The sequence below is a fragment of the Miscanthus floridulus genome, chromosome 11 (genome assembly GCF_019320115.1).
Source record: "Miscanthus floridulus cultivar M001 chromosome 11, ASM1932011v1, whole genome shotgun sequence".
Lineage (NCBI taxonomy): Eukaryota > Viridiplantae > Streptophyta > Magnoliopsida > Poales > Poaceae > Miscanthus > Miscanthus floridulus.
Window position 1 is genome coordinate 73,271,485 of NC_089590.1, and position 70,907 is coordinate 73,342,391.

The window sequence follows — 70,907 nt, forward strand, 5'->3', positions numbered from 1 at the left end:
CCATGTACTAGCTCACAATCTTATCTGCATCCCACCCGCTTGGCCTTTTTCCTGCTGGGAGCTGGATCAAGTAGGACCCCTGAAGAAAGCAAAAGGCGGCTTCGAGTACATCTTTGTAGCAATCGACAAGTTCACCAAGTGGATTGAATACAAACCACTCGCGAAATACAGCGCAACCAAAGCAGTCAAGTTCATCCAGGACATCATGCATCGCTTCGGCATGCCCAATCAAATCATCACAGATCTAGGCTCCCCCTTCACAGCTACAGAATTCAAAAGCTGGGCACAAGACTGTGGTTTCAGTATAGACTATGCGTCTGTTGCACATCCAGAAGCCAACGGACAAGTAGAAAGGGCTAATGGACTCATACTAACCGGATTAAAACCAAGGTTATACGAAGAACTAGTGGACTATGGGTCCAAATGGATTGAAGAATTACCTAAAGTAGTATGGGGGCTACGAACTCAAATAAGCAGAGCAACAGGCTACTCACCCTTCTTCCTAGTTTACGGGTCAGAGGCCGTATTGCCTGCCGACTTGATCTAGACATCACCAAAGATAGAACAATACGATGAAGGAGAAGCAGAACACACAAGAAGATTAGAACTCGACAGCTCAGAAGAAGTCAGAGTAAACGCTACCCTCCAATCAGCCAGATACCTACAAGGTTTAAGACGACACTACAACAAGAGTACCCATCCTCGATCATTACAAGTCAGAGACTTAGTGCTAAGAAGGATACAAAAGACTGACGGACGACATAAGCTACTCAGTCCATGGGAAGGTCCGTTCATTATCACAAAAGTCACCGGACCAGGCACATACAAGTTAATAACTGAAGATGGAAGAGAAGTCAGCAATACATGGCACATCAGCCAGCTAAGAAGATTCTACGTGTAAAAACAACTCAAGAAAAAACAGATATGCAAGCCACAAGGGACCAACGTTCACAATCAACAAAGGACAATATTCCTCGACAACATATGTATTAGTTTATATTCATGATCAATAAAGATGATATTCATCCACAGCATGTCTTGTCGTGACTTTCAACGAGTTGTTTTCACGAAACAAAAAGCAAAATGGCTGAAAACATGCCTGAGCATCCCGGCCGAGAGCAAAATAGCTGAAAAGACGCTTGAGCTCGCCGATAAGGGTAGCTAAAAGCTAACACCCGAAACAAAAAGCAAAGTGGCTGAAAACATGCCTAAGCATCCCGGCCGAGAGCAAAATAGCTGAAAAGACGCTTGAGCCCGCCGATGAGGGTAGCTAAAAGCTAACACATAAAACAAAAAGTAAAATGGCTGAAAACATGCCTGAGCATCCCGGCCGAGAGCAAAATAGCTGAAAAGACACTTGAGCCCACCGATGAGGGTAGCTAAAAGCTAACACACGAAACAAAAAGCAAAATGGCTGAAAACATGCCTGAGCATCCCGGCCGAGAGCAAAATAGCTGAAAAGACGCTTGAGCCCGCCGATGAGGGTAGCTAAAAGCTAACACCCGAAACAAAAAGCAAAATGGCTGAAAACATGCCTGAGCATCCCGGCCGAGAGCAAAATAGCTGAAAAGACGCTTGAGCCCGCCGATGAGGGTAGCTAAAAGCTAACACCCAAAACAAAAAGCAAAATGGCTGAAAACATGCCTGAGCATCCCGGCCGAGAGCAAAATAGCTGAAAAGACGCTTGAGCCCGCCGATGAAGGTAGCTAAAAGCTAACACCTAAAACTAGTCGACCGAAATTAAGCTTAAAAAGACCCTCCAGCTCTTCGTTCCGAAAAGCAAGAGGCTCGGGGGCTACATCCAGATAGGAATACTTTTTCCTCAGAAAAGCACAAGCGCCACTCAAGAAAGCACTCGGATGCCGAAGTTTGTCAAGGCAACATTCTATGCCGAGTCGTTTTTACATAGCACAGACGAAAGGTTGTCAACACAAAGATCTACACCTAACAAGTCATAGCGCGGACAAAGCACTCGACGGATCACAAAAGAGGAAGAAAAGAAAAGTACTCGACAAATCGAGGGATTTCGTCAGGATAACGCACGGAGTTGTTTACAGAGCAGAAACGAAAACGGGACAAAGTACTCAGCAAGTCAAGTAACTCCGAACACACCCAGGCAAAGAATACATCAACGAAAATAAAGAATTTTCATTTGAAGAGGAGTGTAATATTACAAGAGGATGGTCAATTGGATTAGGCATTGTCATCAGGAAGGGAAATATCAATATTAAGACTGTCTACAACCCTACTGGCTAAACCTTCGACCTCAGGCTCCATCCTCTCAACAGCATCAAGGTATTCTTGGCTATCAGCTTCCTCTGCTATCTTGGACAGAGGCGCCTCTGGAGCAAGGACCCGGACCTGGGCCAGCACATTCTTGGTACATACTTGAGCGCACTTCTTCGCGAACTCTTGGAAACGAGTCGAAATCCGAGGAATGAACTGAGCCCAAGATTGCCCGTCATCCGCTGGAGTCCGGAGAACATCAGCTACTGAACGAAAGGATTTCCACAAAACGTTCCAATTTTTAGTAGCCGTCGCCAGCTTCCCAGACAAGTCTTCAATAGTTTTTTGGGCCTGCACAAGATCTTTATCAGCTCCACGCCTGATCAACTTAGCAAGTGCAAGTTCTTCTTCAACACGAGTAGTTACCTCCACGGCCTTGTTATGACTTGTACAAACAAGATTCTTCATTTCATCAATGCCCTCCGAGAGCTTTTTTCCTTCAACTCGGAGAGCTGGACAAGACACCAAACAACAAGTCAGCAGGAGGGAAAGGTTTGAATACTGAAAGAAACAGAGAGAACCCGGAATACCTTTACATTCTTTCTTCACGGCTTCCAAGCTCTTCATGGCCTCCGAGTTCTTTGAAGCCTCTCGGACAGCAGCATCTTTCTGTTTCTCTACCTCTATCACCCGGGCACAGAGAGCCTTTTCCTCTTTCTGATGTGACTTACGCTCAGTCTCCAACTCGGCCCGAAGGAGGTCAAGGTCAGTCTTTAGAGAACTTACCTCAGAGGACAACTTCTTCTCGGTTTCAGACGAAAAGAAGAAGCCGGTATGGTCATGAGAGAAAGTCTAAACAATTAAAGAAAGAGAAAAATAAGGCGCAAAGACGAAGGCAAAACAAATGGCCTAAGAAAGAATCTTAGAAAAACTTACGTGAAGCTTCTCCCCGAAAGAAGTCGTAGAGGACGCCAAGCTCCCCCAGGCTATGGTTAGCTCCGATAGCCGATGGGTGGCATCGAACTGTTGCACCACGTCACCGGTAAAAGAGGGACCGCCGGAAGCAAGAGAAGGGGAAAGAGAGGCCGGCTGGGGCGAAGAAGGAACGACCAAAGCAACCTCCTAGGAAGCCAAAGCCAATCCCTCAGAAGGACCCGACGCGATGGCCATAGTCACCTCCGGGGCAGCTAAGTCCGCAACTTTGCCAGGTAGCTCCAAAGCCCCCACAGCAACTTCACCAACAGTATGTTGCGAGTCCTGAGGCTCGGAACTCAACGGCAAGGTGGAAGGCTGAGAAGAAGTCGACGAAGAAACGAGAGAAGACAAAAGACTGAACATTGATAAAAGAAATCACCGATGAGAACCAGAAGAAGGAAGACAGAAGCAAAAGGATGAAGCAAGAATCTAATCACCCAGCCACTTTCTTCTTCGCGAAGCCAAAAGAAGGCCTCGCAGGGGGGACCACGACGGTGAAAACGTCCCCGCCACCCGACGACGGGAGCGGGATAGCAGATACCGGAGCCACGGAAGAAGCTGGGGCTGGAGCCGTGGAAGAACTCTGCACTGGAGGAGTGGTAGAGCTTGGTACCAAGGCTACCAAAGAACTCGACACCGGAGCTTCAGAAGAAGTCGGCGCGGGAGCCTCAGAAGAACTCGTACCCGACGTCCGGTTACTTCAAAAAGTTCAAGACTAAAAGTCAAGACAAAGAAGAGAAATTCAATGCAACAGGAATATGAAAACAACTCACCGCCGCTTGATGAGGGGTACTTCGTCATCCTCCTCTCCCTCAGCCAAGGAAACCAGAGCACCTGCTGAAAAAAGAATAAAATGTACTCGGTTCAAGAGAGAAACAGGAAAACAAAGGAACAAAGAGTATTAAATGTGCTCACCTAAGAGCATGCTAGCAACAACTGGAGTACCTGAGAGAGTACTTGGTTTGCGAGGCTTCTTGGAGACAGGCAGGCTAGATGAAGATCCATCCGTTCGCCCCCTCTTCGGGACACTACGAGGACCGCGAGGGACTAGACGAGGAACATATTCTTCATATACATCAACAAATCCGGAAGAAACTCCAGGAAGCGCTGTGGAGGTCGGGGACTTACTAGTTGCAGAAGTTCCAGCAAGTTTATCCCCAGTCTCCACCATGGCAGGGAGAACATCAAGAGGGATCGGGTCAACAAAGTTCCGCCCAAGCTCCTACGAAAAAGGATAAAATAGCAATACAAGGAAAAGCTAAGCAAAAATGGATGCAGCAAGAGTACATAAAGTATCCAAACAAAGAGATAAACAACTCACAGCTGGGGTCGGGTTGTTGGCAGAGAACTCAGAGACAGCAGGAGGAATAACGCTCACTCCTTTCAGCATCTTCTGGAGACGCTTGAGTACCTCCTCATCGGTCAGCTCAAGAGCTGGGACCATGCGTGAAGGATCCTCGGCCCCAGAATACTCGAAGCCAAGGTGCTCCCACTCTTTCAAAGGCTAGACTCGGCGACGAAGAAAACTCAAAACAATACCGAAACCGGTTAAACCCTGCTGTTTCAGCATGCTAATCCTATCAAGGAGTGGCTAGATCACTTGAATCTCAGCAGGTGACTCAACTTTCTTGTCCCATCGGTCATTCACCACAGGACCAGATCCAGAGTGGACGACAAGGGAAGGGATCAAATTGGCAGCGTAAAACCAGTCGGCACGCCAATCTTTTACAGAATCAACCAGGTCATAGTCAAAGAACTTGCTCTTAAGACCCTGGCGAAACTGAATCCCGCAACCGCCAAGAACGCTGGTTTCTTCACGGCGGGGTTGAGGTTTCAGACAAAAGAAGTAGCGAAAAAGAGATAGAGAAGGAGAGATTCCAAGGAAAGCTTCACAGAGATGAACAAAAACGGAAAGATGGAGAACGGCATTAGGGGTTAGATGGTTCAGACTAACCCCGAAATAACCAAGAAACTGATAAAGGAAGGCGGAAGTAGGAAGGCAAAGTCCGGCGCGGACAAAGGAAACGAAGAGGACAATCTCACCAGGACCCGGAGCAGGAACCCGATGCTCGCCCGGAACTCTCTATTCAGCGATGACTTTGCTTTGGATCAAGCCGTCGCTGACGAGCTCACGCAGCTGATCTTCGCTTGTTGTTGGAGCCGACCAAACCTTCTGAGCAGCCCTCATGGCCACGAACTCTTGGTTCTCGATCAAAGAAAGGGATGACTCCTCGTCCATGAAGGTCGCCTGGGACTTGCTCGCGGTTTTCTTCTTACCCATAAACTAGCGGAAGCAAAAAGGTACTGGGGAAGATGAAGCTAGATGGCGGCGCTAAGAATGGCGGCGGCAATGGCGACGGCGGATGATTAAGAGCTAGGGTTTGAAGGCAAAAGAAAGGCAGTAAAGAAAAAGAGGACGAATGGTCTATAAATAAATTTTACAGCGTTAGAAATGGCCCACCAGGCCCGTTAAAACACCGTGTGAGAACGCAACGGTCCATTTACCGACGCAGCTAAAACGACGGAGGGCACAAATCCACACAATGGTACAATCCAATGGGTAGATTTCAGACTTATCCGTCCAGCACCACGGTAGGGTTATCAGATCACTACAAGAACAACCCGTCAACCAAGAAGAAACAAAGGGCTACCTTGCAAGGAACAAAAGAACCCGGTTATTTAAGAAAGAACTCGGTAATCTCATGAACGACAAGGATCACAGCAGAGAAGTGAAGGACAACTCAGAAGACAAGATTCGTTCCATTACAAGCGACTTCAAAAATAGAAGATTACAAATCTTACAAGACCCAATGAACTCGGTACCACGAAAAGCAAAGTAGCAAAGAGGAACACGGACACGGCTAGGCTCTGGAACGACTACGTGTCCCAAATTGCTACTCGGAAGGACAAACCGCCATCAGCTACACTATTTTCTTCAAAGGACGGACGTAGTGCATCCAAGGCAGAAATCAGCAGCACGGCAGGACAACATGGAGCAGAGAAGGCCGGCGGGCATCTGTCTACCCAAGACCGATGTGATGCTGGATATGGTGTTGATCTGCGCCGGACAATCTCAGGACAGGCGACGAAGATCAACCCAGAACTGCCAGATGAAGGAACGAAGCCCACATCACAAGACTTCCTCCAACTACCGCCACGTACATCCTGGTACAATGCTGTCGCAGGATTAGCCTACCTCTAATCCCTATCATAAGACTTCCTCCAGCTACGACAAGACACACAGGAACTACAAAATATGCCCGGGGGCTGCTCTACTTCACAAACTACCATGTTCATGACCACGAAGGTTTCAACAGAATGTCCAATGGATGAAAACAAGCACTCCGGGACAGTATTTATAGATCAAAGGAGCGGCGCACATGGACTAAGAGTACCAACAAAATAAGCCTAACAAAGGACACAGTGAAAAGACAGGACTCAATAATGGAAGACTCAGGTGAGAGGGAACAGTACTCGAAGATGAGCATATTCGGAAGAATATACCAGCACAGTACAACCCATGAACAAAAGGCATTTACACTCAACCACCACCATACAACTACATCTGACAACAGCAGACTATCAAAGAATACGCCAAGACCTCGCACCCGAGTTCTTCCTGAACAAAACAACACGGATATACGCTCAGAGGCTGCATGCTGCGAAACTACTCGGATGATGGTTTAATCCAAGACTAAAGGACTCTTCGGAAAGATGCCGCAAAACTACTCGGATGATGACATAATCCAAGTCTCGGGGACTACTTCAGAACACAAATTTTCAAACAACATAAAGATTCAAGACCCTCCAACTTTTTGTTCCAAATAGCAAGAGGCTCGGGGGCTACACTCAGTGAGTGCACTTTTTCTTCGAAAAAGCGCACGTCACCAAAAGACTTCCTCAACGCAGACCACTCCAAGACATTACGACAAAAAGAACCCGGAACGAGCCATATTCGAGTTCTTTTAGATAAAACTTCAACGAACAATCAGAGCAACTTCAAGACAAGATCCTCCAGCTCCTTGTTCCAAATAGCAAGAGGCTCGGGGGCTACAACCAGATGGATGTACTTTTTCTTCAAAAAGCACTCACCACTCGAAGATCCCAAGAAGTGCTACAAGGTTTCACTCCAGAAAGCACTCGGATGACGTTAGTTCCTACTCAACGAGACCTGAAGGAGCAAAACAAGACTTTCAGAGCTCAACCATGAAGTGCTCGGGGGCTTGTCGATGCGGGACCCACAGGATACCCCGCAAGGGAGAGAGAAGATCTAGTCTAACTAGGATTCTTCCCATGTGATCTTAGTAGTAGTACTTTTCAGTAATCCTACTAGGATCTCTCATTGTAAACCGACTAGGACTCTGGCCTCCTGACTATATAAAAAAGGGCAGGGCCCCTGGGGAAAAAGACAACAGAACAACAATTGTACGACACAACACAATCGACCCAACGTAGAGGCTAACGCCGGCTGGACGTAGGGCTGTTACTCGATCAACAATCGAGGGTCCGAACCAGAATAAGTCGTTTGTCTCTTGCGTTCACCATCGAGTTCTGCATACGCTAAAGCCCGAACAATACTGCCCCGGGGACCCCCGTGGCAGGCTATCGGTGGTAAAACATCGACAGTAGTCTTTTTGGAGTTTTAAAAACTCCACTCTAAACCACTTTTTTCTAAACCACAATTTTACACATCAATGATTCTAAAACTACAGCTTTTTGATACTATGATTTCTCAATACTACGACACCCAAACAAGGCCTTACCTTGGTAGCATGGCATTTGGGTCTGTGACGAAGCCCCAAAAAATTTATATGTACTCCCTTTGTCCGTGAACATAAGGCATGCACGTATTTCAAAATTCAAACTTTGTTATCTTTAACTAATAATTAGTCTAATTATATAAAACTATAAGAGAAATTATAGGTCAAAATATATTTTTGAGGACCGTAGCAAGTCAAATCGTGCCTTATATTTAGGGACGGTGGGAGTAAAAGCAAATGTACCGTCAAAAGTCGAAACTAGAGGTGCTCAAAAGACTATAGTAGCATGGAAATTTTTAGTAGCATATGAAAGTAAATTTGATTTTCTAATTAGTTAGAGTATACCTTTCACAAAAGTCCATGCAAAGTACCATTCATGTGAATATACTACTAACGTAAACATTTGTTTTTTCTTTTAAAACACATTTTTTCTTATTTGCAAAATTAAGGAACATTTATTTATTCATTGTAGCTTTCAACTGATTTCTTTGTTTTCTCGAATACACAAAATATTTGCGTATCATCGTATTAAGAAGAAGAGTTTAAACATATAGACAACGCGTCTCTATCGAGCGTCAAAGGAGGTCGACCTAAAACAGTCATAGCTAGACTAGCAAAAGACCTCTAGTTTCGATATTACATAAATAGAAAAAACAACCAAAACCGACACAGTGGTGCGACCTAGGAGGTGGCCTTGCGCCTTCGCGGCTGCTTGGACAAGTCCTTTCCACCGTCCGGGAAGAGCGCTTCCAGCTCTTCAGCGATGGACACGGTCAGGTTGCCGTTGAGGATCTTGTCAAAGGCCTCCAACTCCGACGCGAATAGTGCTGATGGTCCCTTGGTGTAGCCCATACGCTGCATGATCCGACATCTCGTTTGAAAGCAGGTACTCGAGAGAAGCTCTGATTTCTTTATAGAAGATTCTAGGCATTTACATAGTAAATACTGGATGGGCTTAGTCTAGCCAATCATCGCTCGTGGTCCTGCAATCAATAGGTACTTCTGGCCTGCTATAAGCTGAGCAGTAAGTGTTTGATCCGTGGATCTTATTCGGCTCCAGTTGCTGTCAACTAGTTATAGACGATGCAAGTCAATCTTCTTCTGGACAAAAACCCAATAGAATACCCATCCAAATACATTATTTCTAAACCGATCAATAACGTGATGCTATCAACATAATAATGCAATGGGGGAGATACACCAGGAGTGTAACATGTTTATTTATATTGGACTGATTTGTTTATAGGTTCTAGCATTCTACGCATTGACATTCACTCAGTGTTACTGACAGTCTGATACTCAAGGGGCTTAACAAGTACCACTACTTTAACTAACCATCCTCTGCGCGGTATGAAAAAACAAAGGAAGCCATCCATGCAGCACTAGGCTAGAAGCATGCTGCTGACCTGCTGTGAAGGCTGAACGGTAAGCTTTTGATCCGTCACTCTCATTCGTCTCCAGTTGGTTTTAACTAGTACAGTAAGTTGCAGCAAGTCAATCTTCTTAATAGCAAAAATAGTTTGTTAAACTCCATTCCAGAATAAACTATCTGTGAACCGATCAATAAACGTGATACTATTAGCATAATCATGCAATGAGAGTGCGGCCAAGTGGCGCTGATGCCTGCATACAAAAATGCGATGGCAGATCAAGCAGCGCGGCCAAGTGGTGGCGGTGGCGCCTGCGTACAGAATGCGCATGCCGTTGCCGTGCAGGCGGAACGCAAATATTATGCTCGGCGATAGATCGTGGGTGCAAGCCTGCCGGCCGGCGCGTTGCCCGGCCCGGGTGGCCGGGCGCCCAACCAGACGACAAACGGAGGCGTCGAGCTGGACAAATCTCGGCCAGCATTTCGCCGGAATCCGTCCCCGACTTGTTTCTTTTGCGAGCCAGGAAAGCCCAATTTGGCTTCGGTTTGTCAGGTCTCGCCTTTGACTTGCCTTCCCTTCCGTGGCTTTCCCTGGAGTAACTCCTGCTTCTGAGGTCTGATGGCCGGACGGACTGCGGAGAAAGATGAAGTTGCCAGGGCTCACCATCTCTGCCGAATTTCAGTTCTGGTTGATTGGAATGTACCAGGATTGAACTGCGATCTCCTTCATGCAATTGCAAGCTCAAGACCGAATTGTACGATTCAGTATATACGCAGCTTCAGTGGACCTCAGTGCAGGTCAAAACAGATACTGAGTGAGGTGTACTCCTACCCTACCAGAAATGTAAAAAGGCTTTTTGTTGCTAGTAGATCGTTGATCCTCTATTTCACGAGTTCAAACAGAACACGAGACAAAATAAATGCCGTCGCATTGGACAAATCCTAGAATGCCATAGAAAAGAAGGAAGTGCAGACGTGGATAGCGGCAGGAGCAAAGCACCTAACATGCCTTCTTCAGGGTTTTTAGTCGGTTTCTCATATTTCTTTTGCTCTTTTACGACTTGAGCGTTTCTGTGTAGCCTTTTGTACAGTTTTTTTTTTGGCGCCTATTTTTTTAGCCTTCTACTTCATCCATTCTAATTTCCAAATTATAGCACGTTTTTGTTTTTAGATACATTGTTTTTATTATGTATCTGGATATATTATATATCTAATAAAAGTTACAGTATACTCTCTCCATCCAGAAAAAAAACGCAATTCTGGCTTTGAACCTGGACACGACGTGTGTCCAGATTCAGAGATAGAATTACGTTTTTTTGAATGGAAGAAGTATACCTAAAAAGCTAAAACGTCTTATAATTTAAACCAAGAGATTACATTTTTTTAAAAAAAAATACACAATAGACAACTGTCATGTTGGTTCGTTAACCTTATTTAGTTCCTCCAAACTCCTGAAAAGTGTACTATGCAAAAAGAAGATTCTCCGTCATATCAAACTTGCGGTACATGCATGGAGTATTAAATGTAGACGAAATAAAAAACTAATTGCACAGTTTGCTTTAACTTTGCGAGACGAATCTTTTGAGCCTAATTAGTCAATGTTTAGACAATAATTCACAGATACAAACGAAATGCTACAGTAGAGGATCTTCACTATGTAAAGTTTGCCTGCGCAAACTTTGCCCAACTAAACACCCTAAATAAAGGCGCAGCGGTGAAGGAGTAAGATTCCTTGCACGCATTCGTGTTGCCATTCTTGGCAGCCAACACGATGCGATGGTATATACCACGGCCCTTGCTGGCCGCAGCTAGCTGTTCCTGTGCGTGCGGTTAGCCTCGTGCATCGCAGCACTGGTACGCCTGCACAGTGTAGTAGCAGAGCAGTAGTATTTGTTTAGAAGCATCGGTAAGAGTACTTATCGGTACAAATCCCTAACGAAATTGTACCGCATGCAGTAGCCCTTGAGTAAACGCTAAACACATCGGTAGCACGTGCACGGGCTGAAATCCAGAGGAGCCCGTTCCCGTTTTCAACCGCCATTGTTAACACGCATTTTCAACACACCTTCCAGCCGAGCCGTGCAATTACCGCATCCCACGGACATGATGGACGCTGTTCCCGGCAAGCTACAGTGTCGTGCATCACGTTCCGTTTGACCCACGGGCCCGGCGACACAGGGAACGTGGCGTCCGCGTCCCCCTTGGGCAGCTCCAGCTACAGGCCTACTGCAGCCCAGCAGTCGCAGCCCGAGCGAGGCTTCCCGGAGAGGGGAGCCACGTGATGAGCGTGGAGCGTGGAGCTGCAGCCCGCGCGCCGAGCGCCGTTCGTGTGAACCCGCACGCGGAACCACGCGAGAGAGAATTGCTCGGTCCTCCCGAGCAAATGAATCGACCGCGCGCCGGCGAGAGGGAGGAGGGGGAACGGGAACTGGCGGAGCCGCCTCAGCCGCGCGCTTCGGCGGTTGCGAGCCCTGCAATCCTACGCGGCGGGTTTCCCATCGAAATCGTGATATAGATGCGCTAGGTGAAACGAGCTAGACTGTACCCGGTTCAGGTGGGTGATCCCAGTCGGGCGTCGGATCAGCGAGAATCCTTTCGAATTACTAACGTACTCCTACTTGCTTGCCTGTGGAGCCTGACTGCCTGCCGAACTAACCTGACCGACCGACCGACCTGCGACTGTAGCTAACTAGCTAGCTAGCTAGCGTGCGTGTGTGTAGGCGTGTATAGCTGTACCGAACAAGAGCGAGGTAGCGAATCGGCGTGCGGGCGGTACACACGTACTGTCCGTGTATCGGCGCACATTACTGTCCGCTTGTCCAACGCATGCATTTACTGCTGCTCCTGCTCCTCTACGGTCGATGGCACCGATCGTATCGTAGACTCGCGCAGTGCACGCTGGTTAGCCCAACGGTTACGGTGGTGGATGGTCTCTCTCGACGTGTCTACTGCTTTTGCTTGCAAGTAACAATTCGCCGTCAAAGTTGGCCCGTGCGTGCATCCAAACCCAACCAACGCTTCCGTATCATCAACTCGAGGCCGGCCGGCGGCCGGGTTCCAGCTTCGACTTCATCGAGTCGGAGATCTAGAGTTGTAAAACTGGACTAGCCTTGCAGTTAGAGCTAGGCATTGATACTTGAGGTGCGTTTAGATCCAAAAATTTTTGGATTTTGGTTCACTGTAGCATTTCGTTTGTATTTGGTAATTAGTGTCTAATTATAGACTAATTAGGTTCAAAAGTTTCGTCTCGCGATTTCTTGATCAACTGTGTAATTAGTTTTTTTTTCGTCTACATTTAATACTCCATGTATGTGCCGTAAGATTTGATGTGATGGTTACTATGTAAAATTTTTTGGGAACTAAACGGGGCCTTGATCGATGCTGCAAGATGGAGTATAGTATAACGGCCACTAATGTACAATTAATGTACGAAACTGCACCTGTACTATATTCGCAGCGCCACCACAAAGTCGTTAAGTCTATAAACACAAATCACAAATGCAGTGCAGTACGTGTACGCGTATTATACTAGGGCTACTTCCATTATTATACTCCTACTCTACGACGACTCCGTATCGCAGTGCACGGTGGCAGTCCAGTGGATGGTCTCGACGTGTCTTACTCCTAAGTGCAGGTAAACAACTCGCCGTCAAATTTGGCTGGGTGCGTGTACCCGATCCCAACCAACTTCCGTATCATCAGCTAGAGGCCGGGGTTCCAGCTTCAACTTCATCGTGCAGTTGATTAGGCGCTGTTGCTGCGAGATGGGACGGACTTGGGACTCGGGAGTGAACCAGCCGTAAGTGTACAATGTATGGAACTACACTAATATACTGCTACGTACTAGTATAACACTGCCAGTACCAAGTACGTAATATACTTTGACGCCGGAACTGCGGAACATATACTAGTCTTTCCAGTCTACATAATTGCGGGCGCAGGGACAGAGTGTCGACTGTCGAGAGAGAACAAATATACAATCTCAGCTCACACTGTTGCCGAGAACATCAGTTAATACTCGTGGTTACGGCAAGTTAAACACAGAGATGAATCAGCTCGCAACAAGTGCCTAGATGCCAACGGCAGGGCCATCAATGCTATCGCTACAAGTTCTACGGAGTAAGCGCGTGTTTAGTTGGGGGAATTTGGAAATTTTGGCTACGGTAGCACTTTCGTTTTTATTTGGCAATTAGTGTTCAATCATGGACTAATTAGGCTCAAAACGTTCGTCTCGTAATTTTGCAACTAAACTGTGCAATTAGTTTTTTTTTTCGTCTACATTTAATGCTCCATGCATATATCGCAAGATTCGATGTGATGGGTACTGTAGCATTTGTTGAGAATTTGGAGTAGCAACTAAACATGCGCTAATATAACTCCGATGAGCAGAGCAAAGCGAAAACAATAACCTCACGTTACCCTCCTCCTACTAGTAAGGGCGCGTTTAGTTGGCAAAATTTTTTGGTTTTGGCTACTGCAGCACTTTCGTTTGTATTTGGTAATTAGTGTCTAATTATGGACTAATTAGGTTTGAAAGTTTCGTCTCGCGATTTCTCACCTAACTGTGCAATTAGTTTTGTTTTTCGCCTATATTTAGTACTCCATGCATGTGCCGCAAGATTCGATGTGACACTTTGGGCTGAAAATTTTTGGAATCTAAACAGTGCCTAAGTCCGTCCTAACATAAACTGCTGCAGAGGGAGTCAAATGCCCCGTGTTGGATCGACAACAACAGCCGGCTCCCGAGATATGCCACTGTTTTATTTACTCCTATATCTCCGATGGTGTAATGTAAGCTGAGAGTCTGAGACGGGATCAGTGCACTGTCAACGCAACAGGCTGTAAACGGCTCTAGTTTAACCTGGCGTCGGGCGCCGATGCCGTCATCGGTCATCGTTTTTTTTTTATCGCTGCTGGCATAGCAAGCAAAAGGGAAAGAAACGCAGAGCTTGACATGACCGATTAATGGAGCCTTTAAACCCTAACCTGCTTCTTCCATCTTGAAATTAGGAACCCTAACCAACTTTTGGCGTCCCGGTTTACTGAACCTCGCCAGGCTCAGGCGAACACGCACTAATTACTAAACACTACTACTGGCAACAGTAGTGGTTTGCCACGCATGAACGCATCAGCACTCAACAGCATGAATTTTCCGGGCTGTGTGTTCAGATAATTGGAAAGGTGTTTTCGCAAAAAGAAAAAAGAAAGATAATTGGAAAGGTGAACAGTCATCGGTCAGGTCTTGATGCTATCAGTAGGGCGCGCAGTCTCGGTGCAGCGACTGATGCGTGGCAGTGGCTGCGCTGTTCTTGCTTGCATGCTTCTTCTTCCTCCAGCAAGTTGGCCCCGACCCCGGCTTCAAAAAAAAAAAAAGTTGGCCCCGACCCCGATGATAATGGCATCAGCGAGCACACGGCCAAATGCCGTAGTTACTGCACGAAACCTGCTAGATCGGCAGTCAAAACTGGAGAGATTTTTCAAGAAAACGTGCCTGGCAACAAGTGGCAAGAGAGGAGTCAATCGTGACGGAAGCAAGCGGCGGATCTCCATTGGGAGATGCACAAGCGGCTGGGCACAAGAAAAGTGCAGGGATGGTAGCAGCACATAGGATTTGTTCCGCAGTGGATGCGTGGCATGAGCCTAGAAAGAGGTCCAGCTGGGATTCCAGCTAATTCAGGAATCAGGTATGAAATGTCAATACTGTTAAGGCAGTGAAAGTAACAGTTAACGGAACAGAAAGCCACGTACTACTGCATCATGATCTGCGAGGTACCGGAACTTTGACTTCACGTCTTCATAGTTCAGAAAAAGGGAACAAAGGGTGGTCATGTGGTTTCCATTATACGATCAACAGCAGCCAGCTCGTTTCTGGAATTCTGCCCAACCTTCACAGAGACTTCTCAGCTACGAACCACAAAATCAGATTACTGCATAAAAGCCTGCTGCTCATGAACTTTATTGACTGTTTCACCGTATTTGCATAGTCCAGTTTCAGATTCTCACATCTCAAATGTGACATGCCAAGTCCCGGCAGCAGGCCACCATCATTCCGTTGAACCAAAGATAGCAGTAATGATAAATTTAAGTGTTTAACAAACATTACACCCAAATCCTAACCAAGCCGTCATTATCACCATATACTTACACAGATACTACATACTTTGACCAGTATAAATGCCTAGCTGGCAACTGTTTATCTATCACTATATGACTGACAGTGTCACACATATACCATATAATAATTTTCTCATGCACGAACTCCACAAATCGGTGTGGGCGTTATTATCACTTATGGTAAAGGGTAACGCATGCATGAAACACGGTCTCACGTCTTACTGCTGGGCACACTGTACCCTCGGACCAGCATCCTCCTCGTCTTCGTTGTAGGCTTCCTGCCGCCTTTGGTGCTTCCTGCGCCTCATCTCCTCTTCGATGTTGACATCATGCATGATGGTCTCCTCGCACTGATCCACCTCCATGTCTGACAATTGAGCCCTGGGCCTCTGTGGCAGGACCTTCTCGAGTGCCCGGCATTGGTCATGTGAGAGGGCGCCAGATTCTGGGAACTCGATGTTGAATTCCACAAAGAGACGGCCCTTCATGAAGGACCGACCATGCTGGGGCACACCCTCATCATTTATGGCCTTGTGTTGACCTTTTTTTGAACAAAGTTTGAGTTGAATCATTTCCAAAAGTCAAGCTCGATAGAATTTACAGACCAAAGCAGACTTAGGTGTCAAACCCAAAACAGTACCATCTAGATTGTAGAAGTGGGAACATACCAGGCTTAATAATTTCACCAGGATTGGACTTGATTAGAAGCTGCCTACCATCAAGATGGGTCAGAATGAACTGGAATCCACATAAAGCCTCTGTCAGAGAGATTGTGTGCTCGATGAACAGGTCATCATATTTCCTCTTGAATCTTGGGTGCTCTTTAACTTGCAAGACGAAAACAATGTCTCCTGTCACTGTGTCAGGCTGCAACATGATGGACGGCATATTGCAATATTAATTGTGGCAAATGCAGTTATAAATAACTCAATGGAAGTGTATACGCCTGCATCTTATGGCTACAGGAAAGGGGGTGAATTGAGCTCACAGCTTGATCAGCTTCACCCTGGAACACAATCTTTTGGCCATGCTGCATTCCTTTCTCAATATGAACCTCAAGAACCTTCCTCTCCTGAACAACTTTGCTGGCTCTGCAGCTTGGGCACCTATCCCTTTCACTTATGATTTCACCTGATCAAGGATACATGATTACAATCACAAGAATGGCTCAAGCAAAACGCATTTTGCAGGAAGATACACACAAATGGAATAAGAGTAGCATACCTGACCCTCTACATTCAGGGCAAACAGTGTTCATCTGTTGGATCATGCCTAATCCTATCTGTCTTGTTATAGTCCTCATTCCTACACCATGACATCTGTAGCATGTTCCAGGTGCTCCAGACTTGGTTCCTTCACTGGAAATAGGGAAAAGAAGCAACAAAAAATGTGAGACATCGTTAGACTTGTAATGTAGAAGATCATTCCTTGCTCTTCAGAGAGAAACAATAAAGTACAGTGTAAGATAATATTATTATGATACAACTTCAAAGGCCTAGCAAACTGTGGTTAAAATGAGTGAAATAAACAAGTTAGTTCTTACTGTCAGGTGGGCTTGAACAGGATAATTCGGGTGGGCTTGATTTCATCACGGTTTAAAGGGGGGCCGATAAGTTAGTTAGATTCACCTAGGTCTTGTTTGGATGCGCATGTATCCACCTCAATCCATGTGTGTTGGGGTGGTTTGTTGTGGAATTTAGTTAAAACATGATTCAACATTACAAGTCTAATGATGTCATAATAATCCAAACAAGGCCTAAGTGTTCAGTGTAGCACGTTTAAATTGACAGTATAGGACTACTCCCCGCCGCTTAGTGCCGCCCCGCTCCGCCCTGCCGCTCTGTGGCCCCGCGCCGGCGGCCCGCGCTGCTCCGCGCGACCCTGCACCCGCCCCGCCGCCCTGCGGCCCACGCGGCCCCGTGCCGGCGGCTTGCGCTGCGTACGCTGGCGACCTGTGCTGCTCCGCGCGACCCTGCGCCGTGCCCTGGAAGTCGCTCCGCGTAGCTCTGTGCGCCCATGGCCGGGCCATAGAGCTCCCCTTTGGAGCTCGTCGTACAGTCCCATGGCTGGGCCCTGGAGCTCGTCCAGCACCGCCATGGCCGTCCTGACCTCGCGATAGAAAGGCCGTGGTGGAGCCCCTGCTCCCACGCGAGTGAGACGGGGAAGGCACGGTGCCGATGTGGGTCGTCTGCAGCTTCCGTCGTCACCCGTCTGGCGAATCAACTCCGCGGACTCCATCTTCCGTTGTCGCCATTGGCTTCTACTTCTGGTCCAGCGGCCACCTCTTGGTGCGGTTCTCTGCTACGAGTTGCTCTTTCTGATCTGCTTTGCCGCTGCTAGGTGGTGTGGACGTGCTCAGTTCTGCTCTGCTCGGTGCTGATCTGCTCTGCTGCTGCTTGGTGGTCTGCTCTGCTCGGTGCTGATTTGTTCTGCAACTGCTTGGTGCTGATCTGCTGCTACTGATCTGCTCTGCTCTGCTCTGCTCGGTACTGATCTGTTCTGCTGCTGCTCGACTAACTTCGCTAGAGTTGAGCTCCCCTCCATGGCTCGGCAGGTTTGCTACCCTGGCGCTCTCCTCGAACTTGAGCATGATCCTGCTCTTGCGGAGTTAGTCGAGGACTGGGATTTCTCTCCGGGTAAGAGATTCCAAGCTGAAGTCCTTCACAAGTTTTCTTCTTCGGTGCATCACCCATCATCGTCTCCGGATGGCTCGTTCAGTCGTTCTTCATGCTTGTGGTTTTCCGAAGATACCTCTTTCGTTTGACTGAAGAGTCGGTTGCTATGGCTCTTCACTGTTGCCTGGGTGGCTCTCCTGCTGGATTTCATGTTTCCTATCTGCAAGATCGACATTTCCGCTTTTCTATTGCCTCGAAGCATGTGGGTTTGTTGGTTCGTGCCCTTAAGAGGATTACCACTGATCACTTTGACATCTACTTCCACATGTGGCGTGATGGAGGTGAAAACTGGAAACTCGAGCACAAAAAATGGGAAAAAGAAGAGAAGGAAAGCTGGTCAGCTGTGATCAATAAAAACAAACGCAAGATATCTGCCAAGAGGGTTTCTTTTCATAAAAAGCTTATCCAAGATTCTCCAGTTCATAAATCTCGTCCTAGGGAGCTTTCGTCGATGATCAAGATTGGTGCTATTTTCTGCCCTCTTACGACGGACTCCTGCAATGTTTTGAGGAAATCTTCAATTTCTTTAGATTATGAAAGAGGTTTTGGTTCTCTTGCTAACCAAGTGTGGGATGCTGCTAATGTTACTCATGGTGATGCTCCTATCGAGTATACCTGCTCTTCGAGAGCTAGGCGGACTGATGTCCCAATCCAGAAGGTTTTTCAAAATCTCAAAAGAGATCTCCACATTAACACCAATCTTGATCAGGCCGCCAATACTCAGCCGTCAACAAGGTTTAATGTCTGGTCTCCTCCCCAGGGTGAACGCTTTAGTTTTTTCCCAAATCATGCAACTCGCCTTTGTTTCAGATGCTCAAGTTCAGCTCATCTTGTTAAAGATTGCTGGGGGGAGACTCGTTGTATTTACTGCTTCAATTATGGTCATCGTGCCCGTTACTGTGCTAAGAGACGATCAGACCTCAAGCGTAAATGGGCCACTAAGCCCAGCACACAACCCTCGGGTGAAGACCATGGCGGAGAAGGAAGAAAAAATTATATTCAATGGTCCCTTGGGCCCAATTCACCTGATGACGCTGTTCATTCTATGCTCGGCTCCCATGATTGTACTCATTGTATTCTCTCTAGTGTTATGGAAGAGGAACAAGGTTATGCTGTGATGGTTGATGCTGCTTCATGCCATGCTGCCCCTGCTCTTCTACAGCTTGGACAGGGCAATGAAAAGAAAATCTCTATTGACAGGCAGCATGATGAGCAAGAAAATTTAGTGGCTGAACTTGCTGGTATCCAACAAAACAAAGCTCTTGCAATCAGCAACTCTCCAATGCCTGTTGTGATCGATAACACGTCTGAAACTAACCAAGATCAACTGCAAGTTAATCAGCAGCAGGTCACTGATCCTCTAGCTCTGACTGTCACAACAGGAAGCAACATCAACAGGCTGCCAGAAACTCACAAGGTCATTGATCAGAGACATGCCATCTCAAAATTCATTGCTGATGGGCTAAGGCAGCTAATTGTCAACCAAAGCAATGACGCCTCCAACAAGATAATGGGAAGCCTCAACATTTCAAACTCCCTGATCCACATTTCCCAACACTTCCATATTGGGGCAGGGCAAAGTACCGAAGTGATTGTGGATTCACTGAACCTAGAACAGAACAGCACGCTGGTGAACCAGGAGAGGGCTCAAGAATATAACTCAGATTGCAAACAACCTTGCAATAGTGCCTGCCAAACCTGGGACTACTGCAGAGCAGAATGACAGAGTACAGAAGGAAGCAATCACTAATATCCTGGTCTCTGGCCTTAGACAGATAATGAACAATCAGCTAAACATTCAAGGCTCAAGGCCTTTAGGAAGTCTGGCTGTGCCTGTACTGGAGGTCCAAAGGCATCAGACTAGTATGATTGTAACAAGAACCACCCCGATTACTAAGGTGTACTACAGAAGGAAGTTTAGGAAAAACAAAAGCTGTCAGGCTAACATGAGAAACAATCAAATGCAAGAGGAAAGAGCTCAAATATTTCCTGAACCAGTTGAAGATTACATGGTCATACATGAGCAACTTGATGAGGAAGATTACAGTACCAGAAAACCTTTGAGAAGAAAGAGGAAGTGCAGTACTCCAGTTTCAGCAAAAAAACTCAGAAGAAGTGACAGACTAAACAAGGCTCTTGATGGTCACAAACCCAAACAGGCTTCACCTCCCAAGGGTCAGATAGCCAGAAACAAAAGCAAGGGCAAGAAAGTTTCCCTACAGTCATCCATCAGGGGCAAACTCTTGTTTCCTCCTTCCTGCTCAGATGCTGAATTTCCAGATTTATCTATCATAAAGAAACACACTGAAATAGGGAACACTTACCCAGAAATTCCGGAAAAAGTCTACATAACCCCTTGACCTATGTCTTTGTGTCTATTTCACCACCTGAACTATGAAACCATGTATTTAGCACCCTAAACTTTTCCAAACCAGACATTTAACCCCTTGTAGTGGTTTTGGCTCCTTGATTTGATGACGTGGCTCCTGGATTTGCCAACATAGCAGTCCAAGCTGGCTCACATAGACATATTGGCGCTCCGGCCCACACGTCATAGATAGGGGAGACCGAGCACAGGGCACACCCTCCTGCCGGCGCCGAACGGCAGCAGCTCGAAGCGCTGCCCGCTGAAGTCAACAGCGGCGGCGCTGCTACCCAGGAATCTCTCCGGCACGAACTCCAGGACACGCTCTCCCACGTCGCGGGGTACCGGCTGATGGCCCAGGCATTGACCAGCACGCGTCGTGCGTGCCGGGACGTGGTACCCCAGGATCTCGTCGTCTGCAAGCGGCTCCCGGGGCACAAGCAGCGGCAACGGCACGTGCAGCCGGAGCTTCTCCTTCACCACGGCCTTCAGGCAGTCCAGCTGGGCGACGCATTGACGCCGCCGCCGCCACGGGTTGAGCCGCCGGCCGCCGTGCAGACCTCTTCGTGGGGTCTGCGTATTGCACGGGTGGGTGACGAGCTCCGCCATGGCCCATTCCATCCACGCGGTTGTGGTGTCCGTGCCTCCCACGAACATCTCCTGCCGAGTGCCCACAACGCCGCCGGTGCATGGTTTGATTATGATACACGAAAGAGATCGATTCTACTACTACATATGCATGTATCTCCAACAACTAAAAAGAACAAAGTGTGGACATCGTTTTGGTGCGACAATTGCCTTGGTTCGTCCGTCTGCCACCCCATGCGATCGATCCCACCTCCGTGCGACAATCACGGCAGTTGTTGATTTTCCTTGCATGCAGTTATTGATTTTCCTTGCATGAGACCCGCGTGCGGTGGCAATCATGGCAGTTTCCTTCCATGCAAAAGGAAGTGCTCCCTCGCGCGACCATCACGCCTATTGTGATATAACTTTCTTGCATGCAAAAGGAAACTACTATCATCAACAACAACAACAAAGCCTTTAAGTCCCAAACAAGTTGGGGTAGGCTAGAGTTGAAACCCATCAGAAGCAATCAAGGTTCAGGCACGTGAATAGCTGTCTTCCAAGCACTCCTATCTAAGGCTAAGTCTTTGGGTATATTCCATCCTTTCAAGTCTTCTTTTATTGCCTCTACCCAAGTCAACTTCGGTCTTCCTCTGCCTCTCTTCACGTTACTATCCTGGCTTAGGATTCCACTACGCACCGGTGCCTCTGGAGGTCTCCGTTGCACATGTCCAAACCATCTCAACCGGTGTTGGACAAGCTTTTCTTCAATTGGCGCTACCCCTACTCTATCACGTATATCATCGTTCCGAACTCGATCCCTTCTTGTATGACCGCAAATCCAACGCAGCATACGCATTTCCGCGACACTTAGCTGTTGAACATGTCGTCTTTTCGTAGGCCAACGTTCTGCACCATACAACATAGCAGGTCTAATCGCCGTCCTATAAAACTTGCCTTTTAGCTTTTGTGGTACCCTTTTGTCACATAGGACACCAGACACTTGCCGCCACTTCATCCACCCTGCTTTGATTCTATGGCTAACATCTTCATCAATATCCCCGTCCCTCTGTAGCATTGATTCTAAATATCGAAAGGTATACTTCCTAGGCACTACTTGACCTTCCAAACTAACATTTTCCTCCTCCCGAGTAGTAGTGCCGAAGTCACATCTCATATACTCAGTTTTAGTTCTACTGAGTCTAAAACCTTTGGACTCCAAAGTCTCCCGCCATAACTTCAGTTTCTGATTCACTCCTGTCCGGCTTTCATCAACTAGCACTACATCGTCCGCGAAAAGCATACACCAAGGGATGTCCCCTTGTATGTCCCTTGTGACCTCATCATCCATTACTAAAGCAAACAAATAAGGGCTCAAAGCTGACCTTTGATGTAGTCCTATCCTAATCGGAAAGTCATCCATGTCTCCGTCACTTGTTCGAACTCTAGTCACAACATTGTTGTACATGTCCTTAATGAGTCCGACGTACTTCGTTGGGACTTTATGTTTGTCCAAAGCCCATCACATAACATTCCTTGGTATTTTATCATAAGCCTTCTCCAAGTCAATAAAAACCATGTGTAGGTCCTTCTTCTTCTCCCTATACCGCTCCATAACTTGTCTTATTAAGAAAATGGCTTCCATGGTTGACCTTCCGGGCATGAAACCAAATTGGTTCATAAAGACCCGCGTTATTGCTCTCAAGCGATGCTCGATAACTCTCTCCCATAGCTTCATAGTATGGCTCATCAACTTAATTTCCCGGTAATTCGTACAACTTTGAATATCCCCTTTATTCTTGTAGATCGGTACCAATATACTTCTCCTCCACTCATCAGGCATCTTGTTCGATCGAAAAATATGATTGAACAGCTTGGTTAGCCATACTATAGCTATGTCCCCGAGGCATCTCCACACCTCGATTGGGATACCATCCGGTCCCATCGCCTTACCTTCTTTCATCCTTTTCAACGCCTCTCTGACCTCAGATTCTTGGATTCTCCGCGCAAAGCGCCTATTGGTGTCATCAAAAGAGTCATCCAACTGAAAGGTTCTGTCCATATTCTCACCATTGAACAATTTGTCAAAATACTCTTGCCATCGATGTCGGATCTCATCCTCCTTCACCAAGAGATACTCCATTTCATCCTTAATGCACTTAACTTAATGCACTTAACTTGGTTGAAGTCCCGTGTCTTTCTCTCACGAACCCTAGCCATCCTATAAATGTCCTTCTTTCCTTCCTTCGTACTCAAATGTTGGTAAAGATCCTCGTACGCTCTACCCTTTACCACACTTACAGCTCGCTTTGCAGTCTTCTTTGCCACCTTGTACTTCTCTATGTTGTCCACACTCCTGTCATGGTACAAGTGTCTATAGCATTTTTTCTTCTCCTTAATAGCCCTTTGGACTTCCTCGTTCCACCACCTAAGTATCTTTAGCCTCACGTCCACTTCCTTTGGTTACTCCACACACCTCTCAGGCCACCTTCCGAATGTTGGTTGCCATCTTGTCCCACATGTTGTTTATGTCGTCTTCTTTCTTCCAAGAGCCCTCTTTGATAACTCTTTCCCTGAATACCTCTGACGTCTCCCCTTTCAGTTTCCACCACTTTGTTCTTTCAATCTTAGCTTGTTTATCCCTACGGGCACGCACCTGAAAACAAAAATTTGCCACCAAAAGCTTATGTTGAGAAACAACACACTCCCCTGGTATCACCTTGCAATCCAAGCATGCTCGTTTGTCCTTTCTTCTTGCGAGGACAAAGTCAATCTGGCTACAGTGTTGTCCGCTCCTGAAGGTCACTAGATGAGATTCTCTCTTTCTAAAGAAAGTGTTGGCTATCATCAGGTCAAAAGCTACCGCGAAGTCCAAAACTTCCTCCCCCTCCTGATTCCTACTACCATACCCAAAACCTTCATGAACTGCCTCGAAACCTGCGCTTGTAGTACATACATGCCCATTAAGATCTCCTCCTATAAAAAGCTTCTCACTACTAGATATAGCTCTAACCAGGCCATCTAAGTCTTCCCAGAACTGTTTCTTAGCACTCTCGTCGAGGCTTACTTGGGGGGCATACGCACTAATTACGTTCAAGACCATATCACCAACGACAAGCTTGACTAAGATAATCCTATCTCCTTGCCTTCTCACTCTCACCACACCATTTTTGAGGCTCTTATCAATCAAAACTCCTACTCCATTTCTATTCGCGACTGTCCCTGTGTACCAAAGCTTGAAACCTGTATTGTCCACCTCCTTCGCCTTCTGACCCTTCCATTTAGTCTCTTGAACGCATAATATATTTACACGCCTTCTAGTCGCGGTATCAACTAATTCTCTTAACTTACCTGTAAGTGACCCTACATTCCAACTACCTAAAAGAAAACTACTATCAATCAATCAAATCAAATCAAATAAGAAATTATTCTCATCAAGAGGTTATGATTTTCCTTCATGCAAAACAATTGAACATGATTATCTACCACGTTGCGGTGGCGATCGATCCCTGCGGTGGCGATCACGCCGCCAGCTGACGGGAGGTGGCCGTTCACTGGCCTCAGCTAGCAAGAGGACAATCTCGCCCTCGCCCGCGTCGTCCAGGAGCTAGCAAGAGGCCAATCTCGCGGGGTCGATTGCGCCCAGGCCGGGCACTTCGCTGATCGTTGCTGATTCCTCCTGCTTTTTGCAGGAACGGGCATACATGATGCTGCCGGTGGCGAGTACATGATCTCGAGGCCTTCGCGTGCCCCCTGTAGGACACCGAGGAGCTCGACGTTGCCGACAGGCTGATGGCGCTCGTTGAAATCGGTGATTGTGAGTGTACAGACCAGTGTCAAAATTCAGTCAACCTTGATAATCTTTTTTTCCTATTTTTGTATGGTGCTTAATCTGCCGCTGTACCATGGCAAGCCATTGAGCAGGATGATGCTGGGGACGATGATGAGGAAGAAGATGATGGGGTTCATACACCGTTGATATTTTCTATCTAATCTTTGCACGACTCTATTGTCACGTGTAATTTTGTACCTTCGGATAGTTTCATAAAAAAAATACTAAGATTATTGCTGGTAATAATACAAACAGGGACTGTTTAAGGTAGTGAAATATCTTACTACATCATTTCTCTGAGCTCTAGAATTAATAAGGTGGTAGTATGTACTACTAAATCATAATCTGGAGCTGGTAGCCATAATTGGCTTCTTGCTAGAAAGAGATAGAATGCTAATCGAATTTACATAATCTTGTGATGATGTTCCCACCTCTGTGAACAAGCAGGCATGACACAGCAACTGCTGGATTGTTCAGATAAGCAAGGGAAATGGTTGTTTTTGTCTCCCTGTTTTCTTTAGCTTAACAAACTTAATTTATGACTATTGCGCTGGTTATTTATGCATTCCATTAGACATCAATGATTCATTCGTGATTTGTTGCCTGTAGATGTAAAATAACAATCATACTAATATCCATTGTTTTAATATTTGTCTGATCTTTTCATGTTTAAATGGCGTAAGTTTTGTCCCTTTTCTTTGAGATGGATTTTTTCTTTTTTTTACTAATAACCCGCATATGATAAAGCAGCTGAGGGCAGAATCAAGGATGATAGCACTGTTGAAGACAGAGCCACCGATGACAAAGCTGTTGAGACAGAGCAAAGAATGATGAGGACATTGAGGACGAAATAAAGGATGATAAGGCCGTTGAACGTCAAGTCACTAATGATAAACCTATTCAGAGCAAAGTAACTAATGATAATGCCATTGAGGACAGAGAGATTGAAGGTAAAGCCACTGAAGAGGCAAAGGAGATTGATATTTGGATGAAACTCCGAAATGTGATCAGATTTGGGGCACTGACTATGGAATTGCTAATACTGAAGAAAACCTAGCTGATAATGGCAACTAAGTTTCGTATAAAAATAATGAGGCTGCTCTTGAGGTTTCTCTCTACTCTGTGGTGCTAGAGCATGGTTGTTCATCACATAAGTTTCATACGCTAGCTCCCCATTTATCTAGGATTTACATTCATGCATCAAAATTTTGGTCCTCAGATAGGAAAGCTTCAGTTGCAAAAAAATCAGTTTCTGGGCTTCTGCTTGTTTCAAAATCTCGTGGCAATGATGTTTCAAGGTAAATTATGACTATGCTCTACCGCTTGTTTCCCTTATTGTTGTTAGCATCAATTCTTTCAGATCAAAATTTAAGAAGTAAGAACCTATTTTGATGTAGGCTGACATTTTGGCTATCGAACACATTTGTCCTAAGAGATCGTTGCACAAACATTTGGTACTTCACGGCACTCAAGTCCATTTAAGGTTTTCAGCACAAATGGTGCAAAGAAGCCTGAGAGGAGTTTCGCTACAACACGATGGAAAAGTAACTACAATGGCAAGTATACCCAATATCATGAAGCTGCTAGATGATTGGCGCGAAACTAGCATATTGTAGATGCATTGGAGAAGATGTGGTGGCATATAAAGGTTAACCCTATTACTGTGGCACTTTCCAAAAAGCTAAGTATGGCTCCTGTAAAACAGTGATGAGTAAAACCTACTGTAAACTAATTCATTTTTTAGTTTTCTGAAGGATTTTCATTTCACATGCAATGACACCCCACATGCAAACCCCTGTAGAAGATTTGTCAACTCCAAAGATTGAGAGGTTGTTAGGGCTTTCTGGGTGATCAGCAACATAGGAGTTTTTCTATTGATCTCTGGAAAACTGCATTTGATGATGCATTCAGCAGAAGTTGTCATCTTCGTGCTGGTGGACATGAGTGTGGATGTTTACCAGTGTTGGCAAAATTGGTATGCTTTCAGATGCTGATTTTTGTTTCTTTGGTTATGTGAAGTCATGAAATTTTTTATGTTTCTATCATGTGATGGAGCATTGCGTAGCTCATTTAGATATTGTTATGTTTAATGCCATCCTTCGTGAATCAGAGAATGAGATACCCACAGATACTATATCTGACCCAATTGTGGACTCAAGAGTTCTGCCGATTCTAGCTGGCGACTTAAGCTTTGGATCAGGCACACAGCTTAAGAACTCTGTATGTGCTTAAATTATGAAATGCTTGCAATTGCATGATGAACAAACAAACAACCTAGAATAGGGACTATGCATGACACCTCCCTTGCACTATTGATTGTTAACACATGATATATACTTCTGTAGGTTGGGAATTGGTCCAGATGGTTGTCTGATACGTTTATAGTTACCTGTCCAAATCTAATTATCTTGTTCCGAAAGATATTACCTTTGTCTAGTCAAGTTAGAAGGTAAAATACTAATGATTTCTTGAACTTTATAATGGTCTATACAACATGAAGACTTATGTAATATTGGTGTTCCGTACATCATACTTATAGGTAATAGTACAACACATGTTCATACATATGTTATCGTAACATTGTTTTTTCCGTTGCAATGCACGAGCATTTACCTATATTTACATATATACTCGAACTTATGTACAGAATGGTATGGAGATGCAGCGGAACTTATTCGTGGATTTATTGGCGCACGAAAGAAATGAATATCGGAGATTTCTTCCTGCCGATATAAAACATTATCTTAGCCGCATCACGGAAAGATCTATACAGTAGAGCCTGTGAGCCTGCGATGTCGCACTCTCCGTGACTGTGTTAAATTCATAAACTTTACTTTTTGGATTAAATGTCACTTTAACGTTAGTATTTAATTTTTTACAGTATTGTTATCTTATCGTGCGATCCGTGTGTTTTTAGTACAAAATGTTAGTTATCCCGTAGCAACGCACGGGCACGCTACCTAGTATATAGATAAAACTAAAATAGCATCTTTTTTGGAGGAATAAAATTGAACACCTTCCTCAAACGTTCGCCTGATCTTCCGCCTCCAGCCTGGTGATGGCATCCACCCAGCCCAGCCACGACAGCAGCTCCCCGACCGGCGCCGTCCCGATGAGCTTCTAGAAGTCAGTGAACACCTTCCTTTGCCGACGGCTGGAGTCGCTGTCGTCGACGCCGAATAGCACACGCGCTCTCGTCACCGAGAGCGGCGCGCGACACGACGACGTTGGCGCACTCGGTGAGGAGCTCGCTGAGATCAACGGACGTACTACTGGCCTGGGCGACGCGGCCGGACGGCCGATCAACGTGATAGCCTCCTGCTCCCGGACACGCCGGAACAACTAAGCAGGTGGACGAAGCACATGCGCCGCGGCTGGCGCCAGTACTCACCATAGGGCATGAACGCTACGTCGCGGCCGTAGAGGAGGCGCTCGGCCATGGCGCTCGGGGCAGGCTCACGAACGCCAGGTCGCGTGCCCGCATCACCTCCTCGGCGACGACCGCGGGCGCGGAGGACATGACCACGGTGGGCATGTGGCCATGGCGCCTCGGACCACATCGAGATGGTCTTTGGAGGAGGCAGGGCTCGGGAGTCGGGAGTGCTCGCGTGCTCGGGGAGGACGGAGCAGGCGCGGCACCCGACGGAGCAGGGGTGGCGGCCATGGCGGCCGAGGGATGGGCACCGCGTCGGTCTCCTGCACCGCACCGCCCGCAAGCCGCTGCGCCGCTCGCCAGCCAGCCGCCGCGCCGCACGCCGCTCCGGTGAGGCGCGGGAGGGCTGTGGCGGCGCAAGGGATGGGAGGGCCTGTGTCGGCGTGAGGCACTACGTGCAGCGTGGAAGGAGCAGCAGCGTCGCGCGTCGCGAGAGGGCAGCAGCGACGCGCGTAAGAGGAGCGGCAGCGGCGTCGCGGCGTGGGGAGCTGTTGCTGTGCAGACCGTGAGGCTCAGGATGAGAGAAGACCTGTCCACTTACAAAGGGGCCCCACTTGTCAGTTGTCCAAGTCAGCATCAAATTCAACCTCAGCGCGCCAGCGTGGCAAAACTGCTATGCGAAACCACCCTAGGGGGTTATTTGAACGGTTTTGCAAAGGTGAAGGGGTTAAATAACTGGTTTTGTAGGTTGAGGGGTGAAGTAGTCGAGCAGCAATAGGTGAGGGGGTTATGTAGACTTTTTCCCAGAAATTCCTATTGTGGAAATTCAAAAGGTGGCCACTCAGAAATGTCGTATCACTCCTTCGGAGGTGACGACAGAGCTTCTCCTTGCATCAAAGAAAAAACGTGAGAACAACGGAGGGAGGAGTAGCGTGGAGGTCCCAAAAGTGGTTATCAATGAATAGTTCACCTCCAGCCTCTCATTTTGCCTTTGGCTTGCCTGTTGGTGTCTCTCCATTTTTGGTCTCCATGGATAGGAACACCCAACAGAATCAACAGAGCAGGAACTGGAATATTCGTGGTCTCAATTCTGAAGATAAATGCAATGTGATCAAGGAGAAAATTGAGGAGAGTTCTTGTGCAGTGTTCTGCATCCAGGAGACAAAAAGAGATCACTTTGATCACTCCATCAAGAAATTGGCTCCAAAGCGTTTCAATAAATTTGAGTTTTCCCCTTCTGTTGGTGCTTTGGGAGGTATCCTTGTTGGATGGAACAACTCCATCTTCACTGGAGAGACGATACATAACAACAGATTTGCAATTACAATAAAATTTAAGTCAGTGCATAATGGATAATCCTGGCTACTTACCACGGTCTATGGTCCTTGCCATGGACAATCTAGAGATGATTTCGTTGAGTGGCTGAACAATCTGCAGATTGATGACGAAGAAAACTGGATGATCCTTGGGGATTTTAATTTTTACAGGAGCCTGTCAAACAGGAACAGAGATGGTAACATGAATGATATCATGGTTTTCAATGAAATAATTAGTAATCTGGGACTCCAGGAAATTCCCCTAAAAGGTAGAAACTTCACATGGAGTAATATGCAGTCCATTCCCCTGCTTGAACAAATAGATTGGGTCTTCACCTCCACAAATTGAATCTCCACTTACCCTAATACGTTGACGCTTCCAATGGCAAGGCCAACTTCGGACCACAATCCTTGCAAAGTCCAGATTGGAACCTCAAGCCCGAAATCAGAAGTGTTTAGATTTGAGAATTTTTGGATACAACACCCTGGATTTTTTTATCTTGTTCAGTCGATCCGGAACATCAATGTTAGAGCAACCAATAGTGCTACTAGAATCTCAGCCAAGTTTAAACTTTTAAGGCAAGCTCTTAAGAAATGGAGTAAGAATTTGTCTAATCTTAGCGGTACGATCAAGGACTGTAACTCTGTCTTGGAAACACTTGATGCTTTGGAAGAACAAAGACCTCTTTACTTACAGGAGTACAACTTCAGACTCATTTTGAAGGAGCATATCTTAAAATTGCTGAGATACAAAAAGGAATATTGGAAAAAGAGATACACCATCAGGTGGACCAAATTTGGAGATGAAAGTACAAGTTTCTTTCATGCTGCCGCTACTGAAAGATATCGTATAAACACTATCACTAGCTTGGTTGCAGAAGATGGCAGAGACGTATCTGATCATCATGAGAAGGCTGCTATTCTTCTGGAAGAATACAAAGGTAGAATGGATTGTTCCACAACACCCTCCATGCTATATAATCTTGAGCAACTGGTTCAAAGGAACGACAACATGGAGCACCTGTCATCTCCTTTCACAATAGAGGACATTGATAAAATTGTAAAGCAAATGCCAGCTGACAAATCTCCTGGCCTGACGGGTTTAATGGGCTCTTCATCAAATCCTGCTGGCACATTATAAAGGAAGATGTCTACAGCTTGTGCTTTGACTTCTTCAGTGGCGATCTGAACATTCAGGCCATCAACAATTCCTTCATCACTTTGATCCCCAAGGTCAACAATCCAACAAATGTAAATGACTTTAGACCCATATCTCTGATGAACTATGTGCTTAAAATAATCACCAAGCTAATGGCAAATAGAGTCCAATCAGTAATCACTACACTGATCCATACAAACCAATATGGATTCATTAAGTCTAGAACAATTCAGGATTGCTTGGCTTGGGCATATGAATACATTCATCAATGTCAGCAATCCAAAAGGGAAATAATCATCTTGAAGCTAGATTTCACAAAAGCTTTTGACACTATTGAACATATCACCATCCTTGAAATGATGAAGCATATGGGTTTTGATGATAAATGGAGATTCTGAACACAAAAAATCCTAGGCTCTGGTTCTTCTGCTATTCTTCTCAATGGAGTTCCTGGCAAACAGTTCCAATGCAAGCGAGGGGTGAGGCAGGGTGACCCTCTTTCACCTCTTCTATTTGTTATGGCTGCTGACCTCTTACAGTGCATAGTCAACAAGGCCCACTTGGAGGGGCTGTTTGAGCTGCCAATTCCTGCCTATGAGGGTGCTGGATATCCAATTGTTCAGTATGCCGATGACACCATCTTGGTTATGAAAGCCTCTCAAAGGGAGCTTTTCATTCTAAAAGGGTTGCTTGAATCCTTTTCTCAATCCACAGGTTTGAGAGTTAACTATGGAAAATCTTGCATGGTACCCCTCAACACGACAAATGACAAAGCTCAGCTACTGGCAGGAATTTTTGGATGCAAGCTGGAATCCCTACCTTTTACATATCTCGGCTTGCCAATGGGAACTACAAAGCCAAGAGTGGAGCACTATGGGCCAATCATGAATAGAACTGAAAGGAGGCTGTCCGCAGTTTCTAATTTTCTAACCCATGCTGGAAGATTAGAATTGGTAAACTCTGTTCTGTCCTCCCTCCCTACATATGCTATGTGTACTCTTCAAGTCCCTGTTGCTGTTCTTGAATATATTGATAGAGCTAGACGGCACTGCCTATGGAGAGGTTCTGAGAGCAACGCAAAAATGAAACCACTGGTAGCATGGAAGAAATGTTGTAAGCCAAAGAAGAAAGGTGGGTTTGGAATAATCAACTTGAGGAGCCAAAACTCTGCTTTGTTAATGAAGCACCTGGATAAATTCTACAACCAGAAAGATGTCCCTTGGGTTAAGCTTGTCTGGAATGCTCACTATCAAAATGGTCAAATACCCCATGCTACCACAGATAAAGGTTCCTTTTGGTGGAGGGATCTTCTGAAACTTTGTGACATGTTTAGAGGAATTTCAAGCTGCATAGTTGGAAATGGCTCAACGGTTCTCTTCTGGTCTGATGTTTGGAACAACCACCTTCTCCAAGAAAAATTCCCCAGATTATATTCTTATGCAAAAGATAAACGAATTTCAGTGGCTAAGTTTCTAGAGAAAAACACAGTGATGGCTCAATTTCATTTACCACTGTCAGAACAAGCCCACCAGGAGTACATGGAACTCCAGGACCTACTGCAGAATATTCAAGTGCAGGAACATTCAAAGGACACATGGCACTATACAACAACAACAACAACAAAGCCTTTAAGTCCCAAACAAGTTGGGGTAGGCTAGAGTTGAAACCCAACAGAAGCAATCAAGGTTCAGGCACGTGAATAGCTGTCTTCCAAGCACTCATATCTAAGGCTAAGTCTTTGGGTATATTCCATCCTTTCAAGTCTCCTTTTATTGCCTCTACCCAAGTCAACTTCGGTCTTCCTCTACCTCTCTTCACGTTACTATCCTGACTTAGGATTCCACTACGCACCGGTGCATCTGGAGGTCTCCGTTGCACATGTCCAAACCATCTCAACCGGTGTTGGACAAGCTTTTCTTCAATTGGCGCTACCCCTAATCTCTCACGTATATCATCGTTCCGAACTCGATCCCTTCTTGTATGACCGCAAATCCAACGCAACATACGCATTTCCACGACACTTAGCTGTTGAATATGTCGTCTTTTCGTAGGCCAACATTCTGCACCATACAACATAGCAGGTCTAATCGCCGTCCTATAAAACTTGCCTTTTAGCTTCTGTGGTACCCTTTTGTCACATAGGACATCAGACGCTTGCCGCCACTTCATCCACCCTGCTTTGATTCTATGGCTAACATCTTCATCAATATCCCCGTCCCTCTGTAGCATTGATCCTAAATATCGAAAGGTATCCTTCCTAGGCACTACTTGACCTTCCAAACTAACATCTTCCTCCTCCCGAGTAGTAGTGCCGAAGTCACATCTCATATACTCAGTTTTAGTTCTACTAAGTCTAAAACCTTTCGACTCCAAAGTCTCCCGCCATAACTCCAGTTTCTGATTCACTCCTGTCCGGCTTTCATCAACTAGCACTACATCGTCCGCGAAAAGCATACACCAAGGGATGTCCCCTTGTATGTCCCTTGTGACCTCATCCATCACTAAAGCAAACAAATAAGGGCTCAAAGCTGACCCTTGATGTAGTCCTATCCTAATCGGGAAGTCATCCGTGTCTCCATCACTTGTTCGAACTTTAGTCACAACATTGCTGTACATGTCCTTAATGAGCCCGACGTACTTCGTTGGAACTTTATGTTTGTCCAAAGCCCACCACATAACATTCCTTGGTATTTTATCATAAGCCTTCTCCAAATCAATAAAAACCATGTGTAGGTCCTTCTTCTTCTCCCTATACCGCTCCATAACTTGTCTTATTAAGAAAATGGCTTCCATGGTTGACCTTCCGGGCATGAAACCAAATTGGTTCATAGAGACTCGCGTTATTGCTCTCAAGCGATGCTCGATAACTCTCTCCCATAGCTTCATAGTATGGCTCATCAACTTAATTCCCCGGTAATTTGTACAACTTTGAATATCCCCTTTATTCTTGTAGATCGGTACCAATATACTTCTCCTCCACTCATCAGGCATCTTGTTCGATCGAAAAATATGATTGAACAGCTTGGTTAACCATACTACAGCTATGTCCCCGAGGCATCTCCACACCTCGATTGGGATACCATCCGGTCCCATCGCCTTACCTCCTTTCATCCTTTTCAACGCCTCTCTGACCTCAGATTCTTGGATTCTCCGCACAAAGCGCCTATTGGTGTCATCAAAAGAGTCATCCAACTGAAAGGTTGTGTCCATATTTTCACCATTGAACAATTTGTCAAAATACTCTTGCCATCGATGTCGGATCTCATCCTCCTTTACCAAGAGATGCTCCCTTTCATCCTTAATGCACTTAACTTGGTTGAAGTCCCGTGTCTTTCTCTCACGAATCCTAGCCATCCTATAAATGTCCTTCTCTCCTTCCTTCATACTCAAATGTTGGTAAAGATCCTCGTACGCTCTACCCTTTGCCACACTTACAGCTCGCTTTGCAGTCTTCTTTGCCACCTTGTACTTCTCTATGTTGTCCACACTCCTGTCTTGGTACAAGCGTCTATAGCATTCTTTCTTCTCCTTAATAGCCCTTTGGACTTCCTCGTTCCACCACCAAGTATCTTTAGCCTCGCGTCCCCTTCCTTTGGTTACTCCACACACCTCTGAGGCTACCTTCCGAATGTTGGTTGCCATCTTGTCCCACATATTGTTTATGTCGTCTTCTTCCTTCCAAGAGCCCTCTTTGATAACCCTTTCCCTAAATACCTCTGACGTCTCCCCTTTCAGTTTCCACCACTTTGTTCTTTCAATCTTAGCTTGTTTATCCCTACGGGCACGCACCTGAAAACAAAAATTTGCCACCAAAAGCTTATGTTGAGAAACAACACACTCCCCTGGTATCACCTTGCAATCCAAGCATGCTCACTATATATGGGGAAATAGCACATACACTTCTTCTAAATTTTACAACTTCCCATACAAGAATGTGTCCCCCCTGCTCCCTTCCTGTGGATTTGGGAGTCCAAATGTTGCAACAAGCTGAGAGTTTTCTCCTGGCTCCTACTAATGGACAGACTCAACACTAGGAACATCCTTAGGAGGAAAAAGCACAAGCTGGAAGGCAACAACTACAACTGTGTCCTTTGCAATATGAATGTTGAAGAAACGGCCTTCCATCTCTTCTTCACTTGTTCTTTCAGCCAACATTGTTGGCAGTTCCTTGGCATTCAGTGGAATCTTACGACAGATTTTCTACAAATGATGATACAAGCCAAACAAGCTTTTCCGTATCCTTTCTTCATGGAAGTGTTCATTATCTCTGCATGGCAAATCTGGAAGCAGCGCAATAACCTCATTTTCATGAGAGGACCTCCTTCCTTCTCTTCTAGGAGAAGATCTCTCAAAGATGAAGCTCGACTTCAAGCTTATAGGATTTCTGAAAACAAGCGATCTGTTTTTCTCTCCTGGGTTGATTCTTGTGTTTAGTGGTTCTTTGTCTTTCTTCTTGTTCTAGCCTTGCTAGGGCTTAGCTGAAGTGTTTTCTGTTTGTTTGGCTCAGTATTTGTTTTTGTGTTTTAATAAAATCTTACAGTGGGGGCTTCCTCTGCTGTTTTCCTGGTTAAAAAAAAGTATAGGACTACTGTACAAGGACGAACCAAACTGGCAGTGAAAACATGATTCAACAAAATATAAGCTCAATAGATGGAAGCCAGTTGGGCTTGGATGATAGGTAGTGAATAATCCATGGGACATGATGATTGATGCATGATTGTGGATTTTTATTGGATTATTAGGTGCATCAGACTTGTTTACTTTTTAAATGGGAAACCCAATTTGGCTGTCCATTGGATTAGTTTTTTATAGAGCATAAATTTAAATAGAAAAGTTTTAGCAAATTTGTTTTTTTAACATATGCTTGCAGACATCCACCTGAACAGGATTGCACTGTGATGATCCTGTATAAAACTTAATACCTGCATTGGAACCAAGCATGTTTCCTTAGTGTTGAAAGAAATCCTTGTTGTACCAAACTGAAGTTTCCATAGTTGAAAATTGTGTCCCAATCATTCTTTTCATATTCTGAAGTTTCAAGAACAAAAGTAGTTCACTTAAAAAGTTTAAAAGACCACCCTACGGTATAGCAGACGGACGGTATAGCAGACGGCGGCAGTTTCACAGAGGTTTCATCAAGGGATCACATTCTCTTGTTTTTCTGGAAAAATAGTGCCTTATAAATTACTGGGTAACACAAGCATGTTGCCACCAGTAACTTCGTGGCTACACACAATCTGGATTACAAGGAAGGGATTCAAATGAAACAACCCCCGTGGAATTTACAAGATGTGAACAGCCCACAGGATTGATATCAGAACACACATCTAAAGTACAAGTAGGATCAATAGATAGCTGAAACGGATGTGTTGGTAAATGTGGAAAGAGTAAAACTGCCAAGACTCTGCAAATAATACACTTTAGAACAATTAAAACATTGACCATATTCAATGGCTATTGGAAAATTCGAAAGATGGCAGCTACGTCTCGAGCTCCGATTATCAGCACTAGAATCAGAGGACACATCCTATACCTAAACCACATAGATGGACTGCGTAAGCCATTGCCATATGAGCTAGCATACCTAAAGGCTTGAAGTTCCAAGATATGTCATAAGACATTATCACAAAAAAATATTGTCCATAAGACTTAACGATATAATAGGACCAACGAAACACTGAAAAGCTGCACAGAAGCAAATAATTTTTTTTTCTCAAACATGCAGGAGAATTGCATACCATTGCATTAATAGAAGCAAATAGAGTTGGTAAACAATTTAGCAGCATGAATGTTGTTTAAATTCCTGTTGCTATAACCAGCAGTATAAGTGTTAAATTCCCAACACTGTACGTGGTCGTGGAAGATGTTCTGTATCTTTTGTCAATATATTAATTGAACCCCCATTGCAACCGAAGCAGGACAAGAGAAAGCACAAGTGTGCAATGCCTTGTGCAAAACTACTAACATTGTGCAATCTGCAATGTACATGTTTCAGTCTAACAAAGCCAAGTTTTAATGATACAATCATCACAAATTCACATAACCAAAACAAGCCATAACGTTAATAGATGGAAGTTTATGGCTGCAGCATTATCTCATTTGGAATATGATGAGGGCAAACTGTTGCACAGGAAGCATTCAGGGCATTCAGTAAATCACGATGCAACATGATCACAAATGCAGTTTCAAGCCTCTGCTACTTCTACCGAATATGCCAGTGGTTGTATTGAGTTGCATGCACCGATCAGTTCAACCCAAAAGCTTAAGCTGATAGGGAGAGGTAGAGCAATTCACTTATACTTAAACACCCCCCAACCCCCGTGGAGGCTCCCTCAGGCCTCAGACATGGAGTAGGAGGCGAGCAACAATTATCTTGTTTAATTGTGTTAGCCAAGATTCGAACTCCAGACCTCTAGCTTTGATAACATATTGAGTTGCATGTACTAACCAATTCAACCCGGAAGCTTAAGCTAATAGGAAGAGGTAGGCAATTCGCTTATACTTCAACAGGTTGCAAATATCATCCTACAAGCCAACAAATAGTCCAGCACATGTGGACAAGTAGTTTACCTTAGTGTGCATTTTGAAAAATTCTATTTATCATGAGTGCATGACAAACAGTATCCTGTTATACATGGTGACATCATCTTGAACAATGAATGGAATTTTAGCAGGTTAAATAAATATCACATTACCACAGAAATAGATGACCCAAAATTTCCATAACAACCTGTTGGCTTTTGACTTTTTTTGCATTTATGATTATAATCTAGGAGTTTCTCTGATTTCCACCAGATTCAATCAGATGAAAATAGGTTTCAGCAACTCAAATTTTCAGTAGATAGTGGACAACCTAACTTGAAACTGAACAAGGATTGATTGCACACAGTGGTACGACTATAGGTGTCCCTCTGTATCCCTTTACTCTTGCAAAATTTGGCATCTTAAGTAGAGAAGGAGCTAAGTTCAAAATTAGTACCTTCAACTTAAAAAACAAAAAGGGCGTACCCAGTGCAGAGAGCTCCCGCTCTGTGCGGGGTCTGGGGAAGGGTGTCAGTGGCAAGCCTTACCCTCGCCTATGCAATGCGAGGAGACCGCGACTCGAACCTGGGACCTTCCGATCACAGGCGGTAAGACTCTACTGCTTGCACCAGGCCCGCCCTTCTTAGTACCTTCAACTTCAAATCAGCATATTCCAAAATTCAAACCAAATGGTGGTAAGTGGGGGCGGAGAAGACTTACCCCTTGCATTTTGAGCAGAGAACATTCCGTGATAACGATAGTCTCTTGGTAGCCCCATTGTACACATCTTCTAAAGAAACCTTCAATGAATGCACCACATCGTCACCACGTTTTTGCCTGCGTACCCTTGAGCTACTCCCTTTGAATCATATATCCTTGTGTAATTACAAAAATACAAGGAAAAAGTATTGAGAAACTTAAGACATATAATTTGCATTACCCCCAAAGGCACCACCCCCAAAAAACTGCTCAAATATGTCAAATGGATTATGGTAATCACTGCCTCCTCCCATTCCCTCCTTGAGACCATCCTCCCCATATTGATCATATATCTCCCTCTTTTCTGGGTCACTAAGCACCTCATAAGCTTGAGATAATTCTTTAAACTGTCCTATCCATGAAACAAAAATCATCAGAACAACTAAACAGTCCAAATTCAAGCAACTAAACACTGTGTATCTTCATACCTTTTCTGGGTCTCCACCCTTGTCAGGGTGGCTCTTTATAGCAGCCTTCCGGTATGCCTTTTTAAGCTCATCCTGGCTTGCGGTATTGGAGACGCCAAGGACCTCATAGTACTTGGTGTTGTTGCTCCTCCTTGGAGCACGCCCAAACATGTCTTTCAATCAGAGGACAATCTCCCTGCAATTCTGGGAGAGAGAGAGAGAGAGAAGGGGAAAAAAAACTGAATCAACTAAAGAAAAGTAGCCTAAAAATTCACCAATTCAAACAATCATTTTTATAGCAGAACTTGAAAGATGAACAATGTTATGATCTGCTGCAACATCAGTTCAGTATCATAAATGTGGACGCTTTATAAGCATTCACGAACAAATAAAAGATTTGTAAGAAGGGGCGGACCCAGTATGGAAATAAAGACATGCACCAGAACTCAAGCTATGGACCAAAATTAAGACATCATACATACAAACCCCCTAAATTTGCGCAACTACACAATCGAGCAAGCAGAACCAATTAAGAAGTGAAACTAAATTGCGCCGTATAACCATGGATCCCCATGTCATGATAAAGTCTGTAAGAGGTCAAAGAACACCTCCTTTGCACACCAAGAATCGATCATAAAGGAATTGTTAAATTGCCACAGTTATACACAAACTCCCACACCAATCATTAAGACTGCTTCCGCTATTGTTTCCATTTAAAAAATTGAACTATCCTTATCCCAGAAAACCACACAGCATCACAAGACTGTACTTTTACCACTATTGCAACAAGACCTCCAGGCAAGAAACCTCACTAGACATCAAAAAGGCCAAATCTTTCAATGGGGATGTATAATCTGCAGATGAGGAAAGGCATAACAAGGACTTTGGAGAGCTCAGAGGGAGATTTCCATGCAATTTAGGATTCACAAGCTGCTCCTCCAGCGTCATCTTGATGTCCTTCACTGCCTGCACCACCACAGTGTTGCCCTCCGCAGACTCTTGCCATGGAGAGAGAGTGAGACAAAAAGGTGAGACCTTGGGGGGAGGAGCAGGTTGTGTACAAGGAATATGGCAGATTTCCCAATTCAAAGAGGTTCAGAAAATAAAATAAAGTTATAATTGTTAAATTCGGTATTCTACTTAAAGACCCTTCTACTATTTTTCCCTTCTTATAAGGTCGAAGATAAATACATCCTTATATTTACCCTTTGCTTTTGGTTTGTTACTCTAATAACTTAACATTTGTCTTAGCTTTTGTACATTTCAAATGCTATGTGGCTCTGTGCATATTCTTTTTGGATAATATATGGTATTTGGGATATTTAGTTATTTATAGTTGTCTTTGGTGTAAGAAATAGATGGTTCGCTTTGCTGTGTGAATGAAATTTGTCTCTGATTTTGGATGTTATATCCTTGAATGCACATGAAAACTGTACTAGCTTTCAAGTATGGATTAGCGGTGATAGGATTGAATTCTTAAATTATGTAAAGTGTACTAGGATAATGCTTATCCACGTGTTTTTATGTATAATAATGAACTAATTAGACCTGTGAATTGTTTGTCATTGATGGTCTTGGAGAAAAGAAATGAGTATCTTTTTTGTATGTGTTCTTTAGTAAGTTGGTCCTTGTAAGCTGTAAGTCTGTAACCTGCTCTAGAAGTTTTGTTTTATGATTCAACTTACTGTGTGCACTCAACTTTGGCTAGCGCTTGAGTCATTTGGGTTGTCTTTAGTACGACAAAATTGGGGGTGGGGGTTCGCTTTTGGTGTGACTAGATGAGTGAAGTTGTGCTATCGCCAGTTCAGTTATGGTTATGTTTGATATATGCAATGATAATTTACTCCAAATATATACTAGAGCATTTTACTGTAGTTCATGTAATATTTTAGTTATAAGTTTCTCTTTTACATATGATCTCTGAATGCATTAGGAAAAGCAGGTCCCTAGCACATATGGCCTTCTCCCCAGAAGCTACTAAATACAAAATACTTTGCATTACAAGATGGAACTAAGAAGGAATGGCGTTTACCATGTCAAATCAAAGAATAGAGGTGAAAGATACCATAGCAGTGTGTCTCCCCAGGGTATAAGTTAAAAATGGATGTGATATGTTCATATGTTTATGATCAGTAAGTAAGAGCATATTGAATATGGAGAAGAAAAGCAGTGCTAATGGGAAGACCGCTAGTTTGTTTGGGATGCACAATCTAAATTGGTCCAACATAATACTGATGGGAAGCAGCTCTCCTGCGTGTTTGAGAAAAAAATACAATGGGAATAAATTTAATTTATATCAGGAAGAATTTCATATAGGCCCTGTTCGCTTCTCTTATAATCCGTACTTTTCAGCTTGTTTTTTTCAGCCTGAACAGTGTTTTTCTCTCACAACAAATCAGCCAGAACAGTGTTTCGGCTTGTTTTTTCAGCGAAGCGAACGGGGCCATAATCACAAATGTCAAAGATAATAGCATTAAACAAGGGCTTATGGGTTAGTAAAATAGTAGTTTACAGCGGAGTTAGAGGATCACTCCTTTATAAACAAAAAAAAGAGGCAAGAAAACTATATCTGTGTATTAGAATCATTCAGTGCTACATTTATCTCGTGATTTCCACATTTATATTAAGTGCCAAGCACCAATATTCTCAAATAGGTTGGTCGCTTACTACCTAATGAAGAAAGGAAAATATATTATTGCATCACAATTTATGATAGACAGAAGACAGATTACAGAAAACCTCATCCACTCATGCTATCACAAGCAACTGGCGACTGGAGCTTGAAACAACTCAGTGGCAGTTACTTTTGAGATATTACCTAAAATGAATAGGAAGTGATGAAATGGACGTTAAAGATGAGAAACATAATTACCTTATGTAACTCAAAAAGGGCATTCACCTTTCGTTCTGGATCTAACAGATCAAGGTTAAGAGATTCAACAAGTCCCACTTCTTGAGGACTAGGATAGTAGGATACGCAAGGATCAAGACTGTCTAGTGAGAAAGCATATGCAACAGTCATATAAATTGCCTCTACAAGAATGGAACGCAGAACCAGTGGGTGATGGGTTTAAATAGCTGTAGCGATAGATGTCGTGCACGAAATAACACTAGAGAACTTTGCGTGTTACTTCGCTGGAATCCAAAACCATATATCGACACTATCTACCCCCACTGCAATTTCTTAGGACAAGTGTCCATCGTGCTATCAACTTCCACTTTAATGAGTTGTGCAGACATTGTATCAGTTGTAAAGAAAACCAAAGCCCTCAAATATCACAGAAGGGTGCCCCAGAAGTCTAAATCTAACCCGCCGTATCTGGCCATGAGTCATTCAGAGGATAAGGATTAGGCATTCTGTGTCATTGCGTGTGAATATCTCAACAAGCCGACAACATTTATGTGCGATTATGCATGCCTATGGTGGGGCGCCTTTGGTGTCCCAGCATAGCAGGTCCCAAGCCCTGGTAAAGGAGGAGGGTTATGTTAGGCGTGGCGAGCCAATGTAAAAACTTAGCCACTTAAATGGAGATAAAACCCGAACCTGAACCTTGATTGCTTCTGTTGGGTTTCAACTCTAGCCTACCCCAACTTGTTTGGGACTTAAAGGCTTTGTTGTTGTTGTTGTTGTTGTTGTTGTTGTATGCATAGAGCAAAGAAGTATTTCCCTCATTGAACAATGGCTACAAATCCTCTTATGACCTTTTTATTTTCTGTCTCTTTTTACGTTCCTTAAACTCGGCTTTTGTTTTGAACTATCTTTTTTTATCTATTTATAATATATATAAGCAGTAGGACTCCTGCTGATCCCTCAAAAAAATAAACATTTATGTGCGAGTAATGGCACCAGCTTAGGCGATTTATAATGTTCACACTCACATTTCTAGCTGACTCTCGTTGATGTTACGCGGATGCATGTCTATTTTACCTGATTGCAGTTCAGTGAATTCATCCCTTATATGGTGTATTGTTCAACCTGCTCATAATAAATCACAACTGAGACGAGGGTGGTTTTTTTATAGAGGATTGTAACACTGTGTTTTCAAGAAAACTAAAGGTGCAAAAAGTTCAGTTGCTCCTAAAAAATATGGAAACATCGCAGCCTGGTAACATAATGCAGTGAGGGTTCACGAACGTCCATCCATTCATCGAAGATGGGTACACATGGTGTAAATGTGAATCCTTTTGGTGAGATATCAACAGGTGATTTGATAATTTTGACCCACTCCAAGCACCGGAACAAGATACGTGTACACCCGATAATTTTTGCCAAAAAAAAAAAAAGAAATTAGTAGGCATAACACATGAATATACATGTAATTCGGTCAGATCCGATACAAGCAGCTAACATCAGGGTTTGGGTGCTGGGTTACGAAGAGCAGGAAGGAAGAGAACGGACAGGATACCTGGCGGGTGACAACCGCTGGCCAAGCGCCCGGTGAAGACCTAGAGAAGGGCGACCCTGCTCGCCGACTCGTCCCCGCGAGGAAAGGACCATGGGAGAGAGGGGAATAGGAGGAAGGACGAGGAGGAGGTGAAGTGAACGCAAACGCGGTCGGGTCGTGTTGATAGCAAGCGCATGGCTGATTTTTTTTGTCCCATCTCGATGGCAAGGTGATGATTTCCTTTTTGAAAAATTGCAAATATCCCATCGGCCAATATCTTCTTTGATCTTTGTTATTTTAGCACGGGATCATACTTCCGCTGTCTCAAAACAAGTGCACATCTTGCTTAAATTTTGAACAAGTATGTATAAAAATACTAATACTTATGATGTGTAATAAGCTTTGTTACATTAATCGTGAAATATACTTTCATAATAAATTTATTTAGAGATATAAATATTAATACTTCATAAGATATATAAATATTAATATTTATTTGGAGTACTAACTAATTTCTATATGACTAGTTAAACTTAAGGCAAGTTTAACTCCATGAGAGCATCTCCCTTACAGCTCATTTGTGTCTAAGACTCGAACTCTGTAATTATTGGTCTCATTCTACATTTAGTAGATGAAGCCGATATCCATTATCTAAAAAAAATGAGAGCATCTCCGAGAGTCAACAATCTTATGGGCAGTGTTGTTTACTTTCCATTTCTCATTAGGTATAATGCATACAAATAATATGATGTCATAAACCTCTCACTACACTTTAGCATATTCCATTTTCTTGCATGACTCCTTTCAGATGTTCCCTAGAAGCAACACGATCAAGTTACCAGAAGTGACTGATGCAGATAGATACCATGGTCATTTGTGGAATGCTCAACATGGAGAAGCAATCTGATTTAAGAGAAAAACTTGTCATCAATAGAGACACACAATTCGAAGCACCATTCATTTATGGTATTCATCATAAGCCATGGGCCGAACGAACACAAAGCACGACAAGGCTAGACCAACTCCCCCCGCAATGGAATAAGCTACTTACGCACGGATAGTTTTATGACGTTGTTTTCAAGATAATCAAACTTGATGAAACTCTTGCTCTTAATGTAAAGTTTTATTCTATAGTTTCACAGGCATTTAATTTCATGATTCATAGATAGTTGGTAATCGTGCCAAGAGAGTTTCATCCAGATAAAACTCATTTCTTCTCTCTTCTTAAATACACTGTCATATCATAAAAATGTCTACGTGGCAAGCTATTTCATGCAAATAAAACTCGCATAAACTCCCACTGAGACTGGCCTTACTAGCTCTAAGCCAATATCTTTAATAGTGATAACTTTTAGCATATAGCTCATAACATGGATAGCCACACGTGACACTCTCGTATGGTCTTGGAATATGTGTATAAGTCTAGCTCTTATCAAGAGCTAGCTTCTCTCTCTTCTATTAAAATATGAAAAAAAATGCTTAGAGCTAGCTCATGAGTTAATTTTGGAGCTGCCCTAAAAGCAAGGTTAATAACACAACCCGTTTCTGGTTGTATGTAAATTTACAACCTACATTCCAGTCCACTCATATATTAGTTGGCTCAAATATGGTCCATTTATTTATCTCATAAAATTTCTTGATTTTTGTGTATAAACTGGCTGTAAACTTGCAGCTCTTTTCCTCCACCTCAGTGTGCAAAACCACCAACAACTTTTTATTATACTTGCTTAATAGTAGGTAGCATAATACCTCAGGGCTCTGCAATTTTTTGTACCTCTAATTTTTTTAGTTTTTAATACGTTTATTCTAAACAAAACACATGTCAAAGTTTTAGTGTCTCTTTGGAATGTAGAGATAAAATACATGCATGAATTGAATGTCCTAACATCTTGAATCCTATGGATCGAAAAATACATGGAACTGTAAGATCAAATGTTCGGATGAAGTGCAAGAAACACGAAAAAAATCGATGAGAACGTGATACAAAGGCAACTTTCCACGAGGTCCAAACTTTTGGTAGAATTCCTCCAAAATTCCTATAAAACAAGACATCTCATATGAATTTCATAGGTTTTGTGACAACCCAATCTTTTTATCTCAAAGGGGATCATATGAATTTTTCCTATAGAATTCTAATCCTCTAGGATATCTCCATCTTTTTTTCATTTGTTCTAAAGGAAACGCAAGACGTGTTAACATCTTGAACAATTTGTATCTATCATTAGATACAGTCAGGGCTGTTGTACGATGAGAACCCAAAATTGAACATGGTTGAGTCCTATGATGGTCCGTTTCAGTTAGTCATGACTCATGTGAGCCGCCGCACGTGTCACCTCTTCAGTAAACAATTGGAAGCCAAACCCGTCAATTTTAGATCAAGAATAAAAGTTTGTCACAAGGAAATGAAGTTCGCTGTTCATGAATTCTTGATCGGTAAAAACTTCTTGCATAAAAACCCCAAATGGCACTAACACTGTTACATAGTACTTACATGCTAAACTTCTTGCATCTCTGATACCGATCTTAATCTTACAGCATACTAAGATTTGCATACATCACATACATGTGATTAATACTTAATGCATCTTGCAACTATGGTTACAAGCATTGCAGTTTCCATGTCCAACGCAAAGCTCAAATTTGAAGCATCGCAGAAGTTAAGTTGCCTGCAATCTACAAGGCTACAACTTTCAATAGCCGCTAGTAGCCTAGTACTGGTCAGCAGCGTCAGAGCAGGCAAATACCCAACCAGAAAACAATGGTCAATCATCAATGCCTCAATGGCAAGTTTGGCAACTACGGCACTCGTGATAAGAAAGGCCAATCTCAAAATCCAGAGCTCGTCGCAGGCGGTGACAGTGGTGGCGGCGGTTGATCAAGGGAGTCGAACATGTCCGGCGGCAGGTCCTCGAAGAAGTTGTCGGGCGCCGCGTCCGGAAGCTCGGCCTTGACGCCGCCGTGCGGGTACTCCGTGCCGAAGAACGGGAGCATCATTGGAGCGGGTTGCGTCACCGGCAGCAGCTCCTGGTAGGCGAGATGGTCCATAGCGCCGGCGTTGGCGAACCCAGGAGCCATGTTCCAGCCCGCCGGTGGTAGCCCTGGGAAGTCGAGCAGAGGGTACGGAGGCTGGTCGAACGGCAGCAGTGGTGGCAGTGCGGCAGCGTTGGACGACGAGCACGCGTGGCTGTCGGAGGGCAGCGGCAGTGCTCCGTCGAAACCGACAAGCCCGGAGCCTGCCCAATCGTACGGGGCCAGTGCAGCACTCTGCGCGTCCATGAATGGTGTTGCTGCGCTGCATAGGTGAACACCAGAGGAGCTGCCCTCCAATGGAACTTTCTGTGCGTCCATGAATGGTATTGCTGCTCTGCATGGGTGAACACCAGAGGAGCTGCCCTCCAATGGAACTTGATCCAGGCAGGGAACCTGACGGCGCATCAGGGATTCATGTTAAAAAAAAGAAGAAAATGCCATCAAATTCCAAACTGCAAATTATCACTTCTGAAAATTTATGTCAGTGAATTGCGAGGGACAAGACTTGTAAAACAAGTAGCCAAGAAAGAGGAGCGGGCAATGTGTGCTGCAAACTTGCGAGGGCTTTACCACGGTGGCGGGTCGCGACTCCAGAGAGGAGGCAACAGGCGCCTGCGCCCTGGCGCTCCTGCTCCTGCTGGACCGGCCGCGGAGAGGCGTTCCCAGCAGCCTGGCGAGCCGCTTCTGGCGGGTGCTCCAGAAGTTCTTGACGTCGTTGTCCGTCCTGCCCGACAAGTAGGTGGAGATCCTCGCCCACTTGTTCCCGAACTGCGCCTGCAGCTCCAGCACCACTCGCTCCTCCTCTGCAGAGAACTTGCAGCCACTGTTGCAAGGCGCCCGATCACCACGGTGAATTTGTGATGAACCGTGCACAAAATGCAGAACACAACAAATCAAGCGCAGTGCAGAGAAGAGAATACGAGGGGTGGGAGGAATGGTTCAGGATCAGTGCAGCCTAAACCTAAGCAAAACGAAATTATGACAACTAGAATCGCATCAATTATAACAATGCAAATGCAGTTAAGAATTCACAGTGCACTCAAACTAAGCAACGCGAAGGAGAAGTGAATCAGAGGGGAGAAAACAAAGGGAGGGGGTTTGCGCGTACGTCTTGAGGTCTGGCCTGAGCTTGTTCACCCAGCGGAGGCGGCAGGACTTGCCGGTGCGCGGCAGGAAGCCTTTGGATCGAATGGAGCTCCAGTCCCGGGGGCCGTGCACGCGCACGTGCTCCAGCAGCACCGCGTCCTCCTCCGCCGTCCAGTGCCCCTTCCGCACCGCCTCGCCCCTGCCCGCCGCCGCGTCCCTCCTGCCGCTGCCTCCGCCCCGCCGCCGGGCGCCGCCAGGTGCTCGAGCCATTGCCTCCACGCTAAGCGATCTCGCAGGCAGTAGAAGTGTTGCGGGAGAGCGCTGTCTGTGTGTCGTCGTGCTCCTTATGGGGCCCGGGCGGGGGCGAGCGAGTGGCGCACGTGGCGCTGTTGGGGGCGTCCGGCTGGGATCCGACGGACGGGTTTGATTCCCAAGGGGCGCCGCCAGCGTCGATGGAGCGGGCGCACGACCGCGGGTGGTTAACCGCTCGTCCCACCCCCACGACCTCCGATTTCCGCGGACCAAGGAAAGGAAAGGATACTTCGTGCCTACTGTCTAGCCTCCGACACACGAGGTGTGGGAAATAAAACATTTTGTTTTGTTGTTGCAACCTGGCAAAAATCCAGGCGTTCTTTTGCCGTCCGATCAGGAACTTACGAATTGCCATCCTTCCAACCCAACCTATGTTTGGTAAAAGTCGATTTCAACTAGTTTGCATTTTTTTCTCATCAGAAAAGAAAATCAAACAAAGGACGCAAAGTAACTTCGGAGTATGTGTGCTCTGTGGAAACAAGGTGGAAATAAATTTTGAGGGATCAGAAATAAGCTTGTGGTACAATACAAGGTACAACAGTGATCTTATTACTCCTCTGCATTCTGAATTTCTGAATTCTGAATTCAGAATGAAACACGCTTAGCTCTGAAACGTGAAGCAATCCACCCCCTCAGCATTCCGTAGTTTCCTAGCAGGGCTGAGAAATCCTCATCCAAATCACAGTTGCAGCGTGCTGGTCAGTCACTGCCTCCCGCTCGGCGAGGAGGAGCTCCCATCCACCGCCGGATGCTCGCGCCCACGCCCTTCATCTCCTCCACCTGCAGATACACACATCACGCGCACCAGGTCAGCGAAAATTCGAGCAGCAAAATCGTTCGCCGTACGGGGACGGAAGCTTCGATTAGACGCCTCACCGATCCGACGCCCGCGGCAAGCACCCCAGCGGCGACGGCGGTGGCGCCGGCGCCGACGAAAAGGGAGGCGATGGCGAATGCCTTGAACGGCATCACCACCGCCGTTCCGCCCCTGCCGCGTCGGAACCACGCGACCCCGGCCGCGGCCTGAGCCGCGCTCGCCGCAGCCCACCACGGCCACCTCTCGGCCTCCCCGCCGCCTCGGCCGTCCATCCCCGCCGCCGTCACTAGGGTATTCGGGTTTCAGCTTCTGGAATGGCACCCTATGCAAGCCCGAAACTGACCGACATGTGGAGCCCGCATGGAAGTATCCAACTGCCAGCTCACTGACATGTGGGATAGGTCCCCATCGAAGCGCCTGTATGAGCAGATCGCGGTAAGCTTACCACCCAGGCACCGGCGGACTCGCCAGTCCGCCCCTGTATCCAGTCAATCGCGACGCCCGCTTCCATGGATTCCATGAGGCGGAGTTCCGTGGGGCTTCTCATAGGGCTCCTGCTAATTCGGTTCAATTGGTGCTCGGTAAGCGTAGATCCGAATCGATTTGGTCTGTGGAGTTGTATTGTTTTTTTGCATCAATTGATGACGGATTTCAGTTGTTGGGGTTTGTGGGGGTGCAATCAGGTGGTGGGCGGCGAAGGCGCGGGCGAAGTAGGCGTGGCGTTCCCGGTGGTGGTGAGCACCTGGCCGTTCCGGGAGGCGGTCAGAGCGGCCTGGAGGGTGGTTTCGGCCAGTGAAGGCGGTGGTTCGGCCATCGATGCTGTCGTCGCTGGCTGCTCCGCTTGCGAGGAGCTCCGCTGCGATGGTACAGGTCAGTCCCTGCTCCCTTGCACGTGCCGTTCTTCTTATGGCAATCGAGCAAGGCCACAATTGTAGCTCACGAGACCGCCAAACTTGCGTGGCAATAGCGATGCTTCTCTCTGAAGTACATATTGAAGAATCAGCAGTACCACATTGAATCGAAACATGATGCAACATCAGGGATTACAATAGAAATGGGTTGTTAAATTCATGGTTTATATCAGGACTATCTATAGTTGTATGCCAACATTGCTGTTTGCATCTGTAGTTCTCCAGCAGTAAAGTAAAGCTCTCTGTATCAATTGCATATGTTGTTCAATGCCTGGTGCCACACCTTTAGAGCTCTTTTTTCCTGCATTGTCCCATCACAAGGGCTTATGCGTGAAACTGGTTCAAAATTTGTATACCTATATCAAACTGGATTTGGATTTCTCTACATACTATACATGCGCTTCCATGGCTGTTATACTTTAACACTCAAACATGCAGCCAAAATATTTCTCATATACCATTGGTCCCTTTTGAGTTCCCCTAGTGGTACATTGAACCCAATTTTGTCCATTCATTTGATGAAGTAAATGGATAAACAATGGTTGCAGAGCTTAAATGGACCTTTTCCAGTTATGTGGCCTTATTATGTTGGCAACACTAAAAGATTCTAGTGATATGCGTGCCTGCATAATTCTTAACACGTTGCTTTACATCGAGTTGTGAAACAAAATAATGGTAAGTCTGAGGTGTTAATCTTTGTGGTTTTACATTGCCTAAATTATTTTTCTCTTATGCAGTTACAAATGTAAAACAATCAATGCACAAAAAATCCTTAAATGGTTAGCAGTGCTGTGTGAGGATAACACGAATTGCAACTGCTATTACATGTGGTTCACAGTGTTTTAACTCCTAATCCATTTATGGACAGTTATGGTCAAGCAGCCCTGCTTCTTGTTTTTTACTTATTAATTTGAACAACTTGCCTATTTTTAGCATGCATCTTGAATATATCAACCTGGTTATAATTTTAGTTATTTTACATGTCATGCAGTTGGTCCAGGTGGAAGTCCAGATGAGAACGGTGAAACTACCTTAGATGCTCTTGTCATGAATGGGGTAACATCTGCTTTACATACTCATGCTGCAGTTCAGATTGATATTTTATATTTTATTTTATTTTATTCCATCATTCATAGTGGATGCATATTGCATTATTTTTGCTTAAGTAAACTGTCAGGCAACAATGGAAATTGGAGCTGTGGCAGCCATGAGATATGTGAAGGATGGAATCAAGGCAGCAAAGTTGGTCATGGAGCACAGCGAGCATACTCTGCTCGTTGGAGAGAAAGCAACAGCATTTGCAATTTCAATGGGTCTTCCAGGACCAACTAACCTAAGTTCACCAGCGTCAATTGAGAAATGGGAAAAGTGGAGACAGAACTACTGCCAACCAAACTTCTGGAAAAATGTTGTTCCTATCGGTAAGTGTGGTCCATACCTTCCTATCAATTTATCCTCGGTTGAAGTTGAGGACTCTGTAAAGAATGGGGTAGAGGGGAGTCAAGGTGGTCTCTGCCAGGGGTATTACGAAAGTGATAATTTTCTGGAGCCAATAAAATCTCATTTGAAGATTGTTAATCGCCACAACCATGACACAATCTCTATGGCCGTGATTGACAAGGTAGTTATAACATTCGACATTAGTTGACTCTTTCTGTTATTGTGAAACTAATATCTTTGTTATTTTCCATTAGATGGGCCATATAGCAGTTGGGACATCAACCAATGGTGCTACATTTAAAATTCCAGGAAGGTGAGCATTTTGACTACTGTTGGTTGACTTCACATCACATCCCAACCGGCTTATCATAATTTTAACTAATCATGGACACTAAATATACTAGTTGCTGTTGATGGCTAGTTAAAATTATGGCCAGCTGTTTGGGCCCGGTTTCACTCAAACTGTTTAGCCAGGACCTGTCTTAGCTAAGTGTGTGTGTTTTCCCTGTAACTCTGGCATTTTATTCACCACCTTTTTGTGTATCTAATTCGTTTGTACCTTACCATTTCATGCATCTTTCCTATGTTTTTTTAGTGTGGTATCTAGTCACTGTATGAATCAGTCAGATCCTCTTGTCTTGTTAAGTGGTATTATATATTTGAATCTCTCTGTGTTGGATAATGATGTAAATCCACGAGCTGTATTCTTTTTCTATGTACCAACCGTGTTATGCATTTTGCATTTTTGTTACATGTGCTTAAACCATTTTTGCTATATGGTGAAACATGTCAGACTAGACCTCCTTTCTATAAGTCAGTGCCAATGTCATCCATTATTCCCCTAGAAACCTAAATGTTGCCCATTGAACTGTGACTCCTTGCTTGGCATGATACCTGCTTATTCATTTTTGTAACCATATAACCCATAGAAAAATAAAACCTAATGAATTCATCTTTCTGTGAGAGGCCAATTGAGTTAAAAAAATCCTCTATTTTTGACAACTGAACAAATTTGGTGAAGAATTCTCAATTTTTCTCTTTAGACTCCCTCCATTCCAAATTATAAGACATTTTGGCTTTTCTAGATACGTAGCTTTTGCTATGCACTTAGATACACAATATGTCTAGATACATAGTAAAAGTAATGTATCTAGAAAAGCCAAAACATCTTATAATTTGGATGGAGGGAGTAGCTAGTACTGACTACTGACCAATCATTTGATTCCAGGGTAGGCGATGGCCCAATACCAGGATCTTCTTCATATGGTGATGATGAAGTTGGGGCTTGTGGAGCAACTGGTGACGGTGATATTATGATGCGCTTCCTTCCATGGTAATGAAAACATAATTTGTGATTTTGTGTTAAAAATGACATGTGAGAAAAGATCACTCAGTGTGATGTCTAGCTTCTCAATTAGAACCGGATTAGTTGCTGCAAGCTGTTATTTTCTTTGAAAGAAAGAGAGATGACAGAGTTGTGCTCTGGTTATTATGATGTTCTTTTTCCCTCATGTTTTTTCAAGTGTAGCATCCTAATCATGATGGTATGCATTGCAATCATCTTTGGGCATTCAACTTTAAAACAGTCCCTGCATATGCAATAGTAAACACTAATGCTGGTAACAGCTTATGCTAACCGTGTTCTCTTTCCCAACTTTATTGACTCTCATGCACTTCATGCCAATCTTATTATAAATTCTGTTGCAGCTATCAAGTGGTAGAGAGCATGCGACAAGGGATGGATCCTCGAGACGCTGCCAAAGATGCTATATCAAGAATTGCCCGCAAATATCCGGATTTCATCGGTGCTGTATTTGCAGTCAACAAGGAAGGAGTGCACGCCGGGGCATGCCATGGATGGACATTCCAATACTCTGTACGGAATTCCAGCATGCAGGATGTGAAGGTCATTACAGTATATCCTTAGCAATGGCAATTCACAGGAAACAAGCTTTATCAGCAGGTAGAATATTTACTCGTGGTGATGAACATTATTTTTTCACAACTGCCCCTGTTGATGTCTTAAAAATGTCCTGTGCGGATTATTCCAATGTTTTCTTAAAGCCGGTTATTTTTAAACTAGTAGTACTATAATCTACCAATTTGACCTTAGTTTTTTTTTCTTCTATAAAAAGTGTTGAATGTCTTCCAAACCTCTTCCATTGGATCTGCCCTGTTTCAGAGTTGATTTTAGACTTGCACATAGTCAACTTCGTAGAAACCAACTATTATGTTTATAATAATATCGTAGTTGTAATAATTTAATAACAGTTGAAGCTGCACAGACCATTTTAGACATTAGTGGTTCCCCTTCTTAAGAGGACTATGGTGCTCCAGCTCTCAAGATTCCTGAAGCTGGGGGGGGGGGGGGGGGGGGGGGGGGGGGGATCTCTGCTTGCTGCTTCGCTTTTGTTTTTGCATACAGTTTCTTTGGTTTGTTTGTCGTCAGAGTTGGTTTATATTAACAAAAGGATACTAATATTTTGTGTTAATTCTTTATGAATAGACTCTAGCAGTACACACTTTGGTCAATAGTTTTATTTATTCTTTTATCATCTACGAAAGGATAAGCCAATTGCACGTCTTGCCTAAGAGTGCACGTTCTTCAGTTGAGGGGTGTTTCTTCTCTCTCAAAGCTCAATTTGCTGCTTGTTCTGGATCGATGGGACCGGGATCAGAAGCAGGCTTTGCTGTAGTGGGAGTAGCTCGGAGGCGCGGTGGATCTTCGAAAGAGTCTCACTCGCTCACCAGCTACTGGTGGAAGTAGCTCTGATTAGTGGTGGGATGTTGCGGCGGCGGTGAGCAGAGAGGAGAGGGTAACTGCCTATCAGGCCGCTTAAACGTTTTACAGTTTATTTGGTTTCTTTGTCGTCCGAGTTGGTTTATATTAACATAAGGATACTAATATTTCGTGTTGTTTCTTTATGAAATAGACTCTAGCAGTATACCTTTGGTCAATAGTTTTATTTATTCTTTTATCGTCTACGAAAGGATAAGCCAATTGCACGTCTTGCCTAACGGCCTATCAGGCCGCATAAATGTTTCTTTTTTCGGCAATTAGGCCATTCTCAATGGAGTTTCATGAGGTGTGTCATGCACATTTAATAGGACGCCACATCAGCAGATCTGAACTTTTTGCATGAAACTAGTAGGAGAGAGAAAAGATTCGTTTCATCCCCACGAAACGACCTGGGCGTCGTTACCAACGCCGTGAAACGGGCACGAAACCCGCACTGAGAGCCTCGATTCGTTTCATCGCGTCTGCGATCTTCCTCCTCCTTCGAACACCACCATCACTGGGCACGGCTCCGCCGGCCGTGGGCGCAGGCATCGCCGGGCGCAGCGCCGCCGGTCGAGGGCGGACGCGAGCACCGCCGAGCGTGGTTCCTGCCGTTGCGGGTTTCGCGGGCGCCGCCGGCCATGGGCGTGAGCTCCGCCGCGGGCGCGAGCACCGCCACGTGCGGCTCCTCCGGTCTTGGGCGCGGGCGCAGCCGACCGCGGGCTCCGCTGCACGCCGCGCGCTCGCGTCCGCGCCGCCGTCTTCCGTGGTCGCCGCTACGCAGCCCGTGCATCTCCTGTTCGCACCGTCGTCTTCCGTGGCTGCTGCTCGCGTCCGCGCCGTCGTCGTCCGTTCCGTGTTCGCAAGCGCGCGACCCTGGTGGGCAGAGTAGAGGGAGAAGCCGGTGGGACCCAAAAAGCTAAAATAACACATGAAACTGTGCGATGAAACTCTGCACTGAGAATGAGACATGTTTCATGCTTTGTTTCATGATCTTGGTAACTGTGAGGTGAAATTGTGCATTGAGACTGGCCTTAGTATTTGTTGTGGTCAACGATGCCCATTGTCGACAATTATCGCAGTTTCACCTTTCGTTTTCTTTTCTTTTCTTGTACTTACATTCTGCAACCACGTCAGCACGACATGAATGTGCGTTATCCACACATTTTTTTTGAAATAAATATCCAAAGAATGCTGTGTTGTCACGTCTTGCGCTACTGGCTTCTGTCAACGTTTGAGCTCCGCCGCTCCTATGATGGCCCCCCAAGTTCCCGAAGAGCCATTTGCGTGTATTACAGTCTACAGATTCCTAGTAGTTTTGTGTGTGTGAAAAGTTGACTAGTGGCATTTAACGAACTCGGCTACTGGAGTAAAATAAAATTTCAAGAATCTGGAAACAAATGGTTCTAGACTTCTAGATCCAGGAATCGGCGGTGGCGGTCGGTGAGGGTTATTGCGCTGTCCATGGTTTAGTGGGTAAACCGTAGACGGCGGAATGGTTGGCAAATGGTTTCCCGTTGTTTCCCGACCCGGGACAACCAGTACTCTATTATTACGTAGGAAGCATCTTATCTTTTGTTTCCGGACCCGGGACAAGATGGTAATTTTTTGGACGGAGAGAGTGAGGCGGTGCACGCAATAGCAAATACACATTCATCCAAAACGACAAAGAAAAGAAAAGATACCGATAAGGAGATAAGTTATGCCCAAATCATTGTACCACGTACGACGATTGTGATGAAATGAAACCCTCCAACGGCAACGATGCCGTCACGTCAAGTGGGCCTGCACTGCAGATACGATACAACCCCAGCCCCTCGACAGTACAGTACTACATGCCCCGTTGTCTAACATGGGCGGAGCACGGTTGATTCGATTAGAGGAGACACAAAATTAGTCGCCGTATGAATAATAACCTCGAATTGACAAATAAAGCATCTATAATGAAGAGCTTGCTTCACTGAGGAGTGAGGAGCTAGCATCCAAGGCCGGTTATATATCCTCGCAAGCAACTCTCCGGCTACAACTACAAGGCAAAGCAACGCTTGTCCAATAAGTGAAGCAAGCCGCCGGCCGGTCGCTGTGGTGCAGTGGAGGTCAGGAAGGTTAGGCAGCAGGGCCCAGAGGAGCTCGGAGAGTCGGAGGTCGGAGTGAATCCCGAAGAGGCGAAGAAGCTTGCCTGCCTGCAGCGGAAGAATCAAAGCCGACGACGACGATGCTGATCCTGGACCTGGCGATCTGGATTATCCCGGTGACGCTCGTGTTCGTGCCGTGCCGGCGGCTGGTGGTGCTGGTGGCCAGGCTGCAGGAGCTGGAGGAGTGCATCATGCGGCCGCGCCCGCCGCCGCCGCTCATGGACTCGTGGGCGTGGGGCCGCGTCGGCGGCCTGCACACCATGAGCATCATGATGTGAGGCGGGTGGGAACAAGCGCGGGTGCGCGGGTGCTCTGCTGCGGTCTGCGGAGGCGATCGAGGTTCGAGTTCAACCCTGCAAGCTGCAATGGAGGTGCGTACGGGGTGAGGTGAGGTGGGGGAGAGAGAGAGAGGGAGACCTCAGTTTTACCTAGGAGGTGGCAGCTTCTTCGATCCGGTTGGTACGTCGCCGAGTTCATATTCTGTGCAGTCTCTCAGTCTGGGTATGGATGGATGTACTCCGATCCTGTCAGTTTTTTTTGTGTTTGTGTGTGTGTGTGTGTGTGTGTGTGTGTGTGTGTGTGTGTGTTATTGTGCAATGTTGGTCCTGTATGTAATGTAAGAAAATGTAGATACCTGCAGTCCTGTAAACATGTCATTCAGACATTGATTCCACTTTTATTTTGCTGGGCTCCATTCAGAAACATACCTGAACTTCATTCACAACGCATGTCCATGGCCATGGCCATGATTCAGGGAGCTCTGTTGTAGCTTTAGCTTCCCTCTCACTCTCAGTGCACAAAGGTTTCCTGGCACTGACGCTAAACAGGGCTGAATTTGCCGTTGCAACCCGGCGACAGAGGCGCCTTATCCGGGAGGGACCACATGTGTTTTGCGTAGTACGTACAGGCTACAGAAGCAGTACGGTGGCTGCGCGACGCCGACGCGCGGGGCGCGGTCGACCTCGGGGAGGAGATCGGAGATCGGCCCTCCACCCGATTCCGATCTGGCCGTTCGTCCTGTACTCCGGTGGCAGCAATCACACGCACCCCGCTCCCCGCGTCGGCCGAACGCCAGAACCGGCCGTCCTGTTCCGCTGTCAGCGTCTGCTGAGATGGAAATTCAAAAAATATCTCGACGCAGCGGAACCCGAAGAGGAGCATCCAAGCGTGCGAGTGACACGACATCGGATTATGTCCATCCGTTCCCTCCGTCGACATTCAGTGCTTGTTTAGCCGAAAAGTTTCCAAAAAGTGCTACAGTAGTCATCACATCGAATCTTGCGATACGTGCATGGAGCATTAAATGTAAACGAAAAAAAACTAATTGCACAGTTTTGTTGGAAATTGCGAGACGAACGTTTTGAGCCTAATTAGTCCATGATTGAACACTAATTGCCAAATAAAAACGAAAGTGCTACAGTAGCCAAATTTTCAAAATTTGCGAACTAAACACGCACTCAGAAAACAAGTTGCATCATTCAGAAAAGGTACTGCATGATGCAACTCTTATTTTTCTGAATGAAATCTTTGACGTACCAATTAGGACCATATCTTCCTTCTGTTTTCAGATTGCCTTTTTTTTCTAGTCTGGAGATATCTCATGTTTCAAAGATGCTTATTGTTTCTGTTGGCCAGATCAATTTGTAACCATGATACTTTCTTTTGATTCCATCAGTGTAGTAGTATTTCTGAACTTAAATTTGATGCAGTACATCTATTGCTCCAAACAGTTGTTTGTATGTGTTCTAGAGTTTTCCTTTCATGTGAAAGCTGAATAAATATTGGGTCTTAAATATATTAAATTATTAATATTGCAAGTTATAAGTGGATATACAAATTGACATCGAAATCGGTACTCAAGGTAACTTATTTTTCTTTTGATGTTTAATCACTATTGGTCTTTATGCAGGATCCCTGACCCTGTCTGCATTTTCAGTTGCCAAGGAGAACAAGAAGCTCATGGTGTCCTTCATCAATAGGGAGAGGCTGCTAAGCCATCAACCGTGAGAGAGGACAAGCTTTGATGTCAGTTGTTCCGTGGGAAGAGAGTAAAACCTCTCTACTTCATGCAGCACCTGTTTGGAGAATCAGGTGACATATATGCAGAATTGCAGATACAAGGATGCCAAGTAATGCCAAGTTTTGTTAAATGCAGGTTCTTAGAAGCTCCACTGGAACAGCGGATCGCAGTGGGAGAGATAACGCTGCGTGGGCAGTGGGCAGTGGGCAGGATGGCATCCTTCCTGGCATTGAGCGAGTAATTAATCTGAATTTTGAAGGGCCGAGTTGAACTATGATGTTTGATCCATCATCCATGTACTTTGTGAATATGTTGCCTTACTTTACATGCCACTGGATTGATATTTTGGTGCTTGAAATGACGGTATCATTTTTCTCTCCCTAATTTACATCTAGTGTATTGATATGTTGGATCGGGTTGACCAGATAAAATTTAAATCCCAGTTTACTTGTTATTATATCATAAAATGTGACTGTGAATACATAGGAAAAGAAACCGTCAATTTATCTCAAACTTCATGCATCAACACTCGGCATAAGAAATAGGACATAAAATATTCTTAAAAGTAAGAGTGCTTCACGGGATTTCAGAAGCCAACAGGGTCATTTCACATGTCATTTATCACCATTACATTAAAATCAAAAGCAAACGTTAGGGCCAAATTGGGTTCAAAATAAATATGATGTCAAATAATAGACAAGAAAATGTTTTGGTATAAAAGAAAAAGGAAACGTTTTTTCAGGACCAAGGAACGAAGTCAATCATTTTGTTTTTGTAGGATCAGTAAATCAAGTCAATGCACGTGTGCTATACTAATATATGGGCCGTGAGGCCTACAATGAGTCGGCGTTTGCCACACGTCAGAGGCCCATGACTCTGCTGCATCTCGGGCTCGGCCTGTTAGAATCGATGGTGTACCTCTCTGTAACCGTAGATCCAGGAAGGCTCCTCGTCTTTCTCTGTTGAGGCGCATCGGCAAGCGTGGACGCCAATGCCGCGGTGTAGTAGACGTCGTAGTGGCGAGGAGGTGAAGTCTAGTGGCCCGGTGTAGACCTGCAGGGGCGACGGCGGTGCGGTAGGACATCCCGTCGCTGACAGCACTTCTTTAGGATCGGATTAGGGTTTTCTGTGGGTGGGATGGCGGCTCCAGTGAACCTCTTAGACCGAGCCTTGATCCCCACCTTCTTTTTATGTGTGCTGTGCGACAGGGGCCCACCAACCGTATTAGGGTTGGGCTCTCCCGATCAGGGAGCAGAGACAAGGGCCCAATAGGCCGTTGGGCCTATTGGTGGAGATCAACTAACATTCTCCCCATTGATCTCATTTCATCTTTCAATTTCATATCATTTACTTTTGTTCATTCCATTACAGATTAGCGCATAGAGCATGTCTCATCGTCACGGTCCATTGTCGATAGACTTAACAGCTACAACACACTACTCTGCTCTGAAATAGATACTTATCTTTGGGCCTTCTTTTGTCCAGGAATTTTAAGCTTTCTCTTAAACCAATGCTAGCTACATGTTCTCTAAACACCATGTTCTCTGAACATGTTGGGTGGTAAGCCTTTTGTAAGTGGATCCGCGAGCATCCTTTCTATACTTATATGCTCAAGATTTATGATTTGATCCCGGACTTTATCTTTCACAACATAATACTCTATGTCAATGTATTTGGCAGCACCACTTGATTTATGTTGTGAGTATACTGTACTGCCTGATTATTATCGCAGTATCACTTAAGTGGTCTATAGATGTCGTCAACCACCTTCAAACCGGGTATGAACTTCTTTAGCCAGTTCACCTGCCCGTTGCCTCATAACACGCTACAAACTGTCATACATTGTGGACGATGTAGTCACAGTTTGCTTTGAGCTTTTCCATGAAATATCTCCCCTTTGCGAGACGATAGAAAATCTACGTCTGAATATGTATTCACTCTCGTATAATCAGAATCTGAATATCCCACTATGTGGAGTCAATCAGATCTTCTATACGTTATCACGAGGCCTTTCATTCCTTGCAAATAACGCAAGACTTTCTTTATCAATTTCAGTATTCTGTTCCAGAATTGCTCTAGAATCTGCCAAGTAAAAACCCGGTAACAAATGCCAAGTCAGGGCGCGTACATACTTGAGCATGTTGCAAGCTTCCGACAGCTGAAGCATATGGAACCCTTTTCACTTTATCGATTTCATATTGGTTCCTGGGGCATTGAAAATCCCCATATCTATCGCCCTTGACTATAGGAGCAGGTGAGGGACTATATTTGTGCATACTGAATTTCTTTAAAATCTTTTCTATGTATGCCTTTTGTGACAGTCTTAATACCCCTTTTCTTCTATCTCGGTGAATCTCGATCCCTAGAACGAACGAGCTTCACCAAGATCTTTCATATCAAGTTTTGAGAACAAAACTTCTTTGTCTCCTGTAGTAGATTGACATCACTACCAGTAAATAAGATATCATCCACATACAGGACAAGGAAGATAAACTTTCTATTCTTAAACTTTGTATAGACACAATTGTCCTCTATATTCTCTTTAAACCCAAAATTCTTTATTATCTGATCAAACTTCAAGTACCACTGTCTTGAAGCTTGTTTTAATCCATAAATGGATTTCTTTATGCGGCATCCCATACCTTCTTTTCCTTATATGACAAAACCTTTTGGTTGTGCCATGTAAACATTTTCCTCCAAGTCCCTATTGAGGAATGCCGTCTTTACATCCATATGATGTAATTCTAAAACGTAATGTGCCACTAATGCCATTATGATTCTGAAGGAAACTTTACATGAGACTGGAGAAAAGATCTCATTGTAATCAATTCCTTCTCTTTGCATAAAGCATTTTGCCACAAGTCGCGCTTTATATCTCTCTATATTCCCTTGAGAGTCAAGTTTTGTTCTGTAGACCCATTTACAGCCTACTGTTTTGGCTCCTTTAGGAATTATTTCCAAGTCCCAAACTTTATTGGCATTCATTGATTTCATTTCATCTTCCATGGCCTCAAGCCACTTTGATGAATGATCACTTCTCATGGTTTCTTCAAATGAGGTGGGATCATCCTCTATTTAAAATTTCTTAGTGTTGTACACTTCATAATCAGCAGAAATAGCTGATTTACTAACTCTTTGAGACCTTTTAGGGGCCTCCATATTTGGCACATCTTCTGTTTGAGGCTGTTGTTGCTCCCCTTCATGTGTGGTAATAGGTTCTATAGGATCCTGAAAAATAGGTTCCTCATTTTTATTCATTGTTGCCACAGACGGAATAACAACAGGTGCTGACACTATAGTATCTTGCACTGTCGGTGCAGCGACAGCATGTAGTGAGAAAATTGGCTCATGAATCATTGGAGTGGACGCATACACCCGCTTCACTTCAAGGTCAATTTCTCGAGCTACCATGCTCCCCCTCATCTTTTTATCCTCTAGGAAAACAGTGTGTCTCGTTTTCATAAACTTTGTATATCACTCTGGACAGTAGAAACGAAAACATTTTGACTTTTCTTTATAGCCAATGAAATGGCAACTTACTATTTTGGGATCTAGTTTCTCAATGTTTGGGTTAAATACTTTAGCCTCTGCAGGGCTCCCCCACACACTCAAGTGTTTAGTGAGGGTACTCTTTCTGTCCACAACTCATATGGTGTTTTGGGCACCGACTTTCTTGATACTTTATTGAGAATATGAATGGCCGTTTTTAACGCCTCCATCCACAGGTTCAACTGTAAGATGGAGTAACTTATCATACTGCCCACCATATCCATCAGGGTGCGATTGATTCTTTTAGCTACTCTATTCTACTGAGGTTCGCCCGGTGTAGAATACTGGGCTACTATGCCATTCTTTTAGGGTATGCCGACCATAGTACTCCTCTACGGCCAGACCTGACTATCTTAATCTTTAATATCTTAAATTTATCCAATACATCTTTTCTTTCTTTGATTGGATAAATATAGCCATAATGGGAGTAATCATCTGTGAATGTTATGAACGGATCATAACCATCCACTCTTTACAGGAAAGTTGACCACAGATGTCTGTGTGAATAATCTGTAAAATTCCTGCGCTTCGTTTGTCATCTTTCTTAATCTTCTTTACATACTTTCCTTTTATGCATTCCCTGCATTGTTCTTAATCTGAGAGCTCTAATGGAGGAAGAATATCATTCTTAACCTGTCTTTCTATTCTCCTCCTCAAAATATGGCCTAAACGACAATGCCATAATTTCGACAACGCATCGTGAGCTCTCTTATGCCACCATTTCTAGAGTAACACTCTGTCACCAGCTGCTTTATCAGCTGGGTAGCATATGTCTTTGAAGAGCCAGTGAACTGACTCTTTATTCTATCAAGGTACTTGGTGACTGTATCACACTCTGGGATTGAGCCCATAATTGTAGGTTCAATCATGTTTTTTATCACAGCCAAAACATTTCTTGTTGGCAGTGACCCACTTCCTATGCACAAAAGTCATAGGACTATCTTTTGGAATTCAAAATCTCTCTTTAGTTGTCCAAGTGGCATCATTCTCTTTTGTCTCCCTCACTGGTGCCACAAACTCAGTGGAACACGGTGAGGTGACTACCCAGTTCACCTTAGACAAGATGAAAACTAGGTCAAAACTTTTCTTATCATAAAAATAACACCATTTGCATGCATTGATTTCAACGTTGGTCAAAATCAAAACATACAACTATTCTTATACACTAATTCTACATCATCGTTGGACAGAAATAGAATTAATGCATAAATCATTAACTTTCACAATTGTTCTTACACATTAATTCTACATCACCGTTGGGCAGAAATAGAATTAATGCATAAATCATTAACTTTTACAACTGTTCTCATACACTAATTCTACATCACCGTTGGGCAGAAGTAGAATTAATGCATAAATCATTAAAATTATCAATTTTTCTTATACACTAATTCTACATCACCGTTGAGCAGAAGTAGAATTAATGCATAAATCATGAAAATTATGATATTGTTATTAACAACGTTGGTCAGAAAATAACAACATCATAATCATGTCAAATCTCTTTTTCTCCAATTAAATACCACATTGGTTCAAAATAACTGGAGAATCAACATTTTCTTTAGCAGCGGAAAAAACTTTCTTTTTCTCTAATTAAATATCACGTTGGTACAAATTAACTGGAGAATAAACAATTTCTTTAGCTGTGAAAAAACTCTCTTTTTCTTGAATTTTACCCACAGGGAAAATTGCTTTTTCTATTTCCTTTAATCCATTAATCATTTTCCAGGAAATAAACATTTACTGGAAAACTTTGAGAATATACTTTTTCTTTAGCAGCGGAAAAATAACTCAATTTCTTGAATTTTACCCACAGGGAAAATTTACTTTTTCTATTTTTCTTTTGAGCCAATTTGCATTTTCAATTTTCTAGGAAAAAGAAAAATGCGAAACGGGCTCATTCTTTACTCTCGGCGGCCCAAAACGGCAAAAACCAGCTCGGCCCAGCTCACCGCGCGCGCGCAGGCCGCACCTAGGCCGCAACCTGGGCTGGGGCGGCAAAGTGCGCTGCCGCGCGCGCCCGCCTGGGCCGGCGACGACCCGATCAATCTCGGCCGTTCATGTCGATCCGACGGCTGCGCGTCGATTTCGCGAGAACAAAACCGCAGCCGCGGCCTCCGCCCGGAAACCCTAGGTCATTTGGCTGCTCTGCTTCTCTCTCTTCGCCGCTCTCCACTCCTCTCTCGCGCCGTTCTTTCTTCCTCAGCGCATCCAGCAGCGACCGAGAGTGAGACAGCGAGCGAGCGGGCGGTGGAGCGAGCATGGCGCTGTCGCCGGCCCCCTCGCCGGCGCGCGTGCTCCCCAACAGGTGAGCACGCCGTCGTCGAGCGGCCTGGCCGCGGCGCCCCCCTGCTCGGCCCTTCTTCTCCCGCGCCAGTGAAGGGCCGTCCCGACGCACGGCGAGGTTTGTCCCGTCCCCTTTTCCTTTCTCTTTCTCCGATTTGGATTGATCTCTGTTTTCCGAACCGGAGGTGGGGATTAGGGTTAGGGTTTCTTTGATTCCTTTTCTTTCTTTTGATTCGACCGATTCGGTTTTCCTCTTTGGAGTTCATCCGAATCAAGATCTAGGGTTAGGGTTCGTGTGCCGACCCCTGTTCTTTTTCTCTTCTTTGGATTTTTCTTTTCTTTGATTTCTTTTCTTTTCGGATTTGATTCCGATTGGGATGGGGATGAAATTGGGGTTAGGTCTTAGGGTTCGGCCAAATCCGAACCCACTGTTCTTCTTCTCCGAGCTTTCTGCGCGGGTTAGGGTTAGGGTTCTTGAGATCCTTTTCCCCTTTCTCTTCTCTGATCCGAACACGGATCTTTTCTATTCTTGCCGTACGCCGGTGAGAACGGCGGTGCGACGTCTCTTCCCCGCGCGGTGGCGGTGGTGACCGGGGTTCCAGTGACGTCTGCCACCCTGGTCTTACTTCTCTTTTCTTTTACCCGGTTAGGGTTAGGGTTACACAGAGGCAACCTAGCTCTAGTACCATTGTTAGAATCGATGGTGTACCTCTCTGTAACCGTAGATCCGGGAAGGCTCCTCGCCTTTCTCTGTTGAGGCGCATCGGCAAGCGTGGACGCCAATGCCGCGGTGTAGTAGACGTCGTAGTGGCGAGGAAGTGAAGTCCAGTGGCCCGGTGTAGACCTGCAGGGGCGACGGCGGTGCGGTAGGACATCCCGTCGCTGGCAGCACTTCTTTAGGATCGGATTAGGGTTTTCTGTGGGTGGGATGGCGGCTCCAGTGAACCTCTTAGACCGAGCCTTGATCCCCACCTTCCTTTTATGTGTGCTGTGCGACAGGGGCCCACCAACCGTATTAGGGTTGGGCTCCCCCGATCAGGGAGCAGAGATAAGGGCCCAATAGACCGTTGGTGGAGATCAACTAACACGGCCCAGCCACCCAACCGCACGGCTGCCTGCACAATGCACAAAACTACTACCGCAACACGCTTACGCAATGCACGTCAAGAGCTCGTCTGCCACTGCCAACCATGTCGGGGAGTGACTGGGACAACGTAATGCCGCACATCCCTTCGTTCAACGCGGCCATGATAAGCTCTCTGAGAAAAGCGGCCATGATCACTCCCTCAGGCCTCAGCCCTCAGCCCTCAGCCCTCAGGGGAGCTAGCTCTGCAGGCAGCAGGCAGCAGGCTCCAACAGCATCATGCCAATGAAACTTCGGCGCACCTTTAATTTAGCTTTCCACGGCTCATCAGATTTCATGAGGTGACCACCGAGCGAGCGAGCACCAGACATCACCTGCACAGCAGCACAGGGCAATCCGAGCGCGAGCGCCCAGCGCGCGGGAGACGGGCGGCCCGGCCGGCGTGCGATCGAGCGTGGTCAACCGATCGATGAGCAGGCGCGGCACGGTTTCTCATCGGTGCTGTCGTGGCAATGATGATCCGGGGCCAGCGCCATGATGAGGAAGCGTGCATGATGGCACGCAACGCCAGGAGAGCTGCGCGGCAACCCGGTGGCGGTGGCTGATACAAGCACAAGTGTCAGGCCGACAGGGCTCTCGCCTTCCTCTCCACCCGTTTCAGATTGGCGTTGCCTGATGCACTTATGGTGAGACAGTTGCTACCTACTATAGCTGCCTGCTGCAGCGCAGTCGTCATCTTTGGTCCATATCATCGTGTTCCTTGCAAATCAAGCTACTCCACGTACCCAGCTTTCGGATCCAATGGCTCTCGATCGATCGGCCGGCCCCGAGTGATAACTGATAAAAGCCTTCACTGTCAGCTCAGCTGAGACTTCAGTGCGTTCTTGAGTGCAAAAGTTACAGCATTCACTCACTCACTCGTTGTGTAGTCATCAGGTGGAGCTGGCTGCTGGCGCCGGCCATCTACACACATGGCTCCGCCTGAATGGCCTGCGCGCGGTGGCCATGATTCTGACGGTGACGGGGGGCACGGTGGCGTACTGGCATGCATGCGCGAGCATGATCTTGATCCCCGCAGCCGCAGGTGTTTATTTCAGCATGGCTGCTTGCCAATAAGGGCTCTGCCTGCCTCTGCTGCGTGCGCGACCCCGACCCTCTGCAAGCGGAAGCGGGGTTCAGGCGGTTTCCAGTGCATGAATGATGCGACGACGACACATCATACGGCAATCCCGACGTTTTATCACCCTGGATGTGCCATGCGCGCGCCGTCGTCTTCGCTTCTACGCCACTGAACCTGGATGGATGTGCGGGCGGTAAAAACACACACACACGCGTGACATGCCCTGCGGACACAGCGCGCGCATTTACCTTTGTCTCCGTCACGCGTGTCTGGTGGCATGCACGGTAACTTTTCGCCATCGATGGAGCTTCCCTTGTTACTTTCGGGCCCAAGTGCCAATGCTCGATCTGCCTGCCAGGCGCTTTGCTTGCCGGGGGCGCCTAGCTAGTTAGAGGTCAACCAGCCCTGTCCACATTCCGGCCATCAGAACAAGATCGGAACTTGATATCCGTTTTCTCCTTTACTGACAAGGATCGGATGAGCGACGGAGATCGCTCACTCGATCTGCTCCTGTACAATCCGGCCGGTCGGTTCGGTAACGCGCGTCCGCCGCAGTCGTTGTCTCCTTTTTCCTTCCTTGATGAAAAGGTAGCCTAGCTCCTCATCCTGTTTGGTACCGTCGATCTCAATCCAGGTTCAAAGGTTGGTACCGGATGCCTAAACGTGCTGACGTGACTGAAAGCCCAATAGATCGCCGAGCTAGGGCCGGGGTTTCGCATCCAGGAACTTTGAGCCCCTCGGCGGTTGCTTTCGGCATTCCGAAAGAATCCACCCCCGGTCGGGCTCGATCGAGCAGGCGAAATGCGGCCTCATCCGGCCGCCCGGCACGTTCAGATGACAGGCACAGAAATACCGACACACACATACACAGACTAGTCAGCCGCTCGCGCCTTCCAACCGTGGACGCAGACGGAGATGACGACGTACGGCGCGGCGACGATGATATCTTGTGGGGCGGTGGTGTCGTTCTGGTGGTCCGGAGGAAGGGACGGGCCTGCGGTGGCCGAGCCACGGTGGTAGGACCGCCGTCACCTGGGCTTCTCGCGCGCGCGCGGGGCCCCTGCGTTTCTTCTTCCTTTTTTCTCGCTTTGGCGCGGGCGAGACCGCGAGCGCGAGGTCTCCGTCTCCGTCGGCCGGGTGGTGCGGTGGGGGTGAGCAAGGCCGCGCGCCCCACGTGCCGGCCCGCGCCCGTGTCGGACCGGGCCACGTGACGACATCCCGCGGGATCGGCCCCGTCGTCCGCCCCGGCCCTCCTGTCCTGCTGCTTCCATCGAGGATCCACAGACCACACCGCCCCCGTCGCCGCGGTCGCGCCCTCGTGTCCGGCTGGCTCCTTTTTCCCCCGCGTCGCTGTGCACGCGCGCGCGCCGGAGTGCAGTCGCATTTGAAGCAAGCAGCGACCGATGCTTTTAATTAGTTATTAGTAGTTTGCCATTAAAGATAAGCTTGATTTTTTTTTCTTGTGAACGGATGGTGGAATGTTTGATTATGGCGTTGATTATGTGCGATCGAGGACCAGTAGATGTGCAGAAAAATTGCAATCATGCTAGGGGTAGACTGTGGGAGGGCTAGCTTGCTACTTAAAGGAACTAATGGCCACCCGGCCATTCTCATATTTATGAAAACGTGACAGCAACCTTTGAAATATGGTCCCACACTTAGCAAAGGTATCCAATTATCTTCCTGAAGTACAAGTATATTTTAAGAATTCTGCTAGATTTTTTTTCGAAAGCGTGCATTGGCACATGGTTCATTAAGGAGAAGTAAGATTCATACAACGTCCGGGATTGCGATACGGCGAGATACCGATAGCAACCAACCGGTAGAACACAGACACAAGGCACCGGCTGCAACAGTGGAGCAACAGTAAGAATTCTACTAGATATCTTATGGCGGATTTTTTTGGGTGAATTTGAAGAATTTCCCGCCTCGCGATTATCATCAAGATTTGTGCTTCTTTGCTAACTTCTGGTGAAGTCATAAAAATAACTCCACCAAGGTTTAGAGTTAGCTAGGTTTAGCGATTTTATGGCCCATGACTATATATACAGAGTGCTTTTGGCCATGTGGTGATGCGCGATGTTAGGACTATGGAGGCACCTACCATAGGATATCTCTCAGCAGCCATGTTCCTGAAAGGGATGAGAACATTGACCAGGAACAAAACACATAGATCGATACTTTATAATATTTTTGTAGTATGAGAATGTAAGTGTCCCGGAACGGGAATGTGAATGTTCCCGAAACGATATTCCCGGAATGAAAACATTGCAATGTTCCATGTTTCCAATTGCTAATGAATGCCTACTTTGGCGTGACTTTTACAGGCATTAATAGAGACGGGCAAAACGGATTTCAGAGGTGGAGTGGGGGACCGCCTCACTGTTTAAGGTCTTTGTTAATTAGAGATAACAGAGGCATAAGTCTATGCTTATCTCGGTAAATCTAAAAAAAGGGTGTCACCAAGCCCAACACAGAGGCCCCACCGTTGAGGCCGTTGCCAAGCACTACTACATAAACCTTTTCTTAGAGGCGTTACCCTTTTAGTCCTGAGAAGGCTCTGTCAAGAACAACATCCAAATATGGATTTTGACTTGGCCCGCCCCTAGAAATTGACTTATTAGGTGGCTAGAAAGCCTAGCCACCTCTAGAAAATGCCCTCCATTTTTAGAGGCTGCTACGGAACAAAAGCGCACATATTGTCACAGTTTAGCATAGCGTATTCGAGGTGCATCTGCTTAATAAATTGCCTAAGTTCAGTCTTTGAAAAACTTGTATCGCTATATGATCCAAATGTAAAGATTCTAAAGAAACTTGGCTACCAAGCGCTATTGCATCTTCCGAGTTCAGCGAAATTCCAATCCCATTTGATCCTCCTGTAACTTCAGAGTCTGCTCTCCACATGATCCTCAGTGGTTCACTTGCCTTTTTCTCCATTTGCCTTACAACCACTTCGAGCCTTTCTCGGTCTTATTGCTTTTGCAGGGGCGCCATCTTCTTAGCATCTTTGTTGCCAACCTCATCACCCAACTCACATCGTGCTAGGTATCACCTTTAAAAAAAGGGCATCTCACAATTTCCATATACTCCATGAGATCACTGAGGAACAAAACATTGTTAGTAAGAGCACTTCGACCACAAATCCAAAGTTTAGCTACTAATTCAAAATCAGAACCAAAATTGCAATCCAAGATTTGTGTGCCGCATTCCAAGTGTAGATGAAAAACCCTACCATGATGTTCTTCTCGATTAGTAGCAGAGCTTGGCCATTAACGCAGGGGGGTGCAATATGATGTAAATTAAGAGGACATGCTAATATTTCATTAGCCGCTAAAGTAGCAAATCTAAAACCTTCATTAAGAATTGATCTAGCTTAGGGGGGCTCTATGGTCCTGACTAAGCTCCGCCAGTGCTCTTGATCGATCTAACTGAGACGTAGTTTAGCAAGATGAGGTTTACTTAATAATAACTAGGGTCTCCCAAACACACATGCACGAGCCATGGAGGTGAGAACCAATACAAAGTAGTATGAGTATCGTGTACGCAACTCGTATGAACCGCTAGCTAGCTCCAAGTATAAATGTGGATCGAGTAGATGGAAGACAAGCGCGTTGCCATGTCAAAAGGATGGATGGATGGATGGGCGGCAGGCACGCAATGATGGGATGATGATGGGTGAGGAGATGAGATAGGCGCCGGCGGGGGCCGCGGTGGGGCTAGCGTGCCGGCGCAAAGCGGGACACGATGATTTGGGCCTGGTGGGGGAAAGGCCATGCGCCTGCGTCCCCGCCCGGGCTCTCGCGTCGCATGAATGGGCACTTGAACAAACTCGCTCTCACCTCGTCTCGTCGACCTCCCGTCGCCGTCCTGTGGTCTGTGGAAGCGTGGAGGCTGCTGGGGTGTGGCCGGCGCCACTGCTGCCATGCCATGCCCTACCTGCCTACTATACCGTACCAATGCGAGCACGCCCTCTGCAATCATGCCGTCCATCCTCGAACCGGCCGGGCCGGGGCAGCCTTAGCGTTTTGGTTGGTACCAACTCGGAAAGCCAATCATTTCTTCATGCACTGCTCCTACGTGCTGCGATCATTGCATGCTACTAGTATAACCAGTACTAGTAGTTCTGGTGGTCTTATTAGCAGGCCCAAAGTAGCCAACTGCTAGCTACTAGCTGCTACCTTCAATTCTTGTAATGAGATGTGCACATAGTACATCCCGGCATAGCTAGCTAGCCTAGGGCCTCCATATTTGTCCACTGCAGTTAAAACATGGGAAAGTAGCACTTCGATCAAAAGTACACCAAAAAAATTGACAGCGACTCCAAATTCGCTGCACAATTCCAAAGGGGGACCTAGCTAGCTGTCCAACTCATGCAGAATAAAGGTAAGGGGTCTTTGTTCACCTAGCACCTTCTAAATTTAGTAGCTTTTAGTCCCTTTAGTAACTTTTTTGCCAAACACTTTTACTAAAAGAGACTAAACAACCTTTAGTTAGCTAGTCACCCAAACTTTACTAGGCAGCTCCTAAAACCACGTCAGGACAAGACTTGCCCTTCATCAATGCGCCTTGTCCGAGTGCACCGGTAACACTTCGCTCACTCTCTCCCTCTCGCGCTCGCTCTCCTCTGCTTTCCCCACCACCGCCACCACTTCGCTCCACGCCGCTGCCACTACGGGAAACCGGCGATTTGCCGAGTGCCGGAGTCTTTGCCGAGTGTATTTTATCGGGCACTCGGCAAAGACCGTGTTTGCCGAGTGCCTAATAAAATACACTCGGCAAACAAAAACACACGGCAAAATACGTCTTTGCCGAGTGTTTTTTTTCTGGCACTCGGCAAAGATGTATTTTGCCGAGTGCTATTTTTTGGCACACGGCAAAATACGTCTTTGCCGAGTGTTTTTTTTCTGGCACTCGGCAAAGATGTATTTTACCGAGTGCCTTTGTTTTGGCACTCGGCAAACAGGTTTTTTGCCGTGTGCATTTTTTTTGCCCTCGGCAAATCAGTTTTTCGAAGCAATTTTTGAGGCCCTAAATGAATTCAAATGAAAAACTTTTCAACTACAAAGTTGTATAACTTCTCAAGATCTACAAAGTTTATTTTGGTCATTTCTTCATTTAACAAAGCGACAATAACGTTGTTCATAAAATCTACATCTCTCATATTAGTTTCATGAAAGTAGAAGACAGATATATAAGATTTGTGAACAATGTTACTACCACTATGTCGGATGAACAAATGACCAAAATAAACTTTGTAGATCTTGATAAGTTATGAAATTTTGTAGTTGGCAACATTTTGATTTGAAATCATCTTGTCATGCAAAAACGACGTTTGAATTTGAAAATTTTAAAATTTGAATTTTTCAAACGACCTCGGATGGAAAAACTTCCTAAATGAAAATTGTAGATCTCCAAAAGTTATGAAACTATGTAGTTGACAACTTTTTGATTTGAAATCATCTTATCATGCAAAACTACGTTTGAATCTCTCAAATTTAAAATTCAAATTTTTCAAACGACCTCGGATGGAAAAA

The 70,907-nt window shown here is 45.4% G+C and overlaps 4 protein-coding genes and 1 pseudogene across 7 annotated transcripts; 2 read left to right on the forward strand and 3 right to left on the reverse strand.

Moving 5' to 3' along the window:
• Window positions 1-15,377: 15,377 nt before the first annotated feature.
• On the reverse strand, window positions 15,378-42,984 carry LOC136491208 (chaperone protein dnaJ A6). Of its 3 annotated transcripts, none has more exons than XM_066487445.1 (8): window positions 42,826-42,984; window positions 38,441-38,623; window positions 38,194-38,359; window positions 37,974-38,112; window positions 16,669-16,802; window positions 16,433-16,575; window positions 16,113-16,311; window positions 15,378-15,985 (listed from the first exon to the last, which is right to left on the reverse strand). In XM_066487445.1, exons 2-8 carry the CDS (start codon window positions 38,588-38,590, stop codon window positions 15,663-15,665), a joined length of 1,254 nt encoding a protein of 417 aa, XP_066343542.1. In that variant the 5' UTR covers window positions 38,591-38,623; window positions 42,826-42,984; the 3' UTR covers window positions 15,378-15,662. The 3 variants fall into 3 exon arrangements, with proteins under 3 accessions (XP_066343542.1, XP_066343543.1, XP_066343544.1); XM_066487446.1 differs by lacking the exon at window positions 42,826-42,984 and adding an exon at window positions 39,303-40,662; XM_066487447.1 differs by lacking the exon at window positions 42,826-42,984 and having other exon boundaries at window positions 38,194-38,364; window positions 38,441-38,579.
• Window positions 25,618-26,499, forward strand: LOC136493829 (uncharacterized; annotated as a pseudogene).
• A 2,294-nt stretch (window positions 42,985-45,278) lies between the features above and the next one.
• Window positions 45,279-47,417, reverse strand: LOC136494785 (probable transcription factor MYB58). Its single transcript, XM_066490968.1, has 3 exons — window positions 46,943-47,417; window positions 46,405-46,657; window positions 45,279-46,227 (listed from the first exon to the last, which is right to left on the reverse strand). Exons 1-3 carry the CDS (start codon window positions 47,188-47,190, stop codon window positions 45,631-45,633), a joined length of 1,098 nt encoding a protein of 365 aa, XP_066347065.1. The 5' UTR covers window positions 47,191-47,417; the 3' UTR covers window positions 45,279-45,630.
• Window positions 47,418-47,700: 283 nt separating this feature from the next.
• Window positions 47,701-48,409, reverse strand: LOC136493401 (uncharacterized). Its single transcript, XM_066489485.1, has 2 exons — window positions 48,109-48,409; window positions 47,701-48,012 (listed from the first exon to the last, which is right to left on the reverse strand). Exons 1-2 carry the CDS (start codon window positions 48,319-48,321, stop codon window positions 47,932-47,934), a joined length of 294 nt encoding a protein of 97 aa, XP_066345582.1. The 5' UTR covers window positions 48,322-48,409; the 3' UTR covers window positions 47,701-47,931.
• Window positions 48,410-48,423: 14 nt separating this feature from the next.
• LOC136493400 (probable isoaspartyl peptidase/L-asparaginase 3) lies at window positions 48,424-53,480 on the forward strand. Of its 2 annotated transcripts, XM_066489484.1 has the most exons (8): window positions 48,424-48,630; window positions 48,733-48,919; window positions 49,952-50,016; window positions 50,138-50,581; window positions 50,655-50,713; window positions 51,629-51,733; window positions 52,108-52,363; window positions 52,966-53,480. In XM_066489484.1, the coding sequence occupies exons 1-7, from the start codon at window positions 48,559-48,561 to the stop codon at window positions 52,325-52,327; spliced, it is 1,152 nt and encodes a 383-aa protein (XP_066345581.1). In that variant the 5' UTR covers window positions 48,424-48,558; the 3' UTR covers window positions 52,328-52,363; window positions 52,966-53,480. The 2 variants fall into 2 exon arrangements, with proteins under 2 accessions (XP_066345581.1, XP_066345580.1); XM_066489483.1 differs by lacking the exon at window positions 52,966-53,480 and having other exon boundaries at window positions 52,108-52,623.
• The last annotated feature ends 17,427 nt before the right edge of the window (window positions 53,481-70,907 follow it).

Coding starts and splice junctions, on each gene's coding strand:
- LOC136494785 (XM_066490968.1), bottom strand. CDS start 47,190: ATGGCTCGAGCACCTGGCGGCGCCCGGCGGCGGGGCGGAGGCAGCGGC. Junction 46,658..46,942: donor CTCAGGCCAGACCTCAAGAC/GTACGCGCAAAC, acceptor GCCTTGCAACAG/TGGCTGCAAGTTCTCTGCAG. Junction 46,228..46,404: donor AGTCGCGACCCGCCACCGTG/GTAAAGCCCTCG, acceptor ATGCGCCGTCAG/GTTCCCTGCCTGGATCAAGT.
- LOC136493400 (XM_066489484.1), top strand. CDS start 48,559: ATGGATTCCATGAGGCGGAGTTCCGTGGGGCTTCTCATAGGGCTCCTG. Junction 50,714..51,628: donor ACATTTAAAATTCCAGGAAG/GTGAGCATTTTG, acceptor ATTTGATTCCAG/GGTAGGCGATGGCCCAATAC. Junction 51,734..52,107: donor ATGATGCGCTTCCTTCCATG/GTAATGAAAACA, acceptor ATTCTGTTGCAG/CTATCAAGTGGTAGAGAGCA.
- LOC136491208 (XM_066487445.1), bottom strand. CDS start 38,590: ATGTTTGGGCGTGCTCCAAGGAGGAGCAACAACACCAAGTACTATGAG. Junction 38,360..38,440: donor AGGGTGGAGACCCAGAAAAG/GTATGAAGATAC, acceptor TGGATAGGACAG/TTTAAAGAATTATCTCAAGC. Junction 15,986..16,112: donor TGGTGAAATTATTAAGCCTG/GTATGTTCCCAC, acceptor GTTCAAAAAAAG/GTCAACACAAGGCCATAAAT.
- LOC136493401 (XM_066489485.1), bottom strand. CDS start 48,321: ATGGACGGCCGAGGCGGCGGGGAGGCCGAGAGGTGGCCGTGGTGGGCT. Junction 48,013..48,108: donor TTGCCGCGGGCGTCGGATCG/GTGAGGCGTCTA, acceptor GTGTATCTGCAG/GTGGAGGAGATGAAGGGCGT.